At 43.6% G+C, this 58,312-nt stretch overlaps 2 protein-coding genes across 6 annotated transcripts; both read right to left on the bottom strand.

Annotated features, from left to right (window-relative positions):
- Positions 1-2,304: 2,304 nt before the first annotated feature.
- On the bottom strand, positions 2,305-26,575 carry mtg1 (mitochondrial ribosome-associated GTPase 1). Of its 5 annotated transcripts, none has more exons than XR_003878275.1 (12): positions 26,325-26,575; positions 19,749-19,813; positions 18,488-18,592; positions 18,125-18,211; positions 17,156-17,212; positions 8,421-8,511; positions 8,250-8,311; positions 8,061-8,157; positions 6,716-6,797; positions 6,373-6,485; positions 2,900-6,151; positions 2,305-2,770 (listed from the first exon to the last, which is right to left on the bottom strand). XR_003878275.1 is itself a non-coding variant. In XM_029753356.1 (11 exons), exons 1-11 carry the CDS (start codon positions 26,425-26,427, stop codon positions 6,054-6,056), a joined length of 960 nt encoding a protein of 319 aa, XP_029609216.1. In that variant the 5' UTR covers positions 26,428-26,575; the 3' UTR covers positions 2,305-6,053. The 5 variants fall into 5 exon arrangements, 1 of the variants encoding a protein (XP_029609216.1); XR_003878274.1 differs by having other exon boundaries at positions 2,305-3,815; positions 4,111-6,151; XR_003878276.1 differs by having other exon boundaries at positions 2,305-4,704; positions 5,896-6,151.
- A 6,755-nt stretch (positions 26,576-33,330) lies between these two features.
- On the bottom strand, positions 33,331-58,056 carry paox (polyamine oxidase). The gene is made up of 10 exons (XM_029753355.1): positions 57,760-58,056; positions 52,117-52,293; positions 51,718-51,848; positions 51,445-51,632; positions 50,438-50,628; positions 48,595-48,764; positions 48,385-48,470; positions 48,165-48,277; positions 33,854-34,002; positions 33,331-33,703 (listed from the first exon to the last, which is right to left on the bottom strand). Exons 1-10 carry the CDS (start codon positions 57,917-57,919, stop codon positions 33,551-33,553), a joined length of 1,518 nt encoding a protein of 505 aa, XP_029609215.1. The 5' UTR covers positions 57,920-58,056; the 3' UTR covers positions 33,331-33,550.
- Positions 58,057-58,312: the final 256 nt, after the last annotated feature.

Raw genomic sequence — 58,312 nt, 5'->3', positions numbered from 1 at the left:
GCCCTTTGCCATGTTCTCAGAATATAACATATTCATGTTCTAGACACGTTGTATGGGAACGTTGCAGGAACATATCTGTGTATCAGTTGTCAGGACGTCAACTGATGGTCCCAAATAAACTTTCTCCAAAACAATCAAGTCACGTCTTCCCTCTCCCAACAAACATTCCCAAAACTTTTGAAAAAGTTCCCTTAAGTCTCATAAGGTCATTAACTACCGTTTTTCATAGGAATATTTCATCAACGTCCCACCAAACATACACAGAACATGGTTGCCATGTTCTCAGAACATAAGATATTAATGTTCTAGACACGTTTCATGGGAATGTTGCAAGAACATATGTGTATCAGTTGTCAGGACGTCTCCTGAAAAGTTCTCCATAAAAAATCATTACACATCATGCCTTCTAACCAAGACAGGGATGTAAACAAATTTGTGCACAACCTTTTAGAGAAATATGTTTTTTGTGCATATGGAAGATTTCTGAGATCTTTTATTTCAGCTCAAGAAAACAAACGGCAAATGCATTCAACAAGCTTGATGTAATCATTACGTGCTAGGAATATGCGACGACTTTAAGACAAGTGAATTTATCCCAATACTTTTGGACTATGTACAAAAAGTGCAGTAATGAAAATACCCTCAAATTAAAGCTGACAGTCTGCACTTTAACCTCATAGTCATTGTATCATTTCAAATCCAAAGTGCTGGAGTACAGAGCCAAAACAAAAAATGTCATTCCTACAACTGTTCTTTTGTAAAATAACAGGACAGGTGGAAGCAAAGGCCACTGTAGTTTATTTAGAGGAAAGGAGGAGAGGAAGCCACTGTAGACTATTGAGATGGAGGGGAGGAAAGGAATGTATTGGAGACTTGAGAGGTTGTCATTGTAGACTACTGAGATGGAAAGGAAGTCACAGTATTGTATTGAGATGGATGAATGGGGATGAAGTCTTCGTAGAATATAGCAGCAGCCGTTTCTGAACCAGGACCCATTCAACAAAAGTCTGGTTCAAGAGGAAGCAACGCAGGTACAGAGGACAAAGAGCCGGATGCCTGGTCAGGACGGGTGGGAAAAGCTGCCGTTACCGTCAATACTACTCGCAACGTGCAATCATTGGACAATAAACTAGACGAGGTACGATCACAAAGGAGGTCAGAGACCTGTCCGGGTGGTGCCGGAATAACAACCTATCCCTCAACGTAACCAAAACTAAGGAGATGATTGTGGACTACAGGAAAAGGAGGACTGAGCACGCCCCCATTCTCATCGACGGGGCTGTAGTGGAGCAGGTTTAGAGCTTCAAGTTCCTTGGTGTCCACATCAACAATAAACTAGAATGGTCCAAACACACCAAGACAGTTGTGAAGAGGGCACGACAAAGCCTATTCCCCCTCAGGAAACTAAAAAGATTTGGCATGGGTCCTGAGATCCTCAAAAGGTTCTACAGCTGCAACATGGAGAGCATCCTGACTGGTTGCATCACTGCCTGATACGGCAATTGCTCACCTCTGACCGCAAGGCACTATACAGTGTGTACGGCCCAGTACATCATTGGGGCTAAGCTGCCTGCCATCCTGCCATCCAGGACCTCTACACCAGGCGGTGTCAGAGGAAGGCCCTAAAAATTGTCAGAGGGCCCAGCCACCCCAGTCATAGACGGTTCTCTTTACTACCGCATGTCAAGCGTTACCGGAGTGCCAAATCGAAGACAAAAAGTCTTCTCAACAGTTTTTACCACCAAGCCATAAGACTCCTGCATGGTCACTTTAACTATACATTCATGTACATACTACCTCAATTGGGCCGACCAACCAGTGTTCCCGCACATTGGCTAAGCAGGCTGTCTGCATTGTGTCCCACCCACCACCCCCTTCTTTTACACTACTGCTACTCTGTTCATCATATATGCATGGTCACTTTAACCATATCTACATACTACCTCAATCAGCCTGACTAACCGGTGTCTGTATGTAGCCTGTCTTTTTACTGTTGTTTTATTTCTTAATTACCTATTGTTCACCTAATACCTTTTTTGCACTATTGGTTAGAGCCTGTAAGTAAGCATTTCACTGTAATGTCTACACCTGTTTTATTCGGCGCACGTGACAAATAAACTTTGATCCGATCCAATCAGAACCAACATTTACTCGTCATCATCTTCGACACGATATTCCTCAGATATGTTTATGTCTTAGACAATATATTGTAGATGAGTAATTTAGTTATACTATTTATGGATTAATAAGGCTAAATAATCAGCATACATGTAGCGGTGTAACATCGACGCTGTGAGTCGAGAAGCAGGTGCAGGTGAAACGTTTAATAAAACAACGAACATGGAATGAGACAACATAACAGTAGGGTCTATGCATAAACACAGGATCAATACCGACTGGGGAAGGAACCTAAGGGAGTGCCAGATAATGGAGTCCAGGTGTGCCTCATGATGACGTGTAGGTGTGCGTAATGATGGATCCTAGGACCGGTGGTTAGTATACCGGCGACATCGAACGCCGGAGGGGAGGAGCAGACGTGACAGTACCGTCCCTCTGATGCACGGCTCCAGCTGCAGGATGACGCCAACCAGAGGGACGACCCCGAGGACGAGGAGCGGGCCAGTCCAGGCTGTGAAGGTGGAAATCACGGATGATGTTGGGATCCAGAATGTCCTCCACCGGAACCCAACACCGCTCCTCTGGGCAATACACCTCCCAGTCCACCAGGTACTGGAGCCGACCCCCACAACGTCAGAAATCCAGTCGGGATCTGATGGCATAGGCCGGGGGGGGGGGGGACAGCATCAGCTAAGGGACCAGGAACCACTGGCCTGAGAAGGGAGACATGAAAAGAAGGTGAGATATGGTAGTCACTGGGAAGCTGTAATCTATACGTCACCTCGTTGATGCTCCGGAGGACCTTGAACAGCCTCACAAACCGGGGGCTTGGTTTCCTGCAGGGCAGGCAGAGTGGAAGGTTCCTGGTAGAAAGCCAGACACGATCCCCAGGGTGGAACACAGGGGTCGCACTGAGGTGGCAGTCGGTCTGCTCCTTTTGACGGTGGACGGCGAGCTGGAGATCAACCACAGGAGATTCGGTCTAACCCGGGGCCACGGAGCCAGGGCCGGCTGAAAACCCAGAACACACTGGTAGGGAGTCAAACCCAGTGGAGGCGCGACGTAGCGAGTTCTGGGTGTACTCTGCCCATGGAAGGAATCGAGCCCACTCTCCTTGCCGGTACTGACAGTGACTCCTTAGGAACCTCCCCAGCTCCTGGTTCATCCTCTCCACCTGCCGTTGGACTGAGGCCGGTACCCGGAGTCTGACCGTGACCCCGAGCTTCTCCATACCCGTGATGTGAATTGGGGGCCACGGTCGGAGGATTACCATCTCGTTGAGACAGATCTGCACCCATAACGCCCAACTCTGAAGCGTCCACCACCACAAAGGATATCGTGGGATCTGGGTGTTTGAGCAATGGGGCGGAAGTGAAACGTCCCTTGAGTAGACAGAAGGCCTCGTCGGCTGCTGGGCTCCACACCAACCTACGGGGACCACCCTTAAGGAAAGAGATGAGAGTACCAACGCTCCCGAAGTAGGTTACCCTGACGGATGGCCATTGCAATGAGAGCTTGTCGTCTCGACAGGCCAGTTCCATCTGGACCTCCTCGCGCAGACCTCTTCTGAATAGCAAACGAAGCGCCGGCTCGTTCCAGCCACTGGATGCTGCTACTGTCCGGAAGGTGAGCGTGTACTATGCAGCAGTCTGGACCCTGCCGTAATTGGAGTAGACGCTCACCCACCTCTCTGCCATCTGGGGGATGATCGAAGATACATTTAAAACAGAGTCATGAACACCTCATATGAATCTAGCTCCTCCTCTCCTCTCTCCCAGATGGCCGTGGCCCACTAACACCCGCCCAGTCAGCAAAGGAATAACCGTGGCAACCTTGGACCTCTCGGTGGTGGGAGCTCCCCTCTAGTGCGTATACAGGGAGCACTGAAGTAGGAAGCCACGGCATTTAGATGGGGTGCCATCATATTTATCCAGGAGGGACAAACGGGGTGCCATCATATTTATCCAGGAGGGACAAACGGGCATCGCTGACCTGAGCGGGTTGCTGAATGGGCTGTTGTGCTGGCTCGACTGGTTGTAGAGTATCCTCCGCTAGTTGACGGCAACGTCTCCCGGGTATGTTTGAAACGTTGCCCACTGCGAAGAACCTCTCCCATAGCCGTCCCCAGTTGTGCCAGCTGGTCCTGGTGTTGACGTAGAAGGTATCCCTGCTCGTCAACCGTCAGAGATATTTTGTTCTCCTGCTGCTTCCATTGTTTGAGTCAGTATTCTGTAACAAACATGCTGTGAGTCGAGAAGCAGGTGCAGGTAAAACGTTTAATAAAACAACAAACAACAAACATCAAACGAGACAACAGAACAGTAGCGTCTTAGCATAAACAAAGAAACAATACTGACTGGGGAAGGAACCTAAGGGAGTGCCAGATAAAGGGGAGGTAATAAGTGAGGTAATGGAGTCCAGGTGTGCCTCATGATGACGTGCAGGTGCGGAATGATTGATGCCAGGTGTGCGTAATGATGGACCGGTGGTTAGTCTACCGGCGACATGGAACGCCAGAGGGGAGGAGCTGGAGTTGATGTGACAAGAGGGGCCTTGTGGCTCGTTCTACAGGTCTGCTATCCTGCCCTGGGGAGGCAAAGCTATTTTAGCATCGGGACAGAAGTCAGGATGGCCAGACATTGGTGGGAACTAAAATGTATTGGTAAAAAGGAGCATTGACAAGTCAGCATCACATGATTTGTGAGACAAATCTCTCACTTAGTCTCAGTAGCTGTCCAGTGTTCCAGATTTTAATGAAATATGACCTAATAATGAATTACAATATGAGTGAAATAGGTATTAAAGTATGTTAAAAAGCAGCTTTTCTGTGTACCCCTGCTTGTCCTGTTCACAAACAGAATGGTGCGGGCGTATACTGGTTATTATAAATATTAATTACAAATAAACATCTGATTTTCCAGCTCAGCCAATGAGCCAAACAGACATCTTGCCAAAGTATGTGAGGTCACATAATATCAGGAAATAGCAAGCATTTTTGAAACTGTCTGTTTCAGATACAAGTTTGAAGTGGGGTTTTTGGTGAGTCAACATCATTATTTAGAGTGTACAGAATGAGCTTTTAAAAATGGGATTTTCATTGAACAGTTACTTTCACTAACTATGAATCTCTCTCATACACCTAAGAAGCTATATTTTCATATGCAGACAGAGTTATATATCAAATGGATCGCTAGCATACATTGTGAACTGTATTCACTTAAATATGTGTCTTTTATAGGTAAACATTTATGACAATGCCCCTGCATGCTAATTAACACATCTAAGTTCTTAGACACTGACTTTCCATGACTGTGTCAGCAATAGTTGTACTGTTCCTATGAATGAGTGACGACTGCTAGCTACACAATTATTTCTAAAATGTTCATGACAAAAGCAATGAGTCAACTGAATTGAAATGTAATTGACCCCATCCAAGAATCGAACACTACAAACTGCCACACCCAATCCCAAATCAACCCCCTATCCCTAACCCGCTACTCCCTTCCCAAAGCACTTTCCCCTCGCCCGTTACTGTACAATCCCATTTAAAACTGTTGTGCAATCAAGATACTGTACATAAAATACATTTTATTATGATTGTGTGCATTTACACTAACAGGTACATAAACAGATTATGTACAAACAACAGTGTCGGCATTCTTACTGATCAGCTGCTCTGTGTTGGGTGAGACTAGAGAGCAGAGACTAGAGAGCAGAGACTAGAAAGCAGAGACTAGAAAGCAGAGACTAGAAAGCAGTCTACTGTGGAGAGGATACCTGCACTCGAGTTTCCAACAAGGTCTCTGTCAGGTAGAGGTCTATGGTGAGAGACCAGACTCCTGAGTCTGTGAGTACGGTGTGTGTCTGCCAGACCAATCATCTGTGTTGTAGTAGTGATCAGTCTGTGTTGTAGTCAGTCTGTGGTGTGGTAGTGGTCAGTCCAGCATGACCCGTCCCAGCTCTCCCTTCCTGAACGCTCTGATGAAATCATAGGCTGCTGCTGTGTAGTTAGGCACTGTGAGGGTGATGTTACCTAGGGAACACAGAGATTAGGTACATACACCAATAGCTAACAAAAGCCTTTAATAAGGCAAGTATAAAGATTTGTCTCGATGCTAAAACGTGACCCTGTAATAGTTGTAAGAACTGAACTATTACTCTGCAATTACTATGTAAATTGTTATATGTAAATACAACTTACAATGTAAATACACAGTTTTACAAAATATTTAGTATGATATGGTTCTCTCTTACCCACTCCAGTGATGGCTTTAACTCGTTGAGTCTTTCCCAGTTTGACAGCGATACGATTCAACACCTGCTGGATGTCATCACTAGGCTCCCTGAGATCATACCTCTCCACGTAACTACACACAGACACACACACACTTCATGTAACTAGACACAAAGAAACACTCACCTCTCAAGGTTACATTCAGCGACATTCAAATCACTTTTGAGTAACTCAATGGATTCAATGTTGCTGCAATATACAATATTGGAATCAGTGCTTTGTGCAAACAATGGTGTAAAATTATAAAAATGGCCAGTGAGGACTGGCCATGTTATGTTATAGAGGCAGGAAAGCTGCCTGTACCTGTACTTCTCCAGTCTATTGAGAGAGAACAGTAGGTAGTCTGCCATGATGTCTTCTCCTACTAGATGGTCCAGGATGGTTCCTGACAGTAACAGCAGAGGAGGGAGTCATCATTATAACGGCCATACTGCATGTCCTGCTGATAATCACATGGCTTGATGTGGAGTCACTGTGTCAAAGGGCTGCCATATAATTCCCACATGCTTCGATTGTTATATGATTGAGAGCATTGGAAAGTTCATATTTATCCATACAGTGTGAGAGGCCCATCAGAGCTTGGCTGTTATATTAGATTCCACTGGCCTCCCGAGAGGCGCAGTGGTCTAAGGCACTGCATCGCAGTGCTAGCTGTGCCGCTAGATATTCTGGGTTTGAGTCCAGGCTCTGTCGCAGCCGGCCTGCAACCCGGAGACCCATGGGGCGGCGTACAATTGGCCCAGCGTCGTCCGGGTTAGGGGAGGGTTTAACCGGCAGGGATGTCCTTTGTCCCATTGTGCACTAGCGACTCCTGTGGCAGGGCGGGCGCAGTGCACGCTGACATGATCGCCGGGTGTATGGTGTTTCCTCCAACACATTGGTGCGGCTGGCTTCCTGGTTAAGTGGGCATTGTGTCAAGAAGCAGTGCGGCTTGGTTGGGTTGTGTTTGAGGACGCATGGCTCTCAACCGTCGCCTCTCCCGAGTCCATACAGGAGTTGCAGCGATGAGACAATTGGATACCACGAAATTGGGGGAAAAATTAAAAATAAAACAATATATTAGATTCCACTAGGTGGCACTGTAGTACCATGGAATACAGAGACCAGGTGGGTCCAGAACCATATATGTCATAGAACACCTTCCTAATATTGCGTTGCAGCCCCTTTTGCCCTCAGAACAGCCTCAATTTGTCAGGACATGGACTCTACAAGGTGTCAAAAGTGTTCCACAGGGATGCTAGCCCAAGTTGACTCCAATGCCTCCCACAGTTGTGTCAAGTTGGCTAGATGTCCTTTGGGTGGTGGACCATTCTTGATACACACAGGAAAATGTTGGGCATGAAAACCCAGCAGCATTGCAGTTCTTGACACACTCAAATTGGTGCGCCTGGCAACTACTACCATACCCCGTTCAAAGGCACTTAAATCTTGTCTTGCCCATTCACCTTCTGAATGTCACACATACACAATTCATGTCTCAATTATCTCAAGGCTTAAAAATCCTTCTTTAACCCACCTCTTCCCTTTCACCTACACTGATTGAAGTGTATTTAACAACTGACATCAATAAGGGATCATGCTTTCACCTGGTCAGTTTATGTCATGGAAAGAGGCTATACATCATTGGCCAGACCTAGTCTGTACTCACCACATAGGGCTAGCTTCATGCCTGTCTCCAGACTCTGTATCTTCGGAGGAAGGACACCAGGCGTATCTAGAAGATGGATGATGGGTCTCTCACACACCTCACAAGAGGAACACACAAACACATTAAGTACTGAATATACACAAAAACAGACAAGTGACAGGAACACAGACAGGTGAAACCATCACTCACCTGTATTCTAGTCAACACTGCTTTGGTAATGCCTGGTTCCCCTCCTACTTTTGACCCCCGACCTAAAGGTAGAAAAAGGTGGATCATCATTACCTCAACAAGGGTTCAATGAAATCCAGACCACAAGGAATTCTCCTAATCCCAATATCTCATTGTAACGTTAAGTTGTACCTTTCTTGAGGTTGGTTCTCCTCAGAGCATTGATGAGTGATGACTTTCCAACGTTGGGCACCCCAATCACCATCAGACAGAAGTTGGTGTTCTGAACATTGAATAAACACACGTCATAACATGACCACATGGCCGTAACCACATTCAGACCACATAAAAGAGCGTTGTTTACCCCCTCTATTAACCATACAGACAGACAAACAAAATAATACAGACAGACGAAATAAGGACACAACTAGACAGGGCAACTGACAAAGAACACAGCTGATGCTACAAGGACAAAGACACCAAGGAACACAGCTATAACTAAGAGAAGGCTTTTCTAAAGAGGGTGGTTTTTAGGCCAGTTTTAAAGGAGCCCAGAGTCTGTGGTGCCGTGAGTACATTCCAGAGGTGGGGGTGTTAATTTCGTCAACAAAAATGGTGACAAAAATAATCGTCAAACACCTATTTTTCAGTGGCAAATTGACGAGACTATAACTGACTAAATAGACCCAGAAAAAACGAACACTAAATAAAAATGATTTTTCCATTTCAGTTCACTAAATTGAGACGGAATTATCTATGTGACTAAACTCTGACAACTAAGTGGACTGGACAAGAGTTTGAGAGATTGAAAGCTTTCCAGTTATGAGGACAAGTAAAATTACCAGCACAGATGCAAAGTTCTGTTCAGCAGTGGGAAGGACGCGCCACACCCAGCACACACAGCCTAGCCTACATCAGCTGGTGAGCTGCAGGGGAGCAAGCGATGAGTGTGGGACGATAGGCTCCACTCCGGCTCTGCCGCCGATTACACACATTGCACAGGCGTCTCTCCCCGTAGCTAACCAGTCACCACTAGCCTTCTGTCATGACGTGGCCCTTTCTGGGTGTAGATCGTGGCTTCCCCCTCTCTCACTCTCTCCTACACCCAGGTTCTGTTATCTCAGGTCGTAAATTCCTGGCGGAGACTCTCTACCCCTTTTCATGCAGAGAGAGAGACCACAGAGTGAACAAGGGATTTCACTTGGCCAAACTCCTAAATCCCCAAAATGGGAGTTTTAAACAATATGTCCACCTTTGAGAGTGTAGGAATGGTCCGTAGACACTTAAGGGACAGTTATGTTGAGTGTGTTTCATTTTGTGACCTCATGAAGGACAGGAAACACACAACTATATCTCTGAATGTGTACATTTCTCAATTATGGGGTTTGCATCTAATTCTTGTATAAAATGAATGAGTAAAGATGAAACTATTTGTGAACTGATGTAATGTGATGTTAACCTTCAATTTTGAGAGAATTGTATTTTTGTAAACTTTAACTAGTCACCGGCCACGCCCCCATGAGCACAGACATGACCTGGCGTCATGGAACCGCCTTTTCTATTGTTACGAATAAAACCCCCTCCAGAGGAAATCCTCTTCAGACCACGCATACCTCGTGTAAGCTGAGGTGGCACAGGTTTGCGTACCAACACTAGAAAACCAAACCACGTGGAGCATTGGCTACACAGCTGGAAATGGTTAAACTCTGAGACTATCGATCCCTACAGAATATGAGCAAATCTTAGATACTAATTACTAGTCTGCAGCTAGAAATGATGTAAACCTGGGATGCGAATACCGACAACCGCCGAAACATCTATTCTATGAGAACATTTCTGAATGGTACTCTGAAGTATCCATTCTAACCATGAAAGACTTGGATCTTCAGGGAAAAGAAAGAGACAGAGACTCGGATTAACTCTCCAGCAGACAGACCGGATTCCAACAGAGAAGACAACAATGACATACACCGTAAATATGTACTTGCAATTATTCTCGAATGAGCAGCCGTTCATGTGCGAAGGATTAGCATTTCATAGTATATAATTATAGACTGTGTAATGAATCCATTTGGTCTTTCCCGCTCTTTCTCAGTCCACACCCCCTTCCCTTTGCCCACTAAGCCGTCATATCGGTTTAGCCCACTAGGGAATCTTCCCTATCATTGTTAGTAACCAATATCTACTGTTTGTTTATGCATTTCTGTGATTATTTAGTTAGTAAATAAATGATTAAGTCAATTGGTGTATGGATGATTTATAGTAAAGGCTGGGTTTGTGCAGATAACCAACAATTTATGACGTTCAGATGAGACTGACGTGAGGTAAAGAATAACTCATTAACTGAAGACTAATTGATAAGATATTAAAATATCTGAAGAGTTACATTCGGAAAAGTATAACTTTGTAATCTGAAGATGTTCTGTGGTGCTCCAACTCCCTAGTTAATTAAATTGACATGATTAGTTTAATCACGTAATAATAATTACAGAGAATTGATTTGATAAAATAAGTCTTCACCTTTAATGATGCCAAATACACGACACTTCTGGTTAGCTACCCTTTGCCTAGTTAAGAAACACAAGCTGCTTTACAAAATTAAAAATAATAGCAGCATTAAGTTTAATAGTAAAAGAACAGTCTAGCTATGTTTTCATTTCCCGTGAGTATAGATTCTAGCCATTACCATTCAAAAGATACGACTCATAATAACGGCACTAGGTTTTTTTCTTTCTATCGTGCATTGGCGGGCCACATTTTACATTCATAAAGCATATCCTGGGCCATCCTAAAATTAGGATACTTGTGGACTGGACCATTAGACATTTGTTTAGACTACACCTTGTTCAGTAATGTTACCTCATTAGCTAGCTATAGCTAACAAACTCGGGCAACATTTTGGAACATTCATAACAATGGAAATGACGTGACCAAGTGATGGAGGTGCAACCCATACTACTTTGCCAATACTTTGCGGGACCATCTGATGATTGTGCTACTCTCTTTCTGCGCATGTGTGTCTCTCTTTTGTATGTAATGTGCAATTTCTATGTAGGATTAATAGGAATTTACATGGCCAGATAATTGTTTCTTACACATCTGTCATATTTCTTCTGTTGGAAAGATAAAAGGATGTTATGCAGAAAAATATATTGGTAGGACAAGGCTATTTGTGCACAAGCACACAAGTCAGTGATTCATGTTTATTATAGGTTAATGACTCAATACAAATGTGATGCGACTAAAATGTGACTAAAGCAAAAGGACATTTACCTGACTAAAATGGCCCACAGTTTATCATTTTGACAATAACTAGACTAAATCATTATTCAAATGACAACAATGTGACTAGCACTTAATTTTATTTAAGTCAGAATGACTAAGACTAGACAAAAAAAGAATAATAATAATAAAAAGAGTGCCAAAATGAACACTGGGTCGAGCAAAAAGCCTGACCTCCCAATGGAGCAAAGCTTGGTAGTGGAGGAGCAGGCTATATTGCTTGATCTTAGGTTGCGGGTAGAGGTCTGTTGAGGGACGGGAAATGTCCAAATGGGGAGCAACCAGGGGGAGCAGGTACACTACCGGTCAAAAGTTTTAGAACACCTACTCATTCAATGATTTTTCTTTATTTTTACTATTTTCTACATTGTAGAATAATAGTGAAGACATCAAAACTATGAAATAACACATATGGAATTATGTAGTAACCAAAAAAAGTTGTATATTTTATATTTGAGATTCTTTAAATAGCCACCATTTGCCTTGATGACAGCTTTGCACTCTTGGCATTCTCTCAACCGGCTTCACGAGGTAGTCACCTGGAATGCATTTCAATTAACAGGTGTGCCTTGTTAAAGGTTAATTTGTGGAATTTCTTTCCTTCTTAATGGTTTGAGCCAATCAGTTGTGTTGTGACAAGGTAGGGGGGTATACAGAAGATAGCCCTATTTGGTAAAAGACCCAGTCCATATTATGGCAACAGCTCAAATAAGCAAAAGAGAAACGACAGTCCATCATTACTTTAGGATATGAAGGTCAGTCAATACAGGACATTTCAAGAACTTCGAAAGTTTCTTCAAGTGCAGTCGCAAAAACCATCAAGCTCTATGATGAAACTGGCTCTCATGAGGACCGCCAGAGGAAAGGAAGACCCAGAGTTACCTCTGCTGCAGAGGATAAGTTCATTAGGAGTTACCAGCCTCATAAATTGCAGCTCAAATAAATGACACATCTCAAAATCAATTGTTCAGAGGAGAATGTGTGAATCAGGCCTTCATGGTCAAATTGCTGCAAAGAAACCACTACTAAAGGACACCAATAAGAAGTAGAGAAATGCTTGGGCCAAGAAACACGAGCAATGGACATTAGACCGGTGGAAATTTGTCCTTTGATCTGGAGTCCAAATTGGAGATTTTAGGTTGCAACTGCCGTGTCTTTGCGAGACATAGTGTGGGTGAACAGATGATCTCCGCATGTGTATTTCCCACCGTAAATCATGGAGGTGGTAGTGTTTTGGTGTGGGGGTGCTTTGCTGGTGACACGGTCTGTGATTTATTAAGAATTCAAGGCACACTTAACCAGCATGGCTACCACAGCATTCTGCAGCGATACGCCATCCCATCTGGTTTGGGCTTAGTGGGACTATCATTTGTTTTTCAACAGGACAATGACCCAACACAACTCTAGGCTGTGTAAGGACTATTTGACCAAGAAGGAGAGTGATGGAGTGCTGCATCAGATGACCTGGCCTCCACAATCACCCAACCTCAACAAAATTGGGATGGTTTGGGATCAGTTGGACCACGGAGTGAAGGAAGAGCAGCCAACAAGTGCTCAGCATATGTGGGAACTCCTTCAAGACTGTTGGAAAAGCATTCCAGGTGAAGCTGACAGAGAATGCCAAAAGTGTGCAAAGCTGTCATCAAGGCAAAGGGTGGATATTTGAGGAATCTCAGATATAAAATATATTTTAACACTTTTTGGGTTACTACATCAAATCAAACTTTATTTGCCACATGCGCCGAATACAACAAGTGTAGACTTTACCGTGAAATGCTTACTTACAAGCCCTTAACCAACAGTGCAGTTCAAGAAGAAAATATTGACCAAGTAGACTAAAATAAAAAGTAATAGTAAAAAGTAACACAATAAGAATAACGAGGCTATATACAGGGGGCACCGGTACCGAGTCAGTGTGCATGGGTACAGGCTAGTTGAGGCATTCTGTACATGTTGGTGGGGGCGAAGTGACTATGCATAGGTAACAAACAAACAGCGAGTGTACAAAAGGGAGTGGGGGGGGGAGGTCAATGTAAAATTGTCCGATGGCGATTGTTATGAATTGTTCAGCAGTCTAACGGCTTGGGCGTAGAAGCTGTTGAGGAGCTTTTTTTGTGTTGATGAGCTTTTTTGGGAGGGGAGCTTTTCTCTGACACCGCCTACTATATAGGTCCTGGTTGGCAGGAAGCTTGATGTACTGGGCAGTTCGCACTACCCTCTGTAGCGCTTTATGGTCAGATGCCGAGCAGTTGCCATACCAGGCAGTGATGAAACCGGTCAGGATGCTCTCGATGGTGCAGCTGTAGAACTTTTTGAGGATCTGGGGACCCATGCCAAATATTTTCAGTCTCCTTTTGGGGGAAAAGATTTTGTCGTGCCCTCTTCACAACTGTCTTGGTATGTTTGGATCATGATAGTTCATTGGTGATGTGGACACCAAGGAAATTGAAACTCTCGACCCGCTCCACTACAGCCCCGTCATGTTCATGGGGGCCTGTTTGGCCCGCCTTTTCCTGTAGCCCACGATCAGCTCCTTTGTCTTGCTCACATTGAGGGAGAGGTCGTTATAGGCCATCTCATCGTTGTCGGTGATCAGGCCTACCACTGTTGTGTCGTCAGCAAACTTAATGATGGTGTTGGAGTCGTGTTTCGCCACGCAGTCGTGAGTGAAGAGGGAGTACAGGAGGGGACTAAGTACACACCCCTGAGGGGCCCCAGTGTTAAGGATCAGCGGGGCAGACGTGTTGTTGCCTACTCTTACCACCTGGGGGCAGCCCGTCAGGAAGTCCAGGATCCAGTTGCAGAGGGAGGTGTTTAGTCCCAGAGTATTTAGCTTAGTGATGAGCTTTGTGGGCACAATGGTGTTGAACGCTAAGCTGTAGTCAATGAACAGCATTCTCACGTAGGTGTTCCTTTTTTCCAGGTGAGAAAGGGCGGTGTGGAGTGAGATTGAGATTGCGTCATCTGTGAATCTGTTGGGGCGGTATGCGAATTGGAGTGGGTCTAGGGTTTCCAGGAGGATGCTGTTGATGTGAGCTATGACCAGCCTTTCATAGCACTAAATGGCTACCGACGTGAGTTCCATGGGGCGGTAATCATTTAGGCAGGTTACCTTCGCTTCCTTGGGCACAGGGACTATGGTGGTCGCTTGAAACATTTAGGTATTATAGACTCGGTCAGGGAAAGGTTGAAAATGTCAGTGAAGAAACTCGACAGTTGGTCCGCGCATGCTTTGAATACACGTCCTGGTAATCCGTCTGGCCCAGCGGCTTTGTGAATGTTGACCTGTTTAAAGGTTTTGTTCACATCGTCTACCGAGAGCGTTATTACACAGTCATCCAGAACAGCTGGTGCTCTTGTGCATGCATCAGTGTTGCTTGCCTCAAAGTGAGCATAAAAGGCATTTAGCTCGTCTGGTTGGCTCGCGCCACTGGGCAGCTCGCGTCTGGGTTTCCCTTTGTAGTCCGTAATAGTTTGCAAGCCTTGCTACATCCAACGAGCGTCAGAGCCGGTGTAGTAGGATTCAATCTTAATCCTGTAATGATGCTTTGCTTGTTTGAAGGTTCGTCTGAGGGCATAGCGGGATTTCTTATAAGCTTCCGGATTAGTCTCCCGCTCTTTGAAAGCAGCAGATCTAGCCTTTAGCTCGATGCGGATATTGCCTGTAACACATGGCTTCTGGTTGGGATATGTACGTACAGTCACTGTGGGGACGACGTCATTGATGCACTTATTGATGAAGCCGATGACTGAGGTGGTGTATTCCTCAATGCCATTGGATGAATCCCGGAACATATTCCAGTCTGTGGAAGCAAAACAGTCATGTAGTGTTAGATCTGTCTCATCTGACCACTTCCGTAATGAGCAAGTCACTGCTACTTCCTGCTTTAGTTGTTGCTTGTAAGCAGGAATCAGGAGGGTAGAATTATGGTCAGATATGCCAAATGGAGGGCGGGGGAGAGCTTTGTATGCATCTCTGTGTGTGGAGTAAAGGTGGTCTAGGATTTTTTCCCCGCTAGTTGCGCATGTGACATGCTTTGTTCTGCCGGTGCATGGAAAATCCCGCTAGCTCTATATTGTCTGCATCTTCGTTCAGCCACGTCTCGGTGAAACATAAGATGTTACAGTTTTTAATGTCCCGTTGGTAGGATAATCTTAATAGTAGGTCATCAATTTTATTTTCCAATGATTGACGTTAGCAAGTAGAATGTAAGGCATTGGGAGTTTACTCGCTTGCCTCCGGATTCTCAGAAGGATCCCCGATCTGCCTCCCCTTTTCCGGCATCTTTTCTTCACGCAAAAAGTGTGGATCTGGGCCTGTCCAGTGAATGCAGGATATCTGACAAAATAAGTTACACAAAATGTTTTTTTTTGTTTTTTTTTAATAGCACAATTGGTTGGGAGAATGTAAAACGTCATCCATGTTCTTCGGCGCCATCTCTACACGATTCCATGTGTTATTGCATCGTTTTGATGTCTTCGCTATTATTCTACATTGTAGAAAATAGTAAAAATAAAGAAAAACCCTTGAATGAGTAGGTGGTCTAAAACATTTGACTGGTAGTGTAGCTATTCAGCAGCCTGATGGTCTAGAGGTAGAAGCTATTGGCCAGTCTTCGTTTTAGCTATAATGCTCCTGTACTGCCCGTGTCTGAGTGGTGGGAGCTGGGAGAATAGGCCGTGGTATTGTAGGTGTCCTGGATGGCAGGCAGTGTGCACCCAATGGTGCGTTCAGCTGAGCTTACCACTCTCTGTAGTGCCTTGCGGTCAGCGACAGTGGAGTTTCCATACCAAGCTGTGATGCAGCCCAACCGTATGCTCTCTATTGTGCTCCTGTAGAACACTGAGGGCATTCTGGGATAGGCCACACTTTTTCAACCTCCTGAGGTTAAAGAGTCACTGTCGTGCCTTCTTCACCACAGTGTCCGTGAAGAGTGCAGAGCGCATTGCAGTAGTCCAGCCTTGAGGCGACAAAGGCATGGAAGAGCCTCTCTGCATCAGACTGAGTAAGGGTGGGACGGAGTTTGGCAATGTTCTTGAGGTGATAAGAGTGATGCTTTGCACAGATGTTTGATGTGATTGTCGAAGGTTATAGAGGAGTCAAGCTTAATGCCCAGATTGTAAACATTGGATGAGAGGGGGATGTTCTTGCTTGAGAGGTGGGTTATAGGCGAATGGTTTTGCTGCTGAGTTGAAGGAAGTTTTGCGTCATCCATGCCCTTATCTCCTCAAGACAGGTGTTAAGATGAGCAGAGGGACTTGGGGAAGTTTTCAGATACAGCTGTGTAATCAGCATAGCAGTGGAATGAGATTTCATTATGGCTGATGACACGACCGAGGGTAAACAGAATTAACAGGATGTGTCCAAGAACGGATCCTTGTGGGACAACACAATTGAAAAACGAGCTCAGGGCTGGTCCCGTAAGCATTCCAGGAGGATGGAAAGGGGACTGGACACACAAACATAGCTTCAAATTGACAACCAAATGAACTGGAATTTAGGGTTGTAAAACTCTCATTTGTTATCGTCTAGGACTGAGCGTAGCCCTATACTACACATTTGTTTTTTCTAAACACAAAATCGAAACCAATCAGCCAATCAATCAATCAATCATTCCTCAATCAGTTATAGGCCATGACCTCACCTCCTCTCGGTGGAAGCGTGGCTGGCTCTCGATTAATTCTGTGACCATGGGAACCAGCTGCAACAACAGAAAGGAAGATTAACAGAGTAGGAGAGAGCTGTCCCAATGTTACTAACTCGGTCTTCTGTGGAACAGTTATAACCAAACTGCAAAGTCACCCTTTCTTAAAGGAAAGATTCACCCATTTTGAATGTTATATTGTTTTTGTGCATCTCTGAGTGATCTATCGATTCCCGGGGTCATTTCATGTATATCTGAGCTACTGCCGTTAAAGCAGACAGAACCTCGTCTGGTATGATAAAACTGCTCTCACTACACTGGAAGTTAATAGGAATACAACTTTTAGATCGCAAATATGTCTATTATACACGCCAGATTTCAATTCTGGCCGATGTCATAACGCGAGAGTTTGTCTTCTCTGCAATGAGCTATTTGATCATATTTTTGCGATATTCCTACCTCGAGAAATTTGTAATTTGATAGAGGGTCCACACATTTCTTCTATTTGTCTGCCTCTGCAGTCCAGGGTGCATTGCATGGCCGTTGCGAATGTCATACTCCACTCTGCGAGGCACATTGAACTGAAAATGACTCCTAAATTGATAGTGCAGTTTATTTAGGCAATTTTACAGCTAAGTCACTGATATTGACTTTGGTATTAATTGTGTGTAGTTAAATTTGCTAGCTAGCTACCTTGCTAGCTAGCCAGCCAGCCCATAGAGAGCATTGTGAGTTTTGTAGTCGACTAGAGCTGCAAAAGATTTCTACAATTTTCACGTTGCTACCAATCTTATTATAAAAAAATGAAACATTTGTTCACAAAAAAATATTGTTCTCACACATTAGTGTTATATTTAACACTGTAAATTATAAGAATTTGTGGTTTTGGGTGGATATTTCCTTTAAGGATCTCACAGGCTCTCCCTCTCCTTTTTGATGTTGTTCTCCGTCTCTCTCGGTCTCTCTTACCTTTATTACGTTGTCATCTCTCTGTCTGAGGCAGTCTGTGAACAGGACCTTCTTCACTCCATGTCTTTCAAGCTGTTTCAAAATCATCTGGAGAGCAAAACATTCAGATCTGGATCAGGACTCACAAGTCTGCATCAGGACTACATACAGCGCTGCACTGGACGCTTGGTCTCAATTCATTATATAGAGGCCAATCCAATTAATCTACTGCACGATTGGCCATATACACTCACACGGGTTTGTCTGGAAAAACACAAAAACAACCAGTCTGGATGCCAGACATTGTCATGCATCAACAGAAACAGAGCTGAACAAAGCTTCCAGGTTACAGAAACAAAACAATGATCTGCTACAGTAGCCTACATGCTTGGCAGACAGGTCAGCCAGGTCCATCTTGTTCAGCACCAGAAGATGAGGTCTGACGTCCAGACTATCCTGGAAAAGAGGGTTTCTACCTGAGAACGGGATGTTCTACTGTTAAAGAAACTTGTGCAAGTCCGTGTTAACCCACTGAGCTAAAGTCATTCGTTTGGGAGCTAATGCAATTCTTCAGGTCTCAGACAAGGCGACTCATCCCGCAACCGTGGTTGGTGATGTGAGTCCATCAGAGGGTGATGGGGCAAGGTAGGGCAAGCGATGTATGCCACAATGCCCCTTAGAACCAACTTCTCTGGTTTTAAACTGCTTGTGTGGCATCAATATGAGCCATAAACATTTATTATAGTGTCAAAATTGACTACAAAGTCTAAATAGGATCATTTTGGTCATAAAGTCAGTCTTACGTGAGTTCGTCATGACTTACTGGGGGTATGGATTACATACATGCCCACTTTTGCCAATGATGTCCAATTTCCCAGAGACAACACATTAAGGTCTGTCCCGAGCTGCCACGTGGGCATGTGTTGTCAAGTCTGCATATGGGTGCAAAGCACGAGCATTTAGCTTGGCAAATAGGAGTGAAAATGGGCTTCCATAAATTTAGTTCAAACTTCCAATGCATTTCAACAATATTGCCAGATGGCCAGGAATGGATTACAACCGACATGGTCACTTCTGCTGCCTGTCAACCGTCAAACTACTGGTGTTGGTGAGTATGTTATCTAAGTAGATAGCTGGTACTAGCTAGCTAGTAGCTACTTTTGGTTATACAAACTAATTTGATAATGCTAGCGAGCCAGGCTATCTATGATATTACAGATTAAAGGGGAACGATTCTGTAGCTAGCTAAATACATCAAGCTAACGTGTTATGTGATGTAACATTTCAGAGGAAGATGTGTGGGATGTTCACATTGAATACCCCACAAGCTGCTTTCCGCTTGGCTAAAGACAAGGTCAGCTCAGACTTTAGCCTACACATTTCTTAATTTGCTGACCATTATGAGAAGGGAGAAGTCCTCTACTTCAAAACTTTGTTCTCTCCATAGCAAAGCTAGCTTAGTTTATCACTCTGTACTTACTACTGGCCTTGTTTGTTGTGATTGAATGGCAAAGACACACCCACATCAAAACCCACCCTCAAGACAACTCTTTTTTGCCTTCAGTCAAGGCCGCTAGCATTTCTTAATTAGCATTGATGAAAAACAACAGCAAATCAGGAAGGGCAATTGCCCTTTAAAGGATATTCTGGCATCGTGGATTTCTAGGATGCAGTCAACATTCTTCACACTGTCCTTCATCTGTTTCAGACCTGAAGAGAGACCAGAGGAGAGGAGGAAGGGTTACTGTAACCTTCCCTTACTATGAAAAAGAGAGTTACACAGGTATCAAGGTTAACGAAGGTTACGTGTGTAACCACGGTTATGTGAGCTATTGGAGCACTACAATATGGTATCCTTCTGCTCGGCAGGAAACATTCCGCCCCCCCAACCCACTAGCGAGGCATCGATGCACACTAGCACCCTGCGGTGGACTGTTCTGTATCACTCCAACAGGAAGGAGTGAAAGTGCCATTTCAACATAGTCGTCACACATGCATTTGTCACCGATAGCTGATGATGTCTGCATCGTCTTTTGTGTAGATGGTGAAAGAAGCCGGCTGGAGTGGCCCGACGTGAGTAGGCCGAGTAACTTTCGGGCACTCAAATACGGACACAGCTCGTCCAAGCCAGAAACGGTCTAGGTAGGCCTGTATCTTCTCCAATCTCACCTGAGGGAGACGTGTTCTCATAAGAGTCTATCCACATCCCCAGGAAGACCACCATCTGTGAGGGAGTCAGGTTGCTCTTCTCCCTGTTTATGGTGAGGTCCAGGTCTTGAATGTGCTTCAAGATTATCCTTGTCTGCTGTAGCTTGCTCTCTTGATTGAGCACACACCAGCCAGTCATCCAGGCAATTCAGCACTAGAATGCCCTGGAACATGATAGGCACTAGGTCTGCGTCCATGCACTTTGTGAATGTACGCGGCACCAATGAGAGGCAGAACGGGAGGACCTTTTTCGTAAGCCACTCCTTCAAAGGCAAACCGGAGGTACTTCTAGTGATCTCGATGAACAGGAACATGGAAGTATGCATTCGTCAGGTCGAGCGTGGTCAACCATTGGTCGCTCAAGATTACCTGCAACACCCACGCTGGCGAGAGCATCTTGAACTTGAGCTCTTTTAAACATTTGTTGAGGCCTCGCAGGTCCAGAATCGGCCGAAAGCTGCAGTCCTTCTTCGGAACTATGAAATACGTGGAGTAGAACCCACTTAGCCATTCTAGCGGCTCTACTTTCCTGATTGCGTCCTTGCTCAGGAGCAAGGTTATCTCCAACCGGAGCACTGAGGTGACCCAGATGTCTCTGTAGGACGGTGGTCGGCATCGGAACTGGAGTTTGTATCCCTCAGGACTAGGGACGGGTATCGTTAAGATTTTAACGGATTTACTACTCTTACCGATACTGCTTATTGATCCGGTACTTTAATGGTATTCTTATCGGTTCTTTTGTTATTTTTTTATGAGAAAAAAACCCGAAACAAATTAAGAACAGAATTAACATTGCTTTATTTTCTGAAATGTAAAATAAATAAAATAAAAATTATTTACAGCAAAAGAAACAGCAATGTTTTGAACAAATCACTATTATAGACTAATGTTGTGATGATGGAAACGTAAAACAAATGAAATAAACAATATTTTCTTGCAAAAGAAAATACAGTGGTGGGGCATGCAGGTAGGCTGCAAAAGGACTAACAGTTCTTAGCAGTTCTTCTGGAGAAAGATCAACATATTTGCTTTCTCTGGCAGAAGTGGGGACCTCTCCTGCAGTCGAAAATACCCTCTCGCTAGTGGTGGAGGAGGCTTGAGCACAGAGGTAGCTTGTTGCAATGTTTGTGAGGAGGGGCAGAGTATCTCTCTTCTCCCACCACCACATCACAGGATCTTCAGCCATGGACCTTTGTAGAGCTCGACCTCTAGGTCAACACGCTCACTGAGGGAGAGGGACCTGTTGGATTGTCAACCTCAACTCCCTGTCCTCCTCTGAGAACAGCTCCTCCGAGGCACTTCTTTTTTTGTACATTTAAAAAATATATGTTTTATTTAACCTTTATTTAACTAGGCAAGTCAGTTAAGAACAAATTCTTATTTACAATGACGGCCTATCCCGGCCAAACCCAGACGACGCTGGGCCAAATTGTGCGCCGCCCTATGGGACTCCCAATCACGGCCGGATGTGACGCAGCCTGGATTCGAACCAGGTCCTGCAGTGACGCCTCCTGCAATGAGATGCAGTGTCTTAGACCACTGCGCCACTCGGGAGCCCAATGGGAGCCCACTCGGGAGCCCACTCGCCACTCGGGAGCCCACTCGGGAGCCCTCCATTTCCTCTCCTTCTCCTTCAGATTCCTCCTCCTGCTGCTCTGTGTCTGTCTGTCTGTCTGCTCCGGCTCCTCTGACAGCCCTGGTGTTGCTCCTGTCACATTGGCCTCAACAGCTGCCTTCCTCAGCCTGTTCCAGGCGGCGTCATTCACCGGCCTCCCTTTAAATATGGGGTCCATTGCTGTGGCCTCACGCAGGAAGGCTTGAATGTCCTCATCCTGATAGCGCTTTGAGAGGTTCTCCCATACCTTCTCTTTGATGGTTGACACAAACGTATCTACATGCTTCACAGTGAAATGCTCTTCCAGTTTCTGGAGGATGGGTTTGATCTGTCCACAGGTGGCATTCTTTTCACATGACACACACAGTGTGGATGTATAGAGGATTCTCATGAGCTGGACAAACTCCTCATCCTTATGGAAGTCCTCGTCCTTCAGACGGTCCAGGTTGTCCTTGGTCATTGCTTTTCGCAGTCGTGGGTCCAAGGCTGCTGCTTGGATCGCAGGATACTGCTCCATGAATCTCTCTATCATTAGATAGAGCGAGTTCCATCTGGTCTTGACATCAAGGATGAGTGAGTGTTGCGGAATGCCTGAAACAACATACATTTAATTACCACACACTTGAATATTCAATTAAATTGTTAAATGTGGGAATTTCAAAATAATACTTTAATAGATTGAACTGGCTTCTTACCAAGGAGCTGCTGCTTTTCCTTCAAGACTGTTTTGGACATTGAGGATCTCTTGAACCACACGACCACTGCTCTGATTCAGGCTGCCCATTTATTAATGGAAGTAATTTTGTAGATTTTCTGCTCTGCCAGATTCAATGTGTCCTATTTTTAGGATGTGTAGCCTCTTGATGGCAACATCCATATTTCCAGCATTATCAACAGTCACAGCTACAATCTTGTTCGGCTCTATCTCAAACTCTTCCAGAATGTCTGAGATCTCCTCTGCCACTACTTGGCCAGTTTGCGATTTGTACACTGCCCTGGTGTGGAGGACCTTCTGTTTTACACTGCCCTGGCTTGTGTAGTGCACTGTAACAGTGAGATAGTGGTCCTGACAGAGGCTGGTCCACCCGTCTGATGTGATGGCCAGCTTTGGAACATCCTTCAGCTCAGTGATCACATTGGCCTTTTCTACACCATACCAGGTAGGAATTAATGTGTCACTGAGGTAACTCCTGGAGGGAGGGGTATATTTGGGGTTGAGTGCCTTGCTCATCTCCCTACAGTAAAAAAAATATTGGTTTTCATGTGCTGAATTATCATTTTTGTGTTGTTGTGTATTGTATTGTGGAGTGATGGGACTAACATACAACCCTTTTATACTACTATATCCTAAAAATTAATACAACTCAATATTTACTGACAGACTGTTACCTCAAGCCCTTGGACTCCACTGTTGCAAAGGAGTGTAGGCCTTTCACTATGAACTTGGTCACGGCTAGGTGGCACTCATTCACCCTCTCCTCAATCATCATCCCACTAGCTGCCAGCATGAAGGGGCTTTGGGCTGGTCTTTGGCTTGGACCAGCGGTATTAGAGGGAGGAGTGGGTTGGTTCATTGTAGTTGCAACTTTAACAAAAAAATTGCTAAATCTTTAAAATGGGTGATTGAATTTATGAATGCACCCTCAGCTAAACAATCAGCTTGCCAATGGTTACTTTTGATCATGAACCCATGTTCGCATAATTGAGTTAACTCCAGTGTGTGGGCTCAAGGCTGCTAGCATACATACCTAACGTAGACCGGGCAACGAGAAATGAACTACGAGCTAGGCAGTCGAAAATTGTGCATTTCTCTGCCTGTACATGATGCACTTTCGATAGATGTTTGGACAGATTGCTTGTAAGGGCGGAAACACAAGCAAAACACGAGCACTGTCATTATCGACTCTGGCGAAGTGTAACCACACTTTTTAACATTTAGCTCTCTCCGCCATGGTCACTAATTAAGAGCAAGGTGCTGTAGCGTTTGGGAATAGCGAAAATGCATCATAGACGAATGTCTTAATCTTATTGCAAATTAGAAACGGTTGGTGAGATAAAATGTGCAAAATAACATTTATGTAGCAATAGTAATTTATGTAGCTTTCCAGTACCGAAAGCAGAACCGATAATGTCGGAGCTTATCAATACTACGGTATTTCATAATTTAGCCCCGGGGCTCATTTAATACCGGGTTTCGGTACCCATCCCTACTCAGGACTGTGCCCAGTACAGTCCTGGAGGGATACCAGCTGCCTCTCCCAGTTTGCCCTTTGGGCCTGGGAGAGACAGCTGACGCCGACCACCAGCACCTCAGAAGGACTGCCGGGGCCCGCCCACCCTTAGCCGCGTGCCGCAGCTTGTAAGGGTGGTCACAACGCCTGTCCTGCTGTCGGGGTGTAAAACGCCGGTTCCCATTTCCCTGGAGTCTCAGCAGTGGAGGAGGGGGGGCCAAGACGTTGCTGCACCGCCCTCGAGACACACTGCCCTGTCTTCCAGCTCCTCCGAGGGGCTGGAAGGGCGCGCAGTCGGCAAGAACTCCTGCAAAGTCTCACTGTCTTTGTGCAGTTTTGTAGTCTTGCTGTATTGTTGACCCCTGGCCCAAAGGTGGATCCTGGCGTGAAGGGGAGCTCCAAGAATGTTTTCTGAACTGGCGGTGGCAGTTTAGAATGTGCCAGCCAAAGATGGTGGCATGAAGTCACCACTCAAGGCCATCAGACTGTTAAACAGCCATCACTAACACAGAGAGGCTGCTACCTACATACAGACTTGAAATCATTGGCTACTTTAATAAATGGATCACTAGTCACTTTAATATTGCCACCAATGTTTACATATCTTGCATTACTCATCTCATAATTATATACAGTATTTTATACCATCTATTGCATCTCGCCTATGCCGCCCTATCATTGCTCATCCATATATTTATATTTTCTTATTCCATTCCTTTAATTAGATTCGTGTGTATTAAGTAGTTGTGGAATTGTTAGATTACATGTAAGATATTGCTGCACTGTTGGAACTAGAAGCACAAGCATTTCACTACACTCACAATAACATCTGCTAACCATGTGTATGTGACCAATAAAATTTGATTTGACTGATGTCAAAGCCTTGCCGTTGGCACGTGCCATGTCTGTCTGGAGCATAGTGAACAGCCTTGACACTTCTATGGCCTCCTTAAGAAGCTAGTCACCACCCCCTGGGAGGGATCAGCAGGGCGAGGTAGGATTGCAGCATCATAACCACGTTTGAGGCACGTCGTGATGGAGAGATTCCCGAAAGTGCTTTGCAGCTGTTCATCGCTTTCTTTTTCAGGTCCTGGTTTGAGGTGAGGCACCTTGCCAACGATCTCCTTGTCATCCATCTCTGGATAGTGGTCTAGCCCCAAGGACTCTGCATCCATTAGAAGAGTCCACGGGCTGGTCTGGTTGTCGCAATGGAAGTGCCCTCCCATTAAGGAAATTAGAAGGGGGGGGGGGGGGGGGTCGGCAAGGCCATTTTCTTGCCTGCCGAAATACCCTTCTAATTTCCTTCATTTTGTGGCTAGAGTCAAATACTTTATGTGGCACACACTACTTGTCAACATGAGCTACCAAAATGATTCTGAATTGTGCCAGGCCTTGCAGTCCCAAGATAGAAGGGCGGGGAGAATTTCGGCAGGCAAGAAAATTGCCTTGCCGAATCCCCCCCCCACTTCTAATTTCCTTAATTTTGGCACTACAGTCAAACACTTTCTGTGGCACACATCAGAGTCAAATACTTTCTATAGAACAAACTTCACGTCAGGATAGGCAACCGAAATTAATAATTAATCTGTGTTATATTAAACATTGAGGAGGGAGTAAAATGTAGGCAAGCTATAAACATTTCAGAACAACTTCTAGTCGAATAAGAAATGGAAAATATGACGAATTTTGGCAAAGAGACTTATTTAGACTAATACACTTGAAACAAATAGCCAAACCGAAAACTGCAGACATTACTGGTGCCTCCCCCGCGATCAAAGGACACAAGTAAAAAAAAAAAATGATGCTACTACGATCAGTGAAATGTTGCCTAAACTGTCAAAGGAGTGAAGAGCAGAAATCCCAACCAGCAAGCAAGTCGCAGCGTTGAAGAATTGAGTGCGTGCGCGTTCACGCGTAGGGGGGGGGGGGGGCGGCCCAGGCTACTAGGTTTATGTTAGAAACCTGGGCTAGCTATGTTAGTTGACTTTTTGCTTTCTTGGATTCTGTATTCATTTTGTGACCTCTAATAAGTCATGTCACATAGTAAGTTAATTACAAGCGTTTAGCTAGATATAGCCTACAACTGACATAAAGATACCTAGCTAGCTAGCTAACACGCTGACCAGACCGTTCACGCGCGTAACGTTAGCTGAGAGTGTTCACCAACCTTTTGCCATATGTCTGGGGAACCAGTGTGCAACCTCTCTGTCGCCGAAGTCAAAGACCGTCCTGAAGTTTGCTGCATTGCGGAGTATCTGATGAAGCCTCATATTTGTTGTTTAAAAAAACGAAATATTAGTTTATTTCACGTGTCTGAAGCAATGATGTGTATATGTAAACCATTGGTCTGAAGTCCTCTGTCATTGACAGCGTTTTACTGAAGCCATGTTCACATTGGTGTTACACTGTTTACATCCCGACTTTCCCTATTGTCACAGCGATTGAGTTCCGCCATTACAATTATTCTTTCGGCACTAAATGTCAGAATTATACTGTATAATAATCATCATAACAATACCAATAATCATAAAAAATTATACTCATAGCTAATAATAAAACTTAGGGTGTCCAATCAAAAACGCATCTTTTGACCAATGAGTAAACTAATATCTTAATTGTGTAGAATAGATACTTCTCTAAGAAACTAAATGGTCCAAACCTCATGTCTATCATAATAAACAGGTAGAGGTGGGGGAATCAGAAATAATTGTTAGCAGGTAGCCTAGAATCCCAAAGGTGAAAAAAAATCTTGTCCATGTGCCCTTAAACTTAACCCTAACTGCAAATGTAAGTTGCTCTGGATAAGAGTGTTTAAAATGTATCCTTGTAGAATGGCCAAAATTGGGATGACTAAAGCAACAGAGGCCAGAGAAAAAAAATCAGGAAAAAGGCATTGGATCATGGCTGGATGCTCTGCGAGAATTAAGTGACAGGCTTACTGTTGAATTCATCTTTCTTCTTAAATCCAATGGACATAAAACAATATAGAGGTATGATAGCTTTCGATTTTGAGACATGACATGTAGTATTTTGATATTTTAGTATACACTTTTCATATTAATGCAAAATTCCTGCTGTTCAAAGATTTCTCACAAAAACAAGCGTATCTGTGAAATGTCAACGGAGCACTGAGCATACCGCAAGCCTTTTATTTTCAAAGTCCTTTTACATTTAATTAAGCTCGTGTCATTTTAATTTTGTTTTTTGCGACCAGTGGACACAACTTTGCAGACGACCACAACAACATATAAAATCCTCAAAAGTCGCTGCGAGAAAGCAGCACCGCTCTGTCAACAGAGCTTCTTGCTTATTATGGGATGTGCATTAGATTATGAAATACAATTCTTTGGATATAATGTTAATGACATATCAGAGAAAGAGCCCACTGAATGGTTCAGAAAATGAAGAATCATATTTGTTTTGGTAAAATGTATACTGAACAAAAATATAAACGTAACATGCAACAACTTAAAAGATTTTACTGAGTTACAGTTCATATAAGGAAATCAGTCAATTGACAATTTTTTAGGCGCTAATCTATGGATATCACATGACTGGGAATACATATATCCATCTGTTGGTGACAGAAGCCTTAAAAGAAATGGGCCTCACAATGGGCCTCAGGATTTTGTCACAGTATTTCTGTGCATTTAAATTGCCATCGATAAAATGGAATTGTGTTCGTTGTCTGTAGCTTTTTCCTGCCCATACCATAACCCAACACCACGGGGTACTCTGTTCACAACGTTGACATCAGCAAACTGCTCGCCCACATGACGCCATACACGTGGTCTGCGGTTGAGTCTGGTTGGACGTTCTGCTAAAAGGATGTTGGAGGCGGCTTATGGTAGAGAAATTAACATTAACTTCTCTGGCAACAGCTCTGGTGGACATTCCTCTAGTCAGCATGCCAATTGCACACTCCCTCAAAACTTGAGACATTTGTGATATTGTGTTTTGTGACAAAACTGCACATTTTAAAGTGTCCTTTTATTGTCCCCGGTACAGGGTACACCTGTGTAATGATCATGCTGTTTAATTAGCTTCTTGATATGTCACACCAGTCAGGTGGAAGGATTATCTTGGCAAAGGAGAAATTCTCACTAACAAGGATATAAACCAATTTGTGCACAAGATTTGAGAGAAATACGCTTTTTGTGTGTAAGGAAAATTTAGGGCTACTTTAATTTGAGCTTATAAAACATGGGACCAACACTTTACACGTGTTTATATTTTTGTTCAGTATATTTTACAACATAAGAAAGTGAAATTTCATCCCTGGGCAGAATTGGTGGACATTACATGACCAAAAGTATGTGGACACCTGCTTGTCAAACATCCAAAATCATGGGCAATAATGTGGAGTTGGTCCTCCCTTTGCTGCTATAACAGCCTCCACTCTTCTGGGAAGGCTTGCACTACTGCAGTTGCAAATTGCCTCTGGAAACAACATCAGCACAAGAACTGTTTGTCGGGGAGCTTCATGAAATGGGTTTTCATGGCCGAGCAGCCGCACACAAGCCTAAGATCCCCATGCGCAATGCCAAGCGTTGGCTGGAGTGGAGTAAAACTCGCTGCCATTGGACTCTGTGGCAGTGGAAAGGTGTTATCTGGAGTGATAAATCATGCTTCACCATCTGGCAGTCTGACAGACGAATCTGGGTTTGGCAGATGCCAGCAGAACACTATCTGCCCGAATGCATAGTGTCAAGTGTAAAGTTTGGTGGAGGAGGAATAATGGTCTGGGGCTGTTTTTCATGGTTCAGGCTAAGCCCCTTAGTTCTAGTGAAGGGAAATCTTAATGCTACAGCATACAATGACATTCCAGACTATTCTCTGCTTGAAACTTTGTGGCAACAGTTTGGGAAAGGCCCTTTCCTGTTTCAGCATGACAATGCCTCCGTGCACAAAGTGAGGTCCATACAGAAATGGTTTGTCAAGAGCGGTGTGGAAGAACTTGACTGGCCTACACAGAGCCCTGACCTCAACCCCATAGAATACCATTGGGATGAATTAGAACGCCGACTACAAGCCAGGCGTAATCGCCCAACATCAGTGCCCGACCTCAGTAATGCTCTTGTGGCTGGCTGAATGGAAGCAAGTCGCCGCAGCAATGTTCCAACATCTAGTGGAAAGCCTTCCCGGAAGAGTCAGCTGTTTTAGCAGCAAAATGAGGACCAACTCCATATTAATGCCCATGATTTTGGAATAAATGTTCAACGAGCAAATCCCACATACCTTTGTGCACACACACACACACACACACACACACACACACACACACACACACACACACACACACACACACACACACACACACACAGTGCATCCATCAAGCGACACACAATACCCCATAATGACAAAGCAAAAACAGTTTTGTTGAAATTTTAGCAAATTGATATAATAGAAAAAAAAGAAATATTACATTTACATAAGTACTCAGACCCTTTACTCAGTACTTTGAAAGTTTCTTAAATCAAATCAAAACAAATGTATTTATTAACCCCTTCTTACATCAGCTGATATCTCAAAGTGCTGTACAGAAAGCCAGACTAAAACCCCAAACAGCAAGCAATGCAGGTGTAGAAGCACGGAGGCTAGGAAAAACTCCCTAGAAAGGCCAGAACCTAGGAAAAAACCTAGAGAGGAACCAGGCTATTTATTTATTTTATTTATTTCACCTTTATTTAACCAGGTAGGCAAGTTGAGAACAAGTTATGAGGGGTGGCCAGTTCTCTTCTGGCTGTGCCGGGTGGAGATTATAACAGAACATGGCCAAGATGTTCAAATGTTCATAAATGACCAACATGGTCAAATAATAATAATGACAGTGGTTGTTGAGGGTGCAACAGGTCAGCACCTCAGGACTCAATGTCAGTTGGCTTTTCATAGCCGATCATTCAGAGTATCTCTACCGCTCCTGCTATCTCTAGAGAGTTGAAAACAGCAGGTCTAGGACAGGTGGCACGTCCGGTGAACAGGTCAGGGTTCCATAGCTGCAGGCAGAACAGTTGAAACTGGAGCAGCAGCACGGCTGCTCCGTGTCCAAATTTGAGATTTTTAGTTCCAACCGCCATGTAAGTGAACGGAGAGTAGGTGAACGGATGATCTCCGTATGTGTGGTTCCCACCATGAAGCATGGAGGTGTGATGGTGCTTTGCTGGTGACACTGTCTATGATTTATGTAGAATTCAAGGCACACTTAACCAGCATGGCTACCACAGCATTTTGCAGCGATACACCATCCCATCTGGTTTGCGCTTAGTGGGACTATCATTTGTTTTTCAACACGACAATGACCCAACACACCTGCAGGCTGTGTAAGGGCTATTTGACCAAGGAGAGCGATGGAGTGCTGCATCAGAGGACCTGGTCTCCACAATCACCCGACCTCAACCCAATTGAGATGAGTTAGACCGCAGAGTGAAGGAAAAACAGCCAACAAGTGCTCAGTATATGTGGGAACTGTTGGAAAAGCATTCCAGGTGAAACTGGTTGAGAGAATGCCAAGCTGTCATCAAGGCAAAGGGTGGCTACTTTGAAGAATCTCAAATATAGAATATATTCTGATTTGTTTAACACTTGTTTGGTTGCTACATGTGTTATTTCATAGCTTATGTTTCACTATTACTCTACAATGTAGAAAATAGTAAAACCATTGAATGAGTAGGTGTGTCCAAACTTTTGACTGGTACTGACTGTATATATACAGTTGAAGTCGGAAGTTTACATACACCTTAGCCAAATACATTTAAATTCAGTTTTTCACAATTCCTGACATTTAATCCTAGTAAAAATTCCCTGTTTTAGCACAGTTTGGATCACTTTATTTTAAGAATGTGAAATGTCAGAATAATAGTAGAAAGAATAATTTTTTTCAGCTTTTATTTCTTTAATCACATTCCCAGTGGGTCAGAGGTTCACATACACTCAATTAGTATTTGGTAGCATTGCCTTTAAATGTATTAACTTGGGTCAAATGTTTCGGGTAACCTTCCACAAGCTTCTCACAATAAGTTGGGTGAATTTTGGCCCATTCCTCCTGACAGAGCTGATGTAACTGAGTCAGGTTTGTAGGCCTCTTTGCTCACACACACTTTTTTTAGTTCTGCCCACACATTTTCTATAGGATTGAGGTCAGGGCTATGTGATGGCCACTCCAATACCTTGACTTTGTTGTCCTTAAGCCATTTTGCCACAACTTTGGAAGTATGCTTGGGGTCATTGTCCATTTGGAAGACCCATTTGTGACCAAGCTTTAACTTCCTGACTGATGTCTTGAGATGTTTCTTCAATATATCCACATATTTATCCTGCCTCATGATGCCATCTATTTTGTGAAGTGCACCAGTCCCTCCTGCAGCAAAGCACCCCCACAACATGATGCTGCCACCCCCGTGCTTCACGTTTGGGATGGTATTCTTCGGCTTGCAAGCCTCCCCCTTTTTCCCCCAAACATAACGATGGTCATTATGGCCAAACAGTTCCATTTTTGTTTCATCAGACCAGAGAACATTTCTCCAAAAAGTACGATCTTTGTCCCCATGTGCAGTTGAAAAATGTAGTCTGGCTTTTTTATGGCGGTTCTGGAGCAGTGTCTTCTTTCTTGCTGAGCGGCCTTTCAGGTTATGTCGATATAGGACTCGTTTTACTGTGGATATTGATATCTTTAGTACCTGTTTCCTCCAGCATCTTCACAAGGTCCTTTGCTGTTGTTCTGGGATTGATTTGCACTTTTCACACCAGTTTTCCACATTACTGCGTGGTCCCATGGTGTTTACACTTGTGTACTATTATTTGTACAGATGAACGTGGTACCTTCAGGCATTTGGAAATTGCTCCCAAGGATGAACCAGACTTGTGGAGGTCTACAATTTTTTGGGGCTGATTTCTTTTGATTTTCCTATGATGTCAAGCAAAGAGGTACTGAGTTTGAAGGTAGGCCTTGAAATACATCCACAGGTACACCTCCAATTGACTCAAATGATGCCAATTAGCCTATCAGAAGCTTCTAAAGCCATTACATCATTTTCTGGAATTTTCCAAGCTGTTTAAAGGCACAGTCAACTTAGTGTATATAAACTTCTGACCCCCTGGAATTGTGATACAGTGAATTATAATAGAAATAATCTGTCTGTAAACAATTGTTTGAAAAATGACTTGTGTCATGCACAAAGTAGATGTCCTAACCGACTTGACAAAACTATAGTTTGTTAACAAGAAATGTGTGGAGTTGTTGAAAAACGAGTTTTAATGACTCCAACCTAAGTGTATGTAAACTTCCGACTTCAACTGTGTGTGTGTGTGTGTGTGTGCGTGTCTGTGTGTGTATATATATTTTAGAGAGAGAACAAAACATTTCCTATGAAAGTTTTTGTGCAATACATCAGTTTTTTATTGATATGAACAGTATACTTTTAAGAGGACAGATTTAAGGCGTGATATTAAACATTACATAAACAAATACTTTAAGACACTGAAAGTAATGGTGAACATTGTGAAATCTAAAATAGATTTAAACACCAATTGTTAATAGTAAAATCAGACACCATGAGACAGTGGCTTCAAATTAATTTGATTTAAGTAATAATCAAAACAATTTCAAATTGTGAATAATCTAAAACAAATCTTTGGTGAAGATCATAATACTCAACAAATGGTTCAGTAGCAATAGGTTCTGGGAACATTAACCCACGTTGGACAGTCAAAGACATGGAGCCCTTTGGTGTAAGATCAAGTTGTCCCTACACACTGTTTTATGTTCTGTTTTGTGCTTCTCCCCTAATGGTTAATATTAGGAGTTGTGGAGGGTAAGCGGATCCTAGAACTAAACATAAGGGTAACTTATACCCAGAGTTATACTGAACAAAAATATAAAACACAACATGCAAAGTGTTGGTCCTATGTTTCTCGAGCCGAAAAAAAAAAATAATAAAATAAAATCACAGAAATCTTCCACACACAAAAAGCGTATTCCTCTCAAATTTTGTGCACAAATTTGTTTACATCCCTGTTAGTGAGCATTTCTCCTTTGCCAAGATAATCCATCCACCTGACAGGTGTGGCTTATAAAGAAGCTGATTAAACAGCAAAATGATCACACAGGTGAACCTTGTGCTGGGGACAATAAAAGGTAACTAAGGAATATTTATGTCTGTAATAAAGCCCTTTTGTGGGGGGGGGGGGGAAACTCATTCTAATTGGCTGGGCCTGCCTCCTCAGTGGATGGCTGTGCCCCTGCCCAGTCATGTGAAATGAATAGATTAGGGCCTAATTTATCTATTTCAATTGACTGACTTCCTTCTACAAACTGTAACTCAGTAAAATCTTGTTGCATGCTGCATTTATATTTTTGTTCAGTATAACACTTTTACAACGAGTGAGTTCTTGTCCTTATAGCTTTGATCTGGTTGGCTGGAAGGTGCTGGGGGCGGAGTAGTGAGATATGAGTCTACCAGCTTCCCTCCAGCCAGTAAGCAGCGCTCCATGGACAGTGGAGAAGAAGGAAGGATGGGTGGCTTCTCCAGCAAACAACACCTGGAGAGGCTGAGAGAGAGAGAGAATATATGAGAGAGAGAGAGAGAGAGAGAGAGAGAGAGAGAGAGAGAGAGAGAGAGAGAGAGAGAGAGAGAGAGAGAGACAAAGTGGGTCAAAAGATGACAGAATACACCACATGAACTGTGTATGTGTGTATACCTGTTCCCCTTGTTGTGGTAGTGGTTCAGCCAGGTTGTGTATATCCTGCAGTGAGGTTCCAGTAGCGGTGTAGGTGTAGGAGCCACAGGTCCATGGGTCATGGAACCACTGAGACCTCAGGACACGCCGTGGGGTGATGGTTGGGTTCCCTACACACACAAACAAACGTAACGTTATGACTATAACTACTGTTCCCTGAAGGAGGGAAACGAGGTACAATCCAACTATGTGGAGTAACACAGTCGCAACTTATATTGAAGAACTAAAGTCACTCCTCCTGACAAGGCCAATGAAATCCACGCCTTGCTGGAAGCCCTGCCTTCTGTCAGCACGCTATGGGCTACACTTGGAGCAGTGACATCCAAGCAACAAACCTCACAAAAGTGTAGTGATGCCCAACTCACCACCGCACAAATATCCAACAGGCAATCCTTTAAATAAAGCCCAAGACGGTGCCAGACCCCTGGATCTAGTGGGCACGTACACCGCTAGGTAACCCTTGCTGCTACAGTGACAAGAAAAAGTATGTGAACCCTTTGGAATTACCTGGATTTCTGCATAAATTGGTCATCAAATTTGATCTGATCTTCATCTAATCACAACAATAGACAAACTTAGTGTGCTTAAAAACTAATAACACAAATTGTATTTTTCTTGTCTATATTGAAAACATAATTTAAACATTCACAGTGTAGGTTGAAAAAGTATGTGAACCCCTTTGCTAATGACTTCTCCAAAAGCTAATTGAAGTCAGGAGTCAGCTAACCTGGAGTCCAATCAATGAGATGAGCTGTTTCGCCCTATAAAAAAACTCACAAAATTTGAGTTTGCTAGTCACAAGAAGCATTGCCTGATGTGAACCATGCCTCAAACAAAGGAGATCTCAGGAGACCTAATATTAAGAAGAATCCTAGAGTGTCAGCTAAAGACTTCCAGAAATCTCTGGAGCATGCTAACATCTCTGTTGACAAGTCTACGATACGTAAAACACTAAACAACCTTGCTGCACGTCTGAAGTTTGCAGAAGTGCACCTGGATGTTCCACAGCACTACTGGCAAAATATTCTGTGGACTGATGAAACTACTGTTGAGTTGTTTGGAACACACAACACTATGTGTGGAGAGAAAAAGGCACAGCACACAAACATCAAAACCTCATCCCAACTGTAAAGTATGGTGGAGGGAGCATCATCGGTTTGGGGCTGCTTTGCTGCCTCAGGGCCTGGACAGCTTGCTATCAGAGACAGAAAAATGAATTCCCAAGTATATTAAAACCTGTTATGGATAGGGGGCAGTATTTTCACGGCCGGATAAAAAACGTACCCGATTTAATCTGGTTACTACTCCTGCCCAGTAACTAGAATATGCATATAAATTGTTTGATTTGGATAGAAAACACCCTAAAGTTTCTACAACTGTTTGAATGGTGTCTGTGAGTATAACAGAACTCATATGGCAGTCAAAACCCTGAGACAAATCCTGACAGGAAACTGAAATCTGATGTGTGGATATCACTTCAAACATTTGCCATTGAAACACACAGGGGCTTGTGAATCATTTAGCACTTCCTATGGCTTCCACTAGATGTCCCCAGTCTTTACAAAGTGGTTTGAGTCTCCTATGGTAGTAACTGACCCAAAGAGAGGCTGTGGCACTTGGTCACAGGGGATGGGCCATTACCATTGTGACGTCGGCGCCCATGACTACTCTCCCTTTTCGAAACGTTTTGAAAAACAATGCAACCGTCCCAATGGAATATTATTGAAGCCCTGGTTGAAAAAGCCCCTAAAGATTTATGTTATACAACGTTTGACATGTTTGAACGAACTTAAATATATATTTTTTGCTCATTCCTGACGACAAGTCAGAGGCACACGGTACATTTTCACTAGCCTTCGGAGTGCGCTAACACTATTGGGACATAAATTATTAACTTTTTTGAACAAAACTACATTTGTTATGGACCTGGGATTCCTAGAAGTGCCTTCTGATAAAGATAATCAAAGGTAAGGTATTATTTACAATAGTATTTTTGATGGTTGATCGTTCCAAGTTGGCTCCAACATGTATAGCCTAGACTTTTTTTTCTGGGCATACCACGTCGTTTATTGCAAAGTGTGATTTCCCAGTAAAGTTATTTTTAAATCTGGCAAAGCGATGGCATTCAAGACATGTTAATCTATAAGTCTTTGAATGACATTACATTTTAACAATGTTTTCAAATAGTAATTTTGTAAATTGTAGCGCTAATAAACCGGAAGCATTTGAGGGAAAAGATTTTCTGAACGTCATGCGCCGATGTAAAATGCTGTTTTTATATATAAATATGAACGTTATTGAACGAAAAATGCATGTATTGTGTAACATGATGTCCTAGGAGTGTCATCTGATGAAGGTTGTCAAAGGTTAGTGCTGCATTTAGCTTAGCTATGTTTTGGGTATTTGTGATGCATGCTAGTTGCTTTGAAAATGGCTGTGTGATTATTTCTGGCTGGGTACTCTGCTGACATAATCTAATGTTTTGCTTTTGCTGTAAAGCCTTTTTGAAATCGGACAACGTGGTTCGATTCAGGAGAGGTGTATCTATAAAAACGGTGTAAAATAGTCATATGTTTGAGAAATTGAAGTTATAGCATTTATGAGGTTTTGCATTTAGCGCGACACGATTCCACTGGTTGTTGATTAGGGTGGGACGCAAGCGTCCCACTGGCCCAGACAGGTTAAGACATTTTGCAGGAGAATGTTAGGCTATTTGTCCGCTAATTGAAGCTCAACAGAAGTTGGGTGATGCAACAAGACAACGACCCAAAACACAGAAGTAAATCAATTAACAGAATGGCTTCAACAGAAGAAAATCTGTTGAGTCCTGACCTCAACTCGATTGAGATTCTGTGGCATGACCTCAAGAGAGCAGTTCACACCAGACACCCCAAGAATAATGCTGAACTGAAACTGTTTTGTAAAGAGGAATGGTCCAAAATTCCTCCTGACCATTGTGCAGGTCTGATCCGCAACTACAGAAAATATTTGGTTGAGGTTATTGCTGCCAAAGGTCAACCAGTTATTAAATCCAAGGGTTCACATACTTTTCCCACCCTGCACTGTGCATGTTTACATGGTGTGTTCAATAAAGACATGAAAAATTATAATTGTTTGTGTGTTATTAGTTTAAGCAGACTGTGTTTGTCTATTGTTGTGACCTAGATGATGATCAGATCAAATTTTATGACCAATTTATGCAGAAATGCAGGTATTTCCAAAGGGTTCACATACTTTTCTTGCCACTGTATATGCCAGGGAGATCGCCTCCATAATCCATTGGGAGAGACGCTGCTCAGAGATCGCCCTGCCGCGAGCTGGATTAGCAAACAGACAAAAAGCTGGTCACGTAAGTAGATAGCCCGGATCCGTTGCTTCTCAGAAGCAAACGAAGGAGTCGAAAAGGAAATAGCTCATAGCTAGAAACCTGTATGTAGGACATAGTCAAGACCTTTGGGGTGAAGGCCGCATTAGGATGCAACGTCCCCTTACAGTCGCCAGCAGCGAACTGAGTGCCAGAAGGGTGTACGGATAACACATGGAGATCCCCAAAGCGTTTAGCTGATGCCAAAGACACGAGCAAGGAGGTTATGTAGGAGGATATTCAGATCCGCAGACTCCAGTGGTTCAAAAGGGGGCATCACACAGAGCATCCAAATCCAAAGCTAAATCCCAAGTGGGAACAATAGGTTTAGAAACCGGTCTGAGATTGCGCATTCAATTTCCAGATGACACACTGAAATAACAGCCATGTACACTTTCAAAGTGGAGGAATATGTAGGGACCCTAACACTCTGAAAAGGAACAATTGGACATCTCAGGGGACAAGCCCACAGACCCGAAATCTCTGTCCAAGTGTGCCAAATGTGCGCCTGGGATAACTGATCAGCCTCCAGTATCTATGCTGCAATAGTCAATGTGCCGGGGGGCTAGGGTCAGTCTGTCCGGGAGAAGGTAGCACGTCCTGTGAACAGGTCAGGGTTCCGTAGCCACAGGCAGAACAGTTGAAACTGGAGCAGCAGCATGACTAGGTGGACTGGGGACAACCAGCAGTCATCAGGCCAGGTAGTCCTGAGACATGGTCCTTTGGCTCAGATCCTCCAGGAGGGGCGAGAGAGATAATTAGAGAGAGCATACTTAAATTAAAAAAGGACACCAGATAAGACAGGATAAATTCTCCAGATATAACAGACTGAACCTAGTCCCCCGACACAAACTACTGCAGCATAAATACTGCAGGCTGAGACAGGAGGGGTCGGGAAACACTGTGGCCCTGTCCAACGACACCCCCAGACAGGGCCAAACAGGCAGGATATAACCCCACCCACTTTGCCAAAGCACAGCCCCCACACCACTAGAGGGATATCTTCAACCACCAAATGACCATCCTGAGACAAGGCCGAGTATAGCCCACAAAGATCTCTGCCACGGCACGACCCAAGGGGGGCGCCAACTTGGACAGGAAGATCATGTCAGTGACTCAACCTACTCAAGTGACGCACCCCTCCTAGGGACGGCATGGAAGAGCACCAGTAAGCCAGTGACTCAGCCCCTGTAATAGGGTTAGACGAAGAGAATCCCAGTGGAGAAAGGGGAACCGGCCAGGCAGAGGCGGCAAGGGCGATTCGTCGCTCCAGTGCCTTTCCGTTCACCTTCACACTCCTGGGCCAGACTACACTCAATCATAGGACCTACTGAAGAGATTAGTCTTCAATAAAGACTTAAGGGTTGAGACCGAGTCTGCATCTCTCACATGGATAGGCAGACCATTCCATAAAAATGGAGCTCTATAGGAGAAAGCCCTGCCTCCAGCTGTTTGCTTAGAAATTCTAGGGACAGTAAGGAGGCCTGCGTCTTATGACCGTAACGCACGTGTAGGTATGTACGGCAGGACCAAATCAGAAAGATAGGTAGGAGCAAGCCCATGTAATGCTTTGTAGGTTAGCAGTAAAACCTTGAAATCAGCCATTGCCTTAACAGGAAGCCAGTGTAGAGGCTAGCACTGGAGTAATATGATACATTTTTTGGGTTCTAGTCAAGATTCTAGCAGCCGTGTTTAGCACTAACTGAAGTTATTTAGTGCTTTATCCGCGTATCCGGAAAGTAGAGCATTGCAGTTGTTTAACCTAGAAGTGACAAAAGCATGGATACATTTTTCTGCATCATTTTTGGACAGAAAGTTTCTGATTTTTGCAATGTTATGTAGATGAAAAAAAGCTGTCCTTGAAGCAGTCTTGATATGTTCGTCAAAGAGAGATCAGAGTCCAGAGTAACGTCAAGGTCCTTTACAGTTTTATTTGAGACGACTGTACAACCATCAAGATTAATTGTCAGATTCAATAGAAGATCTCTTTGTTTCTTGAAACCTAGACCAAGCATCTCTGTTTTGTCCGAGTTTAAAAGTAGAACGTTTGCAGCCATCCACTTTCTTATGTCTGAAACACAGGCTTCCAGGGAGGGCAATTTTGGGGCTTCACCATGTTTCATCAAAATGTACAGCTGTGTATCCTCCGCATAGCAGTGAAAGTTAACATTATGTTTCCGAATGACATCACCAGGAGGTAAAATATATTGTGAAAACAATAGTGGTCCTAAAACGGAGCCTTGAGGAACACCAACATTTACAGTTGATTTGTCAGAGGACAAACCATCCACAGAGACAAACTGATATCTTTCCGACAGATAAGATCGAAACCAGGCCAGAACTTGTCCGTGTAGACCAATTTGGGTTTCCAATCTCTCCAAAAGAATGTGGCGATCGATCAAAAGCAGCACTAAGGTCTAGGAGCATGAGGACAGATGCAGAGCCTCGGTCTGACGCCATTAAAATGTAATTTACCACATTCACAAGTGCAGTCTCAGTGCTATGATGGGGTCTAAACCAGACTGAAGTGTTTTGTATACATTGTTTTTCTTCAGGAAGGCAGTGAGTTGCTGTGAAACAGCTTTTTTTTGAGAGAGGAATGAGAGATTTGATATAGGCCGATAGTTTTTAAAATATTTTCTGGGTCAAGGTTTGGCTTTTTCAAGAGAGGCTTTATTACTGCCACTTTTAGTGAGTTTGGTACACATCCGGTGGATAGAGAGCCGTTTATTATGTTCAACATAGGAGGGCCAAGCACAGGAAGCAGCTCTTTCAGTAGTTTAGTTGGAATAGGGTTCAGTATGCAGCTTGAAGGTTTAGAGGCCATGATTATTTTCAATGTGTCAAGAGATTTAGTACTAAAACACTTGAGTGTCTCCCTTGATCCTAGGTCCTGGCAGAGTAGTTCAGACTCTGGACAACTGAGCTTTGGAGGAATACGCAGATTGAAAGAGGAGTCTGTAATTTGCTTTCTAATGATCATGATCTTTTCCTCAAAGAAGTTCATGAATTTATCACTACTGAAGTGAAAGCCATCCTCTCTTGGGGAATGCTGCTTTTTAGTTAGCTTTGAGACGGTATCAAAAATAAATTTTGGATTGTTCATATTTTCCTCAATTATGTCGGAAAAATAGGATGATCGAGCAGTAGTGAGGGCTCTTCGATACTGCATGGTACTGTCTTTCCAAGCTAGCGCCATTTCCGTTCCAATTTTCTGGAACCTTGCTTCAGAGCTCGGGAATTTCTGTATACCAGGGAGCTAGTTTATTATGAGAAATGTTTTTTGTTTTTAGGGGTGCGACTGCATCTAGGGTATTGCGCAAGGTTAAATCGAGTTCCTCAGTTAGGTGGTTAACTGAATATGGAATTTGACGTCCTTGGGTAGACGGAGGGAGTCTGGAAGGGCATCTTGGAATCTTTGGGTTGTCCGAGAATTTATAGCACGACTTTTGATGATCCTTGGTTGGGGTCTGAGCAGAGTATTTGTTGCGATTGCAAACGTAATAAAATGGTGGTCCGATAGTCCAGGATTATGAGGAAAAACATTAAGATCCACAACATTTATTCCACGGGACAAAACTAGGTCTAGAGATTTACTGTGGCAGTGAGTAGGTCCTGAGACATGTTGGACAAAACCCACTGAGTCAATGATGGCTTCGAAAGCCCTTTGGAGTGGGTCTGTGGACTTTTCCATGTTAATACTAAAGTCACCAAAAATTAGAATATTATCTGCCAGTACTACAAGGTCCGATAGGAATTCAGGGAACTCAGTGAGGAACGCTGTATATGGCCCAGGAGGCCTGTAAACAGTAGCTATAAAAAGTGATTGAGTAGGCTAAATAGTTTTCATGACTAGAAGCTCAAAAGACGAAATTTTTTTGTTTTTTGAAAATTGAAATTTGCTATCGTAAATGTTAGCAACACCTCCGCCTTTCCGGGGGATATGGTCACTAGTGTAACCAGGAGGTGAGGCCTCCTTTAACACAGTAAATTCATCAGGCTTAAGCCATGTTTCAGTCAGGCCAATCACATCAAGATTATGATCAGTTTTTAGTTCACTGACTATGGAAGTGAGGGATCTAACATTAAGTAGCCCTATTTTGAGATGTGAGGTATCACAACCTCTTTCAATAATGGCAGGAATGGAGGAAGTCTTTATTCCAGTGAGATTGCTAAAGGTGAACACCGCCATGTTTAGTTTTTCCCAACCTAGGTCGAGGCACAGACACGGTCTCAATGGGGATAGCTGAGCTGACTACACTGACTGTGCTAGTGGCAGACTCCACTAAGCTTGCTGCCTGGCCTGCACCCTGCTGCCTGGCCCGCACCCCATCTCATTGTGGAGCTAGAGCCCTGTCTATGTTTCTAGATGAGAGCACCCCTCCAGCTAGGATGGAGTCCGTCACTCCTCAACAGGCCAGGCTTTGGTCCTGTTTGTGGGTAAGTCCCAGAAAGAGGGCCAATTATCTACAAATTCTATCATTTGGGAGGAGCAGAAACAGTTTTGAACCAGCGATTGAGTTGTGAGACTCTGCTGTCGAGCTCATCACTCCCCCTAACTGGGAGGGGGCCAGAGACAATTACTCGATGCTGACACATCTTTCTAGCTGATTTACAAGGTGAAACTATGTTGCGCTTGGTGACCTCTGACTGTTTCATCCTAACATAGTTGGTGCCGACGTGGATAACAATATCCCTATACTCTACACTCGCCAGTTTTAGCTTTAGCCAGCACCATCTTCAGATTAGCCTTAAAGTCGGTAGCCCTGCCCCCTGGTAAACAGTGTATGATCGCTGGATGATTCATTTTAAGTCTAATACTGCAGGTATTGGAGTCACCAATGACTAGGGTTTTCAATTTGTCAGACCCCGTAATGGGTGGGAGGCTTCGGCGTCTCAGACCCCGTAATGGGAGGAGTAGAGCCCAGAGAAGGCTCGGCCTCTGACTCCAACTCGTTGCTTAATGGGGAGAACCGGTTGAAAGTTTGTCAGCTGAATAAGCGACACCGGTTGAGCATTCCTACAGCATTTCCTTACAGAAGCCATGAGAAAATTGTCCGGCTGTGGGGACTGTGCGAGGGGATTTATACTACTATCTGTACTTACTGGTGGCACAGATGCTGCTTCATCCTTTCCTACACTTAAATTACCCTTAAATTACCCTAACGTTGCGTCTGAAGCTGGGCTTGCAGCACAGCTATCCTTGCCATAAGGCGATCGTTCTCCTGTATATTATGAGTACAGCGATCGCAATTAGAAGGCATCATGTTAATGTTACTATTTAGCTTCGGCTGGTGGAGGTCCTAACGAACCACGTCCAGATAAAGCGTCCGGAGTGAAAACGTTGAATGAAAAAAGTCGAGCGAGGGAAAAACTACAAATATAAACGGTAATTAAAAAGTAAAAACCGTAAAGTTGGCAGGTAGCAAAGTAAGGTTAGCAACAAAATGCACAGCAGCACGTAAACAAGACTACAAGTTGTGACCGAAAAATGGTGGTGGTGTTAGCTACCCGCACTCCATCATTGTTCGCATGATCCAGGGTGACACTGCGCATGAGCGTCATCGGTCGGAGCAGACAGCGAGCAACCCGTGAAGTGCCATCTGAAAGGGCGGGACGCCACCTGGAGGATTGGGAGCGATTGGTTATTTTTCCATTTTCCATTGACAATCGTGAGCCTGAATATGGAGACGCAACAATAATTGCATCGACGACGTCATCCCCACAGTGACCGTACGTACATATCCCAACCAGAAGCCATGGATTACAGGCAAAATCCGCATCAAGCTGTCGCTTTCAAGGAGCAGGACACTAATCCAGACGCTTATAAGAAATCCCGCTATGCCCTCAGACGAACCATCAAACAAGCAAAGCGTCAATACACAATTAAGATTGAATCCTACTACACCGGCTCTGACGCTCGTCAAATGTGGCAGGGCTTGAAAACTATTAGACTACAAAAGGGAAACCCAGACGCGAGCTGCCCAGTGACGAGCCTATCCGACGAGCAAAATGCCTTTTATGCTTGCTTAGAGGCAAGCAACACTGAAGCATGTACGAGAGCACCAGATGTTCTGAACGACTGTGTGATAATGCTCTCGGTAGCCGATGTGAGCAAGACCTTTAAACAGGTCAATATTCACAAAGCCGCGAGGCCAGACGGATTACCAGGACGTGTACTCAAAGAATGAGCAAACCAACTGTCAAGTGTCTTCACTGACTTTTTCAACCTCTCCTTGACCGAGTCTGTAATACCAACATATTTCAAGCAGACCACCATAGTCCCTGTGCCCAAGGAAGGGAAGGTAACCTGCCTAAATAATTACCACCCTGCAGCACTTACGTTGGTAGCCATGAAGTGCTTTGAAAGGCTGGTCATGGCTCACATCAACAGCATCCTCCCGGATACCCTAGACCCAATCCAATTCGCATACCCGATCCATTCACCAACAGCTCCACAGATGACGCAATCTTAATCGCACTACACACTGCCCTTTCACACCTATGTGAGAATGCTGTTCATCGACTACAGCTCAGGGTTCAACATCACAGTGCCCACAAAGCTCTTCACTAAGCTAAGGACCCTGGGACTAAACACCTCCCTCTGCAATTGGATCCTGGACTTCCTGACGGGCCATCCCCAGGTGGTAAGGGTAGGCAAAAACACATCTGCCACGCTGATCCTCAACATTGGGGCCCCTCAGGGGTGTGTACTTAGTCCCCTCCTGTACTCCCTTGTTCACCCATGACTGCGTGGCCAAACATGACCCAACACCATCATTAAGTTTGCTGACGACACAACAGTGGTAGGCCTGATCACTGAAAATGATGAGACAGCCTATAGGGAGGAGGTCAGAGACATGGCAGTGTGGTGCCAGGACAACAACCTCTCCCTCAATGTGAGCAAGACAAAGGAGCTGATCATGGACTACGGGAAAAGGCGGACCGAACAGGCCGCCATTAACATCGACAGGGCTGTAGTGGAGTGGGTCAAGAGTTTCAAGTTTCTTGTGGCCACATCAAACTATCATGGTCCAAACACACCAAGACAGTTGTGAGGAGGGCACGTAAGTGTAAGTCTCTGATTGTGACATCTTGTGTCCTTCTTAGTTGCCTGTGTTTACTTTCACTCGTTCTGGAAGAGTGGTCTTCTGAGGAAAGCTAATTAGCCATGTCGTTGATCCCCAGAGTTGTGATGAGAGCTGTGTAGTCAACGATGATTTGAAGAGAATAACCAGATGGTCCTACTTAAATTCACTTTCTTAGATACAGAACAGCTACTCAACCGTGACATTGATTGTTAGAGGCTACTTTGTCTTCTTCAACTCATGTTGATTTTCAGGGTAGTGACCAATGGAAACCAAGCTGCAGCTTGTGGTCCTTCTAGTCTGACATGTTAATTATTAACTCAGTCTTGGGTAAAAAAGGGGCATTTCCGTCATACTGACACGCTCTCTGAGCTCCCCCCGGGCGTGGCTAGTTACAGGGCAAAACATCAAAAACTATGATCTTGTTACAAAAGATAGGAATGTGAATTTAGTTAACAAAAATATTATCTTCATCCTTGTTATTTCCTACACAGCGGAAAGGATGTAAACCTGATATACACAGTGTGAAAGCTCTTCAAGTTACAAGGTTTTGTTATATCACTTTTATACCATTTTTAATGACATCACAAAATAGACATTCATTTCCCATATTCCGTCTCTCATCATTGCCCACATTCAGATTGAAATTGAAATATATTGTCCCAGTGTTCACTGTTGGACGTTAGAGTTTTTGAGCGGCAAAACCTTCTGTAACAAAGGTATTCCATTCACCAATACTAGAGACCAAAAGGAGTTGTCTGCTGCCTACAATTTACGATCAACGTGAGGTGTCATAAAACCCCCACACCAATTCCTCCTCCCCTCTGCGGGTGAGAGGGCTCAGTAAACACTGATCCATTGTAACCTGATCTTTGGATCCTATCAGGAGAGTCATGACAAAGTAAAGTCTTTGTGCTTACAGTGCTTACGAAAGTATTCAGACCCCTTCACTTTTCCACATTTTGTTACGTTACAGCCTGATTCTAAAATTGATTAAATTACAAAATATTCCTCAATCTACACACAATACCACATGACAAATTGAAAACAGGTTTTCAGATAAAAATATATATATATATTAAATAGTATTCAGACCCTTTGCTATGAGACTTGAAATTGAGCACAGGTGCATCCTGTTTCCATTGATTATCGTTGAGATATTTCTACAACTTGATTGGAGTACACCTGTGGTACATTCAATTGATTGGACATGACTTGGAAAGGCACATGCCTGTCTATATAAGGTCCCACAGTTGACAGTGCATGTCAGAGCAAAAATACAAGCAATGAGGTCGAAGGAATTGTCCGTAGAGCTCAGAGAAAGGATGGTCCCCAAGAACACAGTGGCCTCCATCATTCTTAAATGGAAGAAGTTTGGAACCACCAAGAGTTTTCCTAGAGCTGGCAGCCCGGCCAAACTGAGCAATCGGGGGAGAAGGGCCTTGGTCAGGGGGGTGACCAAGAACCCGATGGTCACTGACAGAGCTCCAGAGTTCCTCTGTGTAGATGGTTGTCCTTCTGGAAGTTTCTGCCATCTCTGCAGCACTCAGCCAATCAGGCCTTTATGGTAGAGTGACCAGACGGAAGCCACTCCTCAGTAAAATGCACATGACAGCCTGCTTGGTTTGCCAAAAGCCACCTAAAGGACTCTCAGACCATGAAAAATAAGATTCTCTGGCCTGAACTCAAAGCGTCACGTCTGGAGGAAACCTGGCACCATCCCTACAGTGAAGCATGGTGGTGGCAGCATCCTGCTGTGGGGATGTTTTTCAGTAGTCAGGATCGAGGGAAAGATGAACGAAGAAAAGTAGAGAGAGATCCTTGATGAAAACCCGCTTCAGAGCGCAGACTGGGGCGAAGGTTCACCAACAGGACAACGACCCCAAGCACACAGCCAAGACAATGCAGGAGTGGCTTCATGACAAATCTCTGAATGTCCTTGAGTGGCCCAGCCAAAGCCCAGACTTGAACCCGATCGAACATCTCTGAAGAGACCGGAAAATAACTGTCCAGCAATGGTCCCCATCCAACCTGACAGAGCTCGAGAGGATCTGCAGAGAAGAATGGGAGAAACTCCCCAAATACAGGTATGCCATGCTTGTAGCATCATACCCAAGAAGACTCGAGGCTGTAATCGCTGCCAAAAGTGCTTCAACAAAGTACTGAGTAAAGGCTCTGAATACTTATGTAAATACGATATGTTTTCAATTTTAAATACATTTGCAAACATTTCTAAAAACCTGTTTTTTCTTTGTCATTATGGGGTATTGTGTGTGTGTAGATTGATGAGAAAAAAGAAATGATTTAATCAATTTTAGTATAAGTAACGTAACGAAATGTGGAAAAAGTGAAAGGGTCTTTCCGAATTAACTGTACATCCTGATATTATCAGGTTCTGACGACTAGATGGTTCTGTTCCTGCTATTAGGTGATTTATTTTTATTTTTTAAGAATCACCCACCCCTCAATGTTAAAGGAATAGATCACCCCAATTACATATTAGTTTCCTTACCCTGTAAGCAGTCTATGGATAAGGCAATTTGTAAGTCGCTCTGGATAAGAGCGTCTGCTAAATGACTTAAATGTAAATGTAAATGTATGACAAAAACCCATGCTTTGGTTTTGTTTACCTGGCCAATGTTTCAAATGCTAACTTTTTTAGCGTTTGTGGCACAAATCCAATGCAAGTCAATGGAAGCTATGTTAGCATTTTCACACTTCATATCCGAGGATGAAGAAACAATACTCCGAGCCGCAGCTCCATACTACTTTTCAGACATGGAGCACTGATACTATATACTCGTTTTTGGGGTGGGATTGGCGTGGTGTGTCCATGGGTGGCTTTTTACCATTTCTTTGGATTCTTCATGTCCAAATAAGTTTGATCCAAATCGGCTGTTCGGTACTATACAAAATATTTGAATCCTATAAATAAAAAAATTGCCAATTTGGGTGCATTTCAACAAAATAATGTTGCAGGAATGCTAATTTTATCCGTTTTTTAACATAATAAACGATTTCTGAACAATCTGAGATGGTGGGTGTCATAACCCCTTTTTCTTGTTCTTTTTGAGGTGGAATGACCCAGGGGCGATTCATAATAAAATAGAATTCCCAGAAATGAAAAGTGTTGAGCTCGAGAAAGACCGCTCCTTTCGGGATCCAACCCTGCTTGTTCCCTCGACTCCGTTACCAACAACCAATCGCCTACAGAGCCCATAACCTGTACCACTAGAACACCTCATACGGACTAGTGAGCTACAGGCAGGAATCATCAATGAATCCCAGTAATGAGACACCCAGGGGGGAGGGGAGGGGCGCGGCACATTGGTCGCTCAGACCTGTGTTAAGGCCCCTCGCTCCGGGGGTTAGCCTGGCCAAGTTTAAAGGGGCTGCTTCCTCATCGGAGGTGCACGCAAGACCCGCTTCCTCGTCATCCTCCAACTCCAGGAATTGGAAATAGGAATGGGGTTGCCATAACGCTGGGGGAAAGCTTCATTCACAGGAAGTCAAGCCTGCTAGCTGACGTTAGCCAGGAGTCTTTTCAGTCCAAGCTAGGCTAGATAGCCTTATTGACCAAAGCACGGTCCGTTTAGAATAACCAAGCGAATTAACGCTATACGAAACAAGAGAGCTACCCAAGCAACTCCACCGTGGGGAAGCAGGAATACCTAGTAGTAGCTAGTTCGCCTCTGCGAACAAAAAGGGAACAAAAGATTAACACACTACTGACTGAAGTGTAGATTCCAGACATGAAAGTACAATGGGTTAACCTGTGTATGAGGCATGTGATAGAGGGGTTAGATGTTAGAAGGTTTACCTGTGAACCTGCGTATCAGGTGTGTTATGGAGTATGTGACATCCTGTTCTGGCAGAGTCTCCATGAACTCAGACTCATGACCAGCGATCCAGCCACACAACACATGGCCATACCTGGAGAGACAGGGGTAGAGAGGGGGAAAGAGGGTGAGAGGCAAGAGGCGTGGGGAGTCCAAGACATTGAGTTAGAGATTTTTAGTTTGTGTGTATGTCTTAGTTACCTCTCAGTGGGTTTGAGGACAGTGAAACCAAACAGTTTCTTGATCCAGAGTCTCTCCACATCTGATACCTGGTCCACCAAGTCTGACTAGAGGGCAACAGTAAAACTACTGTTACTGTCTGTGTGTTTGCAATGATAGATATATATTGTGTTCCTCAAGGACCCGTTTTGGGCCCACTACTCTTTTCACCGCATGCTATGTGTTTCATACCTCGTCTTCCCAGACCAGGTATATGACCTCACAGTCGTCGTCCCACCAGGGTTGGTCAAACTCCACAAAGATCTTGTTGTTGGTTCCAAAGCCCATCCTCTGAACAGAGTGCAGCTTGTGGAGGGGTAGAGGAGGGGAGAGGAGGGTACCATGATGCTTCTTCAGATAACCTGATAGAATAATAGTAGATATTATTAGGTAAACTGAACAAAAATGTCAACACTTCATGTAAAAAGTATTGGTCCCATGTTTCATGAGCTGAAATAAAAGATCCCAGAAATGTTCCATACGCACATTATGCAAATTTCTCTAAAATTTTGGGCACAAATTTGTTTACATCCCTGTTAGTGAGCATATCTCATTTGCCAAGATAATCCATCCACCTGACAGGTGAGGCATATCAAGAAGCTGATTAAACAGAATGATCATTACACAGGTGCACCTTGTGCTGCGGACAATAAAAGGCCACTAAAATGTGAAGTTGTCAAACACAATACCACAGATGTCTCAAGTTCTGAGGGAGCGTGTAATTGGCATGCTGACTGCAGGAATGTCCACCAGAGCTGTTGCCAGAGAATTTAAATGTTCATTTTTCTACCATAAGCAGCCTCCAATGTCATTTTAGAGAACTTGCCAGTATGTCCAACCGGCCTCACAACCACAGACCACGTGTAACCATTCTAGCCCATGACCTCCACATCCAGCTTCTTCACCTACGGGATCGTCTGAGACCAGCCACCCCGACAGCTGATGAAATTGGGGGTTTGCGGAACCAAAGAATTTCCATACAAACTGTCAGAAACTGTCTCAGGAAAGCTCATCTGCGTGCTCGTCGTCCTCACCAGGGTCTTGACCTGACTGCAGTTCAGCGTCGTATCCGACTTCAGTGGGCAACTGCTCACCTGCACGTTGGAGAGGTGTGCTCTTCACGGATTAATCCTGGTTTCAACTGTACCGGTTTGCTGATGTCAACGTTGTGAATAGAGTGCCCAATGGTGGCGGTGAGATTATGGTATGGGCAGGCATAAGCTATGGACAACAAACACAATTGCATTTTATCAACGGCAATTTGAATGCGCAGAGATACCATGATGAGATCCTGAGCCCCATTGTCGTGCCATTCATCCGCCTCCATCACCTCATGTTTTAGCATGTTCATGTGCGGCCCCATGTCGCAAGGATCTGTACACAATTCCTGGAAACTGAAAATGTCCCAGTTCTTCCATGGCCTGCATACTCACCAGACATGCCACCCATTGAGCATGTTCGGGATGCTCTGGATCGACGTGTACGACAGCGTGTTCCCGCCAATATCCAGCAACTTCGCACAGTCATTGAAGAGGAGTGGGACAACATCCCACAATCAACAGCCTGATCAACTCTATGTGAAGGAGATGTGACGCACTGCATGAGGAAAATGGTGGTCACACTAGATACTGACTGGTTTTCTGATCCACGCCCCTACTTTTTTTAAAAAGGTATCTGTGACCAACAGATGCATATCTGGACTGATTGCCTTATATGAACTGTAACTCAGTAAAATCTTTGAAATTGCTGCATTTATATTTTTGTTCAGTGTAGTTATGGAGGTTGTTATAAAAAATAGTACATGAGAAGAGAGACATGGCATGGTGCCTCTTTAGGTAGCCTGGCAGCACAGAAAACTCAGACTTCCAGTTCTTTGAGAAGTTTGTTACTGGTTATAAATGTTAATGTTTAGAAACATAGAAGAGATGTCATAAAATGTAATAAAAGAGAACATTTTAACAGTAGTCATTTGACATCTCTGTGTGTGTGTGTGTGTGTGTGTGTGTGTGTGTGTGTGTGTGTGTGAGAGACCTACCGAGAGGGACAGTGAGGATGACATGGTCCGCTGGGATTCTCTCTCCATCTCCACACTCCACCACTACAGGGTACTCTCTCCCTCCTTTGCTCACCACCCTCTGCCAGTGGACACAGCTGACTGGTCGATGGTAGGAGACTATCCCTGTAGGAAGCTCTTTCATCAAGTTGTTGATTAACCCTTCATAACCTCTGAAAGAGACAGAACAGTCTAGTCAAGTCACTCACACAGCGATGGCACTCAGCGGTAAACTGAGAAAAGTGCAATCGATGTCTATACACACACAAACATGCACAGACACACACAGACAGCAGAAGGATTTTTTGACAGCCAAATTTAGATATTTTTATGCTTACAATTTATGACATTTGGTAGGCTATTTGTAACTCAACTTGTTTAGAATTAGATACATGCAGCTTCTCTTCGGTCATTACTTGTTGCCCTAGAATACTTAATAAAGCCTTGCTCACCAGAATAAAGTCATAAATCAATAGAATAAATGTATTAATAATCTAGTTGACATCTGTAAAGTTATTTTTTAACGTTTAGAGACCGGGGAGAAACTACAATTACCCAGAAAGATTTTCTGTAAAACTCCAAATGACATCAGTTTGACCGGTTTAATGGAAAGCTGTGAAAACGATCCAACAAGATTCGGGTAATATTTCAGTTGGTCTTGGATGCATACTTTATGTGGTTAAAATAGCCTACTGTCAGCTTTATTTCTCTGAAAAAGATAGCACGCTTGCAAAGTACTTAACGGGCCATTCGCATTCTCTCAAGATGCTGAAATAAATGCACCATATTTCTCCACTCCTGTTCCAGAGACAAAATTGTTTCTTGCTGTAAAATGATACATCAAATGTTAATTTTGTAGTCTACTAATATTATATTAGGCTACATGTGAGAGGTTATAGGAGTAGTCATTGTCCAGATTTCAGTTACTATTCCATTTAACCCAGCTGCATCCCTACTTTCCCCATCCCTGCGAGCACACACAAACTGACCGGGGGAAGGTGCAGTCCAATCCAGGCAAGGTCTTGTACAGTCCAAAGGCTCCCAGGCCCAGCATGTCCAGAGTGTGTGCTCCATTCACACAACACTCCACCTTCAGCAGAGTACTGATCAAAGACAGACGGACAGACTGACAGGACAGACTGTCACCTTGCCACCGCTCTGCTGCACGCTGACGCACCTACACACACACACACACATTTAACAGGCAGACAGAGATATAGGTATACGGTGTGTGTATGTATGTGGGCGCATGTGTGATGTACCTCTGTCCTTATGAACTCCCCAACACTGCTATAGGGTTCTCCTCCCTGTTCGCTGAACTCTCCTCCCTCCTCCAACAGCTCAGCAAACAGCTCTACAGCAGGACCCATCAGCTCTGGAGTCAGCTTATGACCTGGTAGAAACATAACACAATGTTAACGAACTACTGACTAGCTAAGTAAGACTTTGTATGAGCCAATGGTTTTTCTATGGGGTTCATACATTGACCGGGAAAAAAAAGAGAAGGGAGAGCGCATCCACAGTTTGGTCTGTCACTTGTACATATGCAACTCATGTTAGTTCAACTCATTTTAACTTTTGACAGACAAAAACTAACTGGGTGACGTAATATTACATTTTCATCCATTAAAATCAGTCTCTGCCTGGCCCAACTTTTTTACCGGAGCTGGAGAACAAGTTTGGTACCCATGGTGGGTGACCTCCTATAGCCAGGTCCTGGTTCTCCTGAGTCAGGCTCTCTGGGTCCAGCAGGTTGTACTGTCTGGACAGACAGAACACTGGGTTAGCCTCCGATGGACCATGGATCCAGTTAGCACCAATCTCTATGATGTTATTACCTAGAGGAGAGAGTGGGAAGGGAGAGAGAGAGTAATACATTCAAACAAGTTTAGCAACATACAGCATATGAGTAGGTTACACAATTACACAGCAATAAAAATAAGTGTTATGGTTTTATGATACAGACTGCAGTTAAAAAAAGCATCATGGTTTGATATATTACGGCATATTGATAAAGATACAGCCTACTGTATCACATGCTTTTTTGACAATGTTTACTGACACCGGTCATATTCAACGGGTGTTGCACGTTTCTAAATTCATCAGTTATTCTGCACACTCAGACGAGAGTGCCCTGAAATCGGAGTAGATGGCCAGACTGCAGGAATGTCCACCAGAGCTGTTGCCAGAGAATTGAATGTTAATTTCTCTACCATAAGCCGCCTCCAACGTTGTTTTAGAGAATTTGGCAGTACGTCCAACTGGCCTCACAACCGCAGACCACGTGAAGCCCACGCCAGCCCAGGACCTCCACATTTGGCTTCTGCACATTTCTGTCTGTAATAAAGCCCTTTTGTGGGGAAAAACTAATTCTGATTGCCTGGGCCTAGCTCCCAAGTGGGTGGGCCTAAGCCCTCCCAGGCCCAAACATGACCTCGCCCTTGCACAGTCATGTGGAATCCATAGCTTATGGCTTAATTTATTTATTTAAATTGATTTCCTTATATGAACTGTAACTCAGTAAAATCTTTGAAATTGTTGCATGCTACATTTTTATTTTTGTTCAGCATATATTGGATCTTTGTCCAGCTACTGTGAAAAGTTTGGATGTGTGTAAAACCATCCATAGTCTGCGTTGTTTTAACATTATATGCCCATTATATGCCCACGCAGCCATGCAATTACTTAGAACAATGTGGACTGCAAATGGGTTCAAGTTAACATATTTAGCAAAGATAGGTCTACATTGTTATTTTGTTTCTGTAAGCTAGTAGCCAATGTGAGTAAGACCTTTAAACAGGTCAACATTCACAAGGCCAGACGGATTATCAGGACGTGGACTGCGAGCATGCGCTGACCAACTGGCAAGTGTCTTCACTGACATTTTCAACTTGTCCCTGGCCGAGTCTGTAATACCTACATGTTTCAAGCAGACCACCATAGTCCCTGTGCCCAAGAACACCAAGGTAACCTGCCTAAATGACTACCGACCCGTAGCACTCACGTCTGTAGCCATGAAGTGCTTTGACAGGCTGGTCATGGCTCACAATACCATTATCCCAGAAACCCCAGACCCACCCCAATTTGCATACTGCCCCAACAGATCCACAGATGACATAATCTATATTGCACTAAACACTGCCCTTTCCCACCTGGACAAAAGGAACACCTATGTGAGAATGCTAAAAATTGCCAAAGACTCCAGCCACCCTAGTCATTGACTGTTTTCTTTGATAACGCACGGCAAGTGGTACCGGAGCACCAAGTCTAGGTCCAAAAGGCTTCTGAACAGCTTCTACCCCCAGCCATAAGACTGCTGAACAGCTAACCAAATGGCTACCGGGACTACTTGCATTTTTACGCTGATGCTACTCGCTGTTAATTAACTATTATCTGTGCAAAGTCACTTTACATGTACATATTACCTCAATATAGCCCCGTTATTGTTATTTTATTGTTGCTCTTTAATTTTGGTTTATTTAGTAAAATGATTTTTTTTCTTAACTCTTATTTTTCTTAAAACTGCATTGTTAAGGGCTTGTAAGTAAGCATTTCACGGTAAGGTCTACTGCACCTGTTGTATTCGGCGCATGTGACAAATAAAAATGTATTTTATTTGATTTCGAAATTAGCCCTGCTGTCACCCTTTAGACATTGGTACCACATATGCATTTGCTCGTCGTGGAGTTTGTCTTACACAGTGTAGTGCATTTTAGAGTTGAAGAACACCAATCAATGCCATGTAGAATCAGTTTAACAGGTGACAAACAGATTATTTTACTATTGTAACATGCAGTGGGGAGAATTCTATTGTTCCCGTCAGGAGTCCAGGCTTTTGACATAGATGGTAGAGCTCTCATCTCTGGACCACACAAGCTTTAGATTGCATACTGCTAAGGCACTTGTTGCTCTCTACATCGGTCAGCTACATTGGTGACCAGGGTGGGATCCTTTCGATCAGTGGAGGCTGGTGGGAGGAGCTATAGGGGGACGGGGTCATTGTAATGGCTGGAATGGAATGGTATCAAACTCATTAAATTTACGGAAACAACGTTTGACTCTGTTCTATTAATTCAATTCCGGCCATTACAATTAGCCCGCCTCCTATAGCCCCTCCCACCAACCTCCACTGCTTTCGACATGCCTATGGGGCCTAGGCACACAAATTCTCCTAGAGAGAAGGGGTAATACTGAAGTATGCGTTGATGATAGTTCTACAGTCGACAGAGGCCCAGGCTTTTGGCATAGATGGTAAAGCTCTCATTTCTGGACTGCAACATTGTAAGATTGTGCCCTCCACAGCACTTGATATACATTGATTGGTAATTTAACCTATAATTAGATATAGCAAAGGTGTCTCAGGCAGTATTTGAAGTTTGTCTCCGTTCTCAATAAATGGTGAAACATTCACTCAGTCATAGTTAGTAGAATAACAAATGGATTGGAAAGATTTAGGCAGTCACCTTTTGAGGTTAGTAGGAAAGTTAATCATTTAAACCACCTAAATATACTCATTCACTGAACATTTAGTATTTGAATCTCAAATATTAATTTCCCAAATGCTTTTTCTATAACCCTACAGGTCATTTATCATTCTCCATACCTTATATTCCAATGCATCAAACTCTATGCATGCCCACCATGGAATTTGTCAGCTTCTATTTGAGAACTAATCTGGTTTAGAAATCAAAGTGGTTCTTATTGCACAGATTGTATTGCAAGGTATGCTACAGTGCCTTCAGAAAGTATTCATACCCCTTGATTTATTCCACATTTTGTTTTGTTACAGCCTGAACTCAATGGATAAAATATATTTTTCTCAACCATCTACACATAATACCCCAAAAGTGAAAACATGTTTTAGAAAAATGAAATACAGAAATCGTACCTATATAAGAATGCACACCCCTGAGTCAATACATGTTAGAATAACCTTTGGCAGCGATTAAGACTCTAAGCCTAATCGCTGGTTAAGACTAAGCGCATTGCACACCTGGATCGTACAATATTTTTGGATCGTACAAAAAAATTCTTCAAGCTCTGTCAAGTTGGTTGTTGATCATTTCTAGACAGCCATTTTCAAGTCTTGCCATAGATTTCCACGCAGATTTAAGTAAAACTGTAACTAAGTCACGGCCTTGGGTTTTAGGTTATTTGTCCTGCTGAAAGGTGAATTTGTCTCCCAGTGTCTGTTGGAAAGCAGACTGAACTAGGTTTTCCCCTCTTAAGATTTAGCTCTATTCCGTTTATTTTTATCGTAAAAACCGCACTAGTCCTTGCCGATGACAAGCATACCCATAACATGATGCAACCACCACCATGCTTGAAAATATGAAGAGTAGTACTCAGTGATGTGTTGGATATGCCCCAAACATAAGGCTTTCTATTCAAGACAAAGTTAATTTCTTTGCCACATTTTTAGCAGTTTTACTTTAGTGCCTTGTTGCAAACAGAATGCATATTTTGGAATATTTTTAGTCTGTACAAGCTTCCTTCTTTTTACTCTGTCAATTAGGTTAGCCATGATATATCAGACCTATACCACAGGTATGACAAAACATGTATATTTTCTGCTCGAATTACGTTGGTAACAAGTTTATTATAGCAATAAGGTTCCTCAGGGTATTGTGGTATATGGAAACGCATTGCGTCGTGCCTAAGAACAGCCTCTAGCATTGGTATATTGGCCATATACCACACCCCCTTGGCCTTATTGCTTAAATATGTTTTGGCAAATATGCATATTGCAGCGGTCTCTAACACGGAACCCAAACCAGCTGCGCGAGTGCACCGTCGTGCATACATTTATTTTGTCCCCCCACACCAAACGCAATCACGACACGCAGGTTAAAATATCAAAACAAACTCTGAACCAATTACATTAATTTGGGAACAGGTCGAAAAGCATTAAAACATTTATGGCAATTTAGCTAGCTAGCTTTCACTTGCTAGCTAATTTGTCCTATTTAGCTAGCTTGCTGTTGCTAGCTAATTTGTCCTGGGATATAAAGTTATTTTACCTGAAATGCACAAGGTCCTCTACTCCGACAATTAATCCACACATAAAATGGTGAACTGAATCGTTTCTAGTCATCTCTCCTCCTTCCAGGCTTTTTCATCTTTGAACTTATATGGCGATTGGCATCTAAACGTTCATAGTATTACCACGACAACCTTGCCTTTCAATCACCCACGTGGGCATAACCAATGAGGAGATGGCACATGGGTAAATGCTTCTATAAACCAATGAGATGGGAGACATTTACATTTTAGTCATTTAGCTGACGCTCTTATCCAGAGCGACTTACAGTAGTGAATGCATACATTTCATACATGTATGAGGCAGGACTTGCAGCGTGGGTTCGCTTGTTGAAGCGTGCGAGCAGTGTGGGTGCAATGGTTGGCTGTGGAATGTTGCATTATGGGTTTATATAGATTTCTAAATGTATTTTGCGACGCAAGCGGTGTAGTAAGCCTGTTAACCTCCATTCTAGCATACATGATTACATACACATGCTTTTATTTGGGATTCTATGCAAAGTATATTATAGAATGTTTTGTTAAGCTTGCAGCTAGTTCCTTGACATGAGAAATCATGCCAAAACATTTTAATTCACTGACAGGGATATGGATAATTAAACACAAATTGACGTTTATACTAGCTGGCTAGGCTAGTCAAACTGTAATATTGCCTAGCTTTCAATAAATTGGCTAAATGGTCAACGATTTTACCTCTTCATACGATCAAAACAAATTGTATTGCATGCTGCATATTTCAAGTGCACTCGAAAACAGATATTTATCTATAGCTATTCCTCTTCATCAGACAGCAACTTGCATATTCACAACAGGCTGTGTTTACGACTCGTAAGTAGATAGAAGCAGGCCATTGGCTGTCTTCATCACGAGATGTACGAGAGTCCAAGTTTAGCCGTTCGCCAAATTTGCCTGAGTAGACAGAGGTATACTTTTTATGAGAAGATTCAAGGTGCCAACACATGTTATAGTCATCATAAGAATGTTTTACTGTCATATACAACAAAAACAGCTACTTCCTAGACTGGGATCAATGAACTTCACGTTTTTCGCCCATCACCTTGATGGTTGCAGGATGCAGTTGGTGAAGTGAAGACATAACTTCATGACCTTTGATCACATGATTTTTGTAAAGGTCCTGCAGTTAAGCGTAAATCGGACGATTTTATCCCCATAATGCAACACTTTGAAAAGCAGTGAGAATCGACTTGGCAAAATTAGGTGATCCGATGGAACGCACCCCTTTCTCATGTCCCCGCTACACTCACCCATTTTGCCTGTCTTTATCCTTCCTCCACTCCGCCCCGTCGCTTCCAGGATCCTCACATTGCGGAAACCATGTTTGGTTAACTTCAAAGCTGCTCCAATACCAGATATTCCACAGCCAACTATTACTATCTGCGAGTCCAAACCGTGCCGCAAGGCCATAACAGTATCCTGATGTCTATCAACCAGTCTTCGACTCTCCCTCTCTACTCAATCTTCTTCTTCTTCGATGGGGTTTAACGGCGGTTGGCATCCAATGTTAATGGTTCATTACCGCCACCGGCTGGACGGGGTATTGAATAAGAACAACAACAAAAAACATTTCCGGGAAAGTGGGAAAACGACATCACACTAAATAAAACACGTAAAATAACAAGTAAAATAAAAACATCATACTTCTTCAATCACAGTCCACTCCAAAATGCATCCCTACACAGGCTCAGGGGCCTGTGTTGGGGCTACATTCATCGACAGGATTTCTTGCACTGCATTGGCTGTGAAATCAAGAAGACCCCAAAAAACTTCAGCAGCATTCACAATGATTCCAATTTTCTT

This window comes from Salmo trutta, chromosome 5, assembly GCF_901001165.1.
Source record: "Salmo trutta chromosome 5, fSalTru1.1, whole genome shotgun sequence".
Taxonomy (NCBI): domain Eukaryota; kingdom Metazoa; phylum Chordata; class Actinopteri; order Salmoniformes; family Salmonidae; genus Salmo; species Salmo trutta.
Note: the sequence above shows the minus strand (reverse complement) of the source record. Positions and strands in the feature narration are given on the sequence as shown.

Coding starts and splice junctions, on each gene's coding strand:
- mtg1 (XM_029753356.1), bottom strand. CDS start 26,427: ATGAGGCTTCATCAGATACTCCGCAATGCAGCAAACTTCAGGACGGTC. Junction 19,814..26,324: donor CCCCAGACATATGGCAAAAG/GTTGGTGAACAC, acceptor GTCTCTCTTCAG/GTCTGAAACAGATGAAGGAC. Junction 6,798..8,060: donor CATGAAGCTAGCCCTATGTG/GTGAGTACAGAC, acceptor TGTTACTGTCAG/GAACCATCCTGGACCATCTA.
- paox (XM_029753355.1), bottom strand. CDS start 57,919: ATGGCCTTGCGGCACGGTTTGGACTCGCAGATAGTAATAGTTGGCTGT. Junction 48,765..50,437: donor CATCCTCACTGTCCCTCTCG/GTAGGTCTCTCA, acceptor TTATTCTATCAG/GTTATCTGAAGAAGCATCAT. Junction 48,471..48,594: donor ACCTGGTCTGGGAAGACGAG/GTATGAAACACA, acceptor GTTGCCCTCTAG/TCAGACTTGGTGGACCAGGT.